At 38.6% G+C, this 60,948-nt stretch overlaps 1 protein-coding gene and 1 long non-coding RNA gene across 3 annotated transcripts; one reads left to right on the forward strand and one right to left on the reverse strand.

Annotated features, from left to right (window-relative positions):
- Window positions 1-9,160: 9,160 nt before the first annotated feature.
- On the forward strand, window positions 9,161-59,786 carry dennd2da (DENN/MADD domain containing 2Da). 2 transcript variants are annotated; one of them, XM_057823715.1, is made up of 17 exons: window positions 9,161-9,331; window positions 12,860-12,926; window positions 13,031-13,117; window positions 13,263-13,328; window positions 36,067-36,105; window positions 39,829-39,918; window positions 42,051-42,226; window positions 42,421-42,533; window positions 42,629-42,698; window positions 42,775-42,852; window positions 43,043-43,183; window positions 47,613-47,761; window positions 55,113-55,284; window positions 55,387-55,437; window positions 55,530-55,611; window positions 55,695-55,934; window positions 59,513-59,786. In XM_057823715.1, exons 1-17 carry the CDS (start codon window positions 9,305-9,307, stop codon window positions 59,578-59,580), a joined length of 1,716 nt encoding a protein of 571 aa, XP_057679698.1. In that variant the 5' UTR covers window positions 9,161-9,304; the 3' UTR covers window positions 59,581-59,786. The 2 variants fall into 2 exon arrangements, with proteins under 2 accessions (XP_057679698.1, XP_057679697.1); XM_057823714.1 differs by having other exon boundaries at window positions 9,165-9,331; window positions 55,689-55,934.
- Window positions 12,208-13,623, reverse strand: LOC130908299 (uncharacterized). The gene is made up of 2 exons (XR_009061584.1): window positions 13,472-13,623; window positions 12,208-13,341 (listed from the first exon to the last, which is right to left on the reverse strand). It is a non-coding gene; the product is annotated as an uncharacterized LOC130908299 (long non-coding RNA).
- Window positions 59,787-60,948: the final 1,162 nt, after the last annotated feature.

The following is a 60,948-nucleotide window of genomic DNA, read 5'->3' on the forward strand; positions in this document are numbered from 1 at the left end:
ACGTCATGTGAGTAGGGTCTATACCTTTTATATAGTTCTTATAGTTTGTCTATATGTTATACATTTGATCGTACACTGTCTGAGCTGCTGCAATGCCTGAATTTCCCTTATGAGGGATCAATAAAGGCTTATCTTTTCCCCACTAGGAAATCCCTAGTCAGGATTCAAACCCACACTGTTATGTTTGCAGTCAAACGTGCTAACTGTTACTTCGAACCAGTTGAAGAAATTGTGCATGTAGAATGTTAAGAAAACATAACTACTTGAGAACCTAGAATAATTGAACTAACTGAACTGAATAATAATAATAATAATAATAACTGAAGCTACACTGTGCTCAGTAGTCAGTAAACCTGACTGCCACAGTGACAGTGGAGCAAACAGCAGTTGGAGAAGACAAGACAGCACTGTGACGTTGCCACTATCAGACAGGTTACACATATGTACCTTTTACAGATTAAGTAAAACAACAGTTATACAGTGTATAAATATATAAATATTGTTCTTACAGTAGTTTCAAATTAATTTTTGTTTTTCAAAGTATAATTCTGCAACCACAACTGCCATTATTTAATCGCGAATCCAGCTTTTTTTATTATTATTATTTACAGTGTGTATGAAGTTTGCATGCACGGATAAATATATTTTTTTACCATCAATTTAAAATAATTATATTTCCAGTTTTCCCTGGTCTATCAGTGTCAAGTAAAAACCAGGAGACAGTTTGAAATCCGCACTTTCGACTAATTTTGACAGCAGCTCTCTATGTGAAATAGTGAAAGAAAAATGTAATACTGATTGGCACGTGATTAATCACATCGACATGATCATAGGATTCAGAGGGTGACCTACGACTGCAAGGTTGTGTGTGGTACATCTGATTGGTATAATTGAGTCATGTGATTATTGTTGCTCTGTCTAATTGGTGAAAATGGTAGAGCCACTGTGGGCATCTATGGCAAAACTAGAGTAAATCTAATGTAGAATAAAGAGGGGGGAAAAATGACTCTAGAGTAGCCCAATGTAGCGGAGCAAGAGAAGTGTTTCTTCTCCACACTCCTACTCAAGTAAAAAGTATGGCATTGTAAAACTGCTTTTAGAACTAGAAACTCCAATTTCTGGAGAAATCACTCTGGGTCTTTGCTGTGTGGAGGTACAGCTCTTTGCCCCGCCCAGGGCTATCAATAGAATGGACAAACATGCCAGTCAATGGAATTAAACAAAGTATATGCCATTAGAAATGAATGGGAAATTTGGACATCCATGGCTGTCAATGGCAGCACCCGCCATAATCGTCAAGGGAATAGGGGACGTTTGGGGGACACGTCCTATTGATATCTGGTCCTTTTCTTTTGATTTGGGGACATTGTTTTTTTCTGCCATTGAAAATTTTTGAAAAAATTGAAAATTTTGGACGTCCATGGGCACCAATGGCATCAACCTATATAGGCGCCAATGGAATCCAAGTACATCGGCACCAATAGAATGAACAAACATGCCCGCCAATGGCATTAAACAAAGTAAATGCCATTAGAAATGAATGGGAAATTTGGACGTTCATGGCCGTCAATGGTAGCACCCTTCATAATTGTCAATAGAATTGGGGAAGTTTGGGGGACACATGCTATTGATATTGACCAGATATTATTTCCTGTTGATTTGGGGGGAAAAATTCCCATTGAAAATGAATGGGAAAAATTTTGGACGTCCATGTCCGTCAATGGCATCGAGTTACATAGGCATCAATGGAATCCAAGTACATTAGCATCAATAGATCGACATACATGGCCATCAATAGCATCAATGCAATGTAAATTCCATTGAAAATTCCATTGGAAGTGAATTCCAGGGAACCATAATTTTTTTCCAAATTCTGTATCGAACTTTTATGCTCCTCACCGTCCCAGAATTTTTGATGTCCAAATTATGTAATTTGGTTTAAAAAAATTGCAGGACTGGATACATTTTGGAACTCTTTTTTTGTTCCGAAAAATTGGGGTTTACAGGCAAACAGGCGCGAAAATTCCGTTCGTTTCGATACCTGAACGGTGCCGATCAGTCAAACGTTTCGGGCTGTGCAGCGCGCCGTTTTTCCCATTAAAACTGATTAGGAAAATTTTTGGCAAATATCCGGGGAACTGTAAATTTTTTCCGATTTCTGTATACAACTTTTATGCCCCTCACCGTCCTGGAATCAAAAAGCTACTCAAGTAAATGTAACTGAGTAGATGTAATGCTTTACTACCCAAGTCTGGTTAAGGCGAACTTTGTGTTTCGCGTGCAACACATAGATGTACTGATATCAGAATCCTTCCATGCTCAGTAGTCCAGTGCTCACACTCTTACAAAGAAGCTACGCTATTTCAACACATACAGAAGGTGACTTGTGTTTTTCTGAAAAAAAAAAAAGACATCCCTGAAAAAGATGTTGCTTGGATGGTAGCATATGCTGTTCTAAAACCTGTAGCAGTAAAGGGGGCTTCACAGATATTAGTATTAATTCAAATAGTCCTTTTCCTCTCTGGCCCCCAGAGCATATGAACTATGGTTTCTGATAGAGATGACCCGATCGATCGGGTCCGATCACATCATTTTCAAAGTATCGGAATCGGCAAAAAAATATCGGCCATGCCTTTTTTTAATATGTATATATATTTTTTAATTAAATCGTTTTCTAATTGTATTTAACGTTACAGACATAATATGTTACACTCATGCAGAGTCTTTAGTTTAGGCTTAAGTTAGGGTTATCAAATTCGTCCCAATAACAGCGTTTTTTTTTTTTTTTTTTAATGTATCACATTAAAATATTTTACGCAATTAATGCATGCGCTGCACGACCCACTCACGCATTGTTGCGCTCAATCTGTAATGGCGCCGTTTTACCTACATAGAGAGATAAAAGGCAGCGTTAAATGAGTAGAGCGAATTTTGGCAGCCTTTGGAGCTTTTTAGCAATTGGCTAAAGCCTTACGATCCCTCTCCCTACGATTAGAAATATCATAGGAAGCAATGTGGGGAAGCAAGATAGCAATTGATCTTTTTCTTAACACCTTATGTTATTTCCCAACGCAGAGAAGATATATCAATTGGTAGCACTACGCACAGTCATGGTTCCACTTCCCATCATGCATTTGGGCATGGCTACAGTATCATTTACTGAAAGCTCAACAAATACACTAGATGGCAATATTTAGTCACAATATACAGTCACAAGTCTTTCTATCAGTGGATCTCTCTCACAGAAAGAATGTTAATAATGTAAATGCCTTCTTGAGGCTTTATTGTCATAATAAACAAATACAGTACTTATGTACTGTATGTTGAATGTATATACAGTATTCGTCCGAGTTTTATTCATATTTTTCTTAATGCATTGCCAAAATATATATGAGGATCAGCAGATACTCAAACTGAAACGATCGGGATCGGATCGGGAGCAAAAAAACATGATCGGAACAACCCTAGTTTCTGACATTATTCAGTGTTCCTCAGGCCCCAACACATCCCAACACAATGATACCAATTATTAAATACAGTCAGGGATCAAAGGTCGCGGGCATTCAATGTTGTTGTTTTTTTCATCTTATAATTTATGTGCAGAGATTTCCTCAGATTTTATGAATCTCGATGATATTTGGGACCAAATTGTGTTCGCAGCTGAGCTTTAGTTTTAATGAGCTATCTGCAATGTCATGTTTGAACTTTAACATGATGTGACAAATGGTGTTTCATCATTTGTCTTAAATCACAACAACAATATGCACGTCACAGATAAATTGAACATGTAGGACAAGGACTTTGTGATTAGATGCTGGATACTGTTGCATGTTCTTTGTGACCTGTTTTCTGGCGGTCCAGATTATGTGGCTCCCTCCCAGACTCGACTAGTCCGACCATGCTGCTGTATGATAGGGCAAACATATCTATTTTTAGATGAACAGTACAAAAAGTATATGCAAGGATAAAGATGTACAGAGGATGGATGGATAGATGTGATGACCAAAGTTGTTTCGGTCTTCCCTAGGGGCGCAGAAATTTAGACCTATAGATTTTTGTAAAAGGTTTGACGTGCAGTAGCTTCATTTTAAATTCATAACTTTGGGTCAATAGCTGCTGATTTTCAGTTATACCAATTTTTTTTTTTTTTTAACATAACCCCTGAAATCATTTTTAAAAATCATAAAAGGCTTCACAGACACTGAGATGACCTAAAGTGACGTAGGACATATCATAAATGATCATGATAAACTTTGTAATCTTCATGATTTTAGCCATAGCAGCGGTTCAGCAACCCTTAGAATGCAGGCCAAGACCCAGTTTTTGTACAGAAAGATGTTATAAATTCTAAACGTATAAAAATGACAACTAAGAGATATCATTTTCATACTGATAAACTATTTGAACCTGTGACTGACAGGTGACATGAACATAAGAATGGATGGATACAAACCAGGTCCGAAGGCTAACAATGTTAGTTCAAGTTGATGTAAAATAAATAAATAAACAAATACTAGTCAAGGCCAATGCTTTTTTAAAAGCAGCTCTTTGCTGCCGTGTGCTGGGTAAAACGGCAATGTACAGTGGGGCAAATAAGTATTTAGTCAACCACCAATTGTGCAAGTTCTCCTACTTGAAAAGATTAGAGAGGCCTGTAATTGTCCACATGGGTAAACCTTAACCATGAGAGAGAGAATGGGGGGGGACTGAAAATGACATTGTTAGATTTTTAAAGAATTTATTTCCAAATTAGAGTGGAAAATAAGTATTTGTTCACCTATAAACAGGCAAGATTTCTGGCTGTCAAAAAGGTCTAACTTCTTCTAACGAGGTCTAACGAGGCTCCACTCGTTACCTGTATTAATGGCACCTGTTTTACCTCATTATCGGTAGAAAAGACACCTGTCCACGAGCTCAGTCAGTCACACTCTAAACTCCACTATGGCCAAGATCAAACAGCTGTCGAAGGACACCAGAGACAAAATTGTAGACCTGCACCAGACTGGGAAGACTGAATCTCCAATAGGTAAAACGCTTGGTGTAAAGAAATCAACTGTGGGAGCAATTATATGAAAATAGAAGACATACAAGACCACTGATAATCTCCCTCAATAATCTCCCTGGGGCTTTATGCAAGATCTCACCCCGTGGCGTCAAATGATAACAAGAACGGTGAGCAAAAATCCCAGAACCACACGGGGGGACCCAGTGAATGACCTACAGAGAGCTGGGACCACAGTAACAAAGGCTACTATGAGTTACACAATGCGCCACCAGGGACTCAAGTCCTGCACTGCCAGACGTATCCCCCTGCTGAAGAAAGTACACGTCCAGGCCCGCCTGCAGTTCGCTAGCGAGCATTTGGATGATCCAGAAGAGGACTGGGAGAATGTGTTATGGTCAGATGAAACCAAAATAGAACTTTTTGGTAGAAACACAGGTTCTCGTGTTTGCAGGACAAAGAATACTGAATTGCATCCGAAGAACACCATACCCACTGTGAAGCATGGGGGTGGAAACATCATGCTTTGGGACTGTTTTTCTGCAAAGGGACAAGGAAGACTGATCTGTGTAAAGGAAAGAATGAATGGGGCCATGTATCGAGAGATTTTGAGTGAAAATCTCCTTCAATCAGCAAGGGCCTTTGAAGATGAGAAGTGGCTGGGTCTTTCAGCATGACAATGATCCCAAACACACAGCCAGGACAACAAAGGAGTGGCTTCGTAAGAAGCATTTCAAGGTCCTGGAGTGGCCTAGCCAGTCTCCAGATCTCAACCCAATAGAAAATCTGTGGAGGGAGTTGAAAGTCCGTGTTGCCCAATGACAGCCCCAAAACATCACTGCTCTAAAGGAGATCTGCATGGAGCGATGGGCCAAAATACCATCAACAATGTGTGAAAAGATTGTGAAAAGTTAAAGAAAACGTTTGGCCTCCATTATTGCCAACAAAGGGTACATAACAAAGTATTGAGATGAACTTTTGGTCTTGACCAAATACTTATTTTCCACCATGATTTGCAAATAAATTCTTCAAAATTCAAACAATGTGATTTTCGGGGGGGGGGGGGGTCACATTCTGTCTCATGGTTGAGGTTTACCCATGTTGACAATTACAGGCCTCTCTAATATTTTCAAGTGGGAGAACTTGCACAATTAGTGGTTGACTGAATACGTATTTGCCCCACTGTAACAACTTTTCACTTGCAGTAATTTAGTTTGAATAGCTATCAGCATGTCAAGACATGAATTGAAATATTTTACTTTTAAAATGTTGTTATGTGTATCACTGCCAATAGCAGTGAATGAGTTAATCACTGTAAATGGCAGATTATTTATGCATTTTTGTCAATAATAACATCTTCAGTTGTGTCCTCAGATCACAGGGTGTTTCGGCCTATTATCACAAGATGAGCTCAGCTAAGGCAGGCCCACCACAGGTTGATGACTCCTAGGTGTGTGTCTTAGGGCTAAAAATTTGTCTTGGTGGCCCAAATGCTGTCACTTCTCTTCAGGTACAGCCAATGACTTGTCCTCTCAGCGGTGTTGGCCAGGTCTTTAATGGCCAGTTGTGGGCCTGTCCCTTGACTTCAGTCTCCCTCAGGAGCTTCAGTGTCAAACTGGCCACAAAGCTCCTACACTCCACCTCCACCGGACGCGCCCTCACGTTCCATAACTGCAGGTTTATGGGAGATGATAGCACATCATACATTGCTCGAACAATCATAGCTTATAGTACTTTATTCATATGTAAATAAATTGGTTGAATTCTAAAATTTATCTCAATTTTATCTTACTTGCTGCTTCTTTAACTTTAGTTAAAAGGTGTCCTCTTCATGCTGTTTGGGTTGTTTTGACTCATCTAGTGCCTATCCAGAATAGCAACTCATAATTTTCATGCTAAGATGAATCAGAAATAAATGAAAAATGGTTGCATTGTATTGATGGTAATTTTGCCACTTCTCTTATAACGATACAGTGTATCCCAAAAGTGAGTACACCCCTCGCATTTCTGCAGATATTTAAGAATATCTTTTCATGGGACAACACTGACAAAATGACACTTTGGCACAATGAAAAGTAGTCTGTGTGCAGCTTATATAATACAGTTAATTTATTTTCCCCTCAAAATAACTCAAAATATAGCCATTAATATCTAAACCCCTGGCAACAAAAGTGAGTACACCCCTTAGAAACTACGTACATCCCTAAGTGTCCAAATTGAGTACTGCTTGTCATTTTCCCTCCAATATGTCATGTGACTCGTTACAGGAGTGCTGTCAGCATTGCTGCAGTGATTGAAAAGGTGGGGGGTCAGCCTGTCAGTGCTCAGGCCATACGCCGCACTCTTCATCAAATTGGTGTGCATGGCCGTCATCCCAGGAGGAAGCCTCTTCTGAAGACAGTACACAAGAAAGCCCGCAAACAGTTTGCTGAAGACATGTCAACAAAGCACATGGATTACTGGAACCATGTCCTATGGTCTGATGAGACGGGCGGGCTTTCTTGTGTGCCGTCTTAAGAAGAGGCTTCCTCCTGGGGTGACAGCCATGCACACCAATTTGATGTAGAGTGCGGTGTATGGTCTGATCACTAACAGGCTGACCCCCCACCTCTTCAATCTCTGCAGCAATGCTGACAGCACTCCTGTAACGAGTCACGTGACATTTTGGAGGGAAAATGACAAGCAGTACTCAATTTGGACATTTAGGGATGTACGTAGTTTTAGATATTAATGGCTATATTTTGAGTTATTTTGAGGGGGAAATAAATTAACTCTATTGTGTAAGCTGCACACAGACTACTTTTCATTGTGTTAAAGTGTTATTTTGTCAGTGTTGTCCCATGAAAAGATATTAGGGCTGTCAAACGATTAAAATTTTTAATCGAGTTAATTACAGCTTAAAAATTAATTAATCGTAATTAATCGCAATTCAAACCATCTCTAAAATATGCCATATTTTTCTGTAAATTATTGTTGGAATGGAAAGATAAGACACATGACGGATATATACATTCAACATATGGTACATAACTACAGTATTTGTTTATTATAACAATAAATCAACAAGATGGCATTAACATTATTAACATTCTATGAAAGTGATCCATGGATAGAAAGACTTGTAGTTCTTAAAAGATCAATTTAGTACAAGTTATAGAAATTTTATATTAAAACCGCTCTTAATGTTTTCGTTTTAATAAAATTTGTAAAATTTTCAATCAAAAAATAAACTAGTAGCTCACCATTGTTGATGTCAATAATTACATAATGCTCATGGTGCTGAAACCTATAAAATCAGTTGCACCCAAGCGCCAGCAGAGGGCGACAAAACACCAAAAAACATAAGTAACAAGTGGACATTACACTGTGCTGTCATTTTAATCTGTTTGAGCGGGGGATGTGCGTTAAATGCGTCAAATATTTTAACATGATTAATTTTTTAAAATTAATTACCGCCCGTTAACGCGATAATTTTGACAGCCCTAAAAGATATACTTAAATATCTGCAGAAATGCGAGGAGTGTACTCACTTTTGTGATACACTATACTTGATCTATGGGTCATATATGGTTCCAGCTTTTTGAGGTTTGACACAATATAAACTGTTCCATCAGGACTTGTAACCCCTGATACACTTGGTTATCTTTGTTATAGATTGCAGCGAAAGTCCCCTAGTTATACCCATACTGCAAAAGAGCAGCTTTTTCTCTATTGGTGCACCCAGGTAGGTGTGCCAAGCCACCAACTGTCACCTCAATACGTTTCCTACTGTACACTGTACTTTTATGTGGTCAGTTTTTATGCCGCCTCAGCCAGTTAAACTAGTCAGACAACAATATGTGTCTGACTTTTGTTTTCTTTCAGTCACACCTCCTTTGACTAGCCCTGACTCAGCATTTTATAACCACTGCTTTCTGTATCAAACTCTCATTACTTTCACAATCAATTAAAAAAACAAACTTTTGAATATTGGTGTGTTTGCCAGTCTTCATACTTCTGAAGAATGCTTATCAGCAGCTATCAGCAACGAATAACTTCAAGCCCATTTCAGAAAACAGCCACATCATGATATCATTGTACTTTGACTTTGCAAAGAAAGAGGAAATCCCAGTTTAAGACAGAAGTCTGACAACACTTCAGCAAGTGCACTTCCTCATACGTGTGCTTGATTGCAGTCATATCGTTGCCCGCATGCTGTATGAAAGAATGTAATCTCTTTTTAACCGAAGAACATATCTAAATATATGACAGTACATTACAATTGGAGGCTCTTAATGAATACCTTCTTTGAAAGTCGCTGAAATGGAAACATCAAAATACTCACAGGAGGTATGTGCTCGTTCGTCGCAAATTTTGCTAATTGGATTGTAGTTCAGTTTTGTTTGGACAGTCCTAAATAAAATTTCTGTAGCTGTATACTGTATGCCACCTCCCTCACTGTTTGACATGAGATCAGACTCAACCTTTACTTTTTTTTTTCTTTTGGAAAACCAACATTATTTCATTAAATGCCAGGATAATGATTGAAGGACTTTTGTTGTTGTTGTTACTTTCCTTTTTGTACTTAGTATATGATACAATTCCTTCAGTACATCCACATACTAGTCCTCAAAAATAGCATATTGTGATAAAGCTCATTATTTTATGTAATGTACTGATAAACATTAGACTTTCATATATTTTAATTCATTACACACAACTGAAGCAGTTCAAGCCTTTTTAATGTTTTAAGATTGATGATTTTGGCATAAAAGTCAAGAAAACCCAAAAATCCCTATCTCAACCAATATAAAAAAGTGTTTTTTAATTTAAAAAAGGCAACCTTCAATTAATTATATCATCTATGCACTCAACACTTGGTCGGGAATCCTTTTGCAGAAATGACTGCTTCAATGAGGCGTGGCATGGAGGCACTCAGCCTGTGGCACTGCTGAGGTGGTTAGGGGCCCAGGATGCTTCGATAGTAGCCTTAAGCTCATCCACAGTGTTGGGTCTGGTGTCCCTCAACTTCCTCTTCACAATATCCCCCAGATTCTCTATGGGGTTGAGGTCAGGAGAGTTGGCAGGCCAATTGAGCACAGTAATGCAATGGTCAGTAAACCATTTACTAGTGGTTTTGGCACTGTGAGCAGGTGCCAGGTCGTGCCGAAAAATGAAATCTTCATCTCCATAAAGCTTTTCAGCAGATGGAAGCATGAAGTGCTCCAAAATCTCCTGATACAGTGGGGCAAATAAAGTATTTAGTCAACCACCCATTGTGCAAGTTCTCCTACTTGAAAAGATTAGAGAGGCATGTAATTGTCAACATGGGTAAACCTCAACCGTGAGAGACAGAATGTGGGAAAAAAAACAGAAAATCACATTGTTTGATTTTTAAAGAATTTATTTCCAAATTAGAGTGGAAAATAAGTATTTGGTCACCTACAAACAAGCAAGATTTCTGGCTGTCGAAGAGGTCTAACTTCTTCCAACGAGGTCTAACGAGGCTCCACTCGTTACCTGTATTAATGGCACCTGTTTTAACTCATTATTGGTATAAAAGACAACTGTCCACAACCCTCAGTCAGTCACACCCCAAACTCAACTATGGCCAAGACCAAAGAGCTGTCGAAGGACACCAGAGACAAAATTGTAGACCTGCACCAGGCTGGAAAGACTGAATCTGCAATAGGTAAAATGCTTGGTGTAAAGAAATCAATTGTGGGAGCAATTATTAGAAAACGGAAGACATACAAGACCACTGATAATCTCCCTCGATCTGGGGCTTCATGCAAGATCTCACCCCGTGGCGTCAAAATGATAACAAGAACGGTGAGCAAAAATCCCAGAACCACACGGGGGAACCTAGTGAATGACCTACAGAGAGCTGGGACCACAGTAACAAAGGCTACTATCAGTAACACAATGCGCCGCCAGGGACTCAAATCCTGCACTGCCAGACGCCTCCCCCTGCTGAAGCCAGTACACGTCCAGGCCCGTCTGCGGTTCGCTAGAGAGCATTTGGATGATCCAGAAGAGGACTGGGAGAATGTGTTATGGTCAGATGAAACCAAAATAGAACTTTTTGTAGAAACACAGGTTCTCGTGTTTGGAGGAGAAAGAATACTGAATTGCATCCGAAGAACACCATACCCACTGTGAAGCATGGGGGTGGAAACATCATGCTTTGAGGCTGTTTTTCTGCAAAGGGACCAGCACGACTGATCTGTGTAAAGGAAAGAATGAATGGGGCCATGTATCGAGAGATTTTGAGTGAAAATATCCTTCCGTCAGCAAGGGCATTGAAGATGAGACGTGGCTGGGTCTTTGAGCATGACAATGATCCCAAACACACAGCCAGGGCAACAAAGGAGTGGCTTCGTAAGAAGCATTTCAAGGTCCTGGAGTGGCCTAGCCAGTCTCCAGGTCTCAACCCCATAGAAAATCTGCGGAGGGAGTTGAAAGTCCGTGTTGCCCAACGACAGCCCCAAAAAATCACTGCTCAACAGGAGATCTACATGGAGGAATGGACCAAAATACCAGCAACAGTGTGTGAAAAGCTTGTGAAGAGTTACAGAAAACGTTTGGCCCCTGTTATTGCCAACAAAGGGTACATAAAAAAGAATTGAGATGAACTTTTGGTATTGACCAAATACTTATTTTCCACCATGATTTGCAAATAAATTCTGTAAAAATAATGTGATTTTCTGGGTCTTTTTTCCACATTCTGTCTCTCATGTTTGAGGTTTACCCATGTTAAAAATTACAGGCCTCGCTAATATTTTCAAGTGGGAGAACTTGCACAATTAGTGATTGACTAAATACTTATTTGCCCCACTGTAGCTAGCTGCATTGACCCTGCCCTTGATAAAACACAGTAGACCAACACCAGCAGCTGACATGACACCCCAGACCATCACTGACTGTGGGTACTTGACACCGGACTTCAGGCATTTTGGAATTTCCTTCTCCCCAGTCTTCCTCTAAACTCTGGCACCTTGATTTCCGAATGACATGCAAAATTTGCTTTCATCTGAAAAAAGTACTTTGGACCACTGTGCAACAGTCCAGTGCTGCTTCTCTGTAGCCCAGGTCAGGCGCTTCTGCGCTATTTCAGGTTCAAAAGTGGCTTGACCTGGGGAATGCGGCACCTGTAGCCCATTTCCAGCACACGCCTGTGCACGGTGGCCAAGTACACCTAAGAGACAGGGCGTTTTGAAATGAAATGAAATGAAATGAAATTTAATGTCATCATCATCGGTATCATTGACAATCATTGACAATTACAAAATGTGATATGATTTGCCCGAAGGAACCGAATAAGAAGACAAAGGCGGACGGGAGGAAGCATATGCTTATCAGATTCCCGTCCCCCATACAACTAAAGACGCACATTCAGACATGGTACATACATCAAATGGCCACAAAACTGTACAATAACACAATCAACAGTCTGGCTTTAGTAACTCAGCGTCCAGTCAAGCAGCTCGATTAATTTCAGGGCGTACAAGATTATGGCTTTGTCATGTCCCTGACATTTTTGCATCAGTTTGCTGTGGGAACATTTTTATTATATTGGCGGACATGAGCAAGTAGCAGCACAGTGACCTTGAGCAAGTAAACACTCTGCCATTTTACTGTAGCAGGCATGATAAATTCAGGATGAAATTCAAAGTCTCCCAGCAAATATGTTGCAGCGGTCAGTGAGGAATCTCTACAGCAGATTTAAAGGATGTAACTTTAAAAAAAAAAAGAAAATTCCATAATTCTTTCCTAATGGCATGTTTTAACATTTATAATGTTCCTGATTTTTTTGGTCAGCCTGTCCATACACACATTAATCATTCTTATACATGGATTTTTTTCTTTTTCTTTTAGAGTACAAAGGAGCCAAAGTCTCAAAACTGGAGGAGGGGGTTCAGTTTTTCATCGTTACGTCTCAAAAGTGAGCTAGTGCGGGAACCACTGACTGTTCACGTCAATGGACCGCAATATTTTCATTTACAAAATCAGCTTTCATTTGATTGGAAATTCCACTTCTCTCCGCAGAAAGTAACAACAGTTTTGAAGAAGGTGGAGTCTCACGACAAAGAGGAGCATGGTCCTTTTCATCATCTAGAGAGTTCTCAAAACGAGGTAATTGTCATTATATCCGCTCTATGACCAAAACTGATAAGAACTACCAACATGAAGACCCTAAACTGGACACTGTTTGAAATGCATATTTCAACATCATGTACAGTGCCTTAATTTACCTTCCATTACTTTTTTTCCTCCCTAGAATCATTTCATGATGGAGGTGCTGCCTCACAGTTACACAGCACTCAATTCCAAATCAATAATTCAGGTAAGCCAAAAATCTATTTTAGACACACACAAAGAACAAAAAACAAAAAACAAAGTCAATCGTTTCTCAAAATAAGTCTTTGTCATGGAGCACTTTGAATTGCCTTGTGTTTAGTTGTGCTATATGAATAAATTTGCCTTTACCTTGTGTTTATGGTCAAGAGTCCAGGTGCAAATCCGTAAAGAGTGTTTGCGTGGTACTCCGGCTTCTTGGAGCATTTCAAAAACATGCAAATCTCTTATGATTTAAAATGGATGAAACTCAATCTAATTCATATAGCATTTTCAACAAAGACACAGCTATACCGGAACACTACATAGAACACATGACATTAAAGATGAGAGATATCAGTTCTCCTTTCATAGTGGCTCAAAGATGTACACGATCAGAGTGTTGATGATGTCATTCACATTTGCTAACAAGCCCTATTTTGGGTTAAACAAGCAAGTGTAGCGTGCAGTTGCAATTGCAAATAACACACACATCAAAGAATGGTTCAATTCTCAAGTCCCATTTGTACAGATCCATTTTTATTTTTTTTTCTCTCAATCTGAATGGGGAACAGAACTTGATTGCACCATTTAGATTGGTTGCAGTCTCTTGTGATCGCCAAAATGCAAATGTACATTATATCACTAAAGCTTACTCCCCAAAATCCTTCTAAAAGGGTGTTGGTCACTTGCTTGGTGACCAGGCCTTTTACCTAGTGGTGCATGCACTTGACTTCAACTGGTTAGAAGAGGAACACCACCGGATTAGGGATTCCAACTGTCCCTTGAAAAACTGAATCTTCCCGTATTCAGAAACAAATGTGCAGTGGTATGAAAAAGTATCTGAACCTTTTGGAATTTCTCACATTTCTGCATTAAATCACCATCAAATGTGATATGATTTTTGTCAAAATCACACAGATGAAAAAACAGTGTGAGCTTTAACTAAAACCACCCTAACATTTATAGGTTTTCATATTTTAATGAGGTTAGTACTAGGGCTGGGCGATATGGCCTTAAGTACGTATCACGATAAATTGAGCAGATTTACCTCAATAACGATAAATGACGATAAATTCGCCCAAGCAAACTGTTATATAATTTGAAAATTTGAATCAATGCATGGAATACAAATTAACAGTTTATCGTTAAATTTATTTACCAGCTTTCAATTTAACAATTGCACATGCAGTCTAAACATTAAGTATTAAAAAAAAATCTTGTAAACAATAAGAATTCTTGTGTGAACATTTATAACAGCTTGTATGACTTGAAAAATATCATCACTTGAATTTCATTAAATTCATTCCGCATTGTTATACACTAGATAGTGGCATACGTTTAGATATTTAGAATAGATACAAATACGACACATCCACCCGCCCCCCAGAAATTATACTTAATTAAAAAATAAAATGTTTCACAAACCTTTCCTTTCTTTTATTCGGCTCAATTATTTACATCTTATGATTTTGGAAATCCTTACAGTATGCAATAAATAATATTCCTGTTCCCAAGCACTGTGCTTACTGTACTGTAATTTTTACAAAAAATAAACAATACATAGTTACTCCCCGTCATCTAGGACGAGCCACTTACAAGACTAGCACTGTCGTGTATTACAAATACTGCTTTGAACACATCTTCACAGACAAAAGCAATTACACAGGCTTAAAGAGGTCAACTTTAATTGTGTAAATCACACTTAATGACGACACGATCTCCTGGTTGAAATAGACGACATCCACTTAATTCTATTGAAGATATGTAATGCTGAGGCAATTTGTCAATTTTACTTTTAAAAAGAAACGTGCACTGTTTATCCAGTAGATGGGGCTCTTGCAGTGTGTCAAACAGTGATTCAATTTAGGGCAATTGTCTTAAAAGTGGTTCATTGTTTCAGAAAGCCTCGGTTTTTCCATCCCTATCTGGAACCCGTCAAGAGTTTACTTAATGTCGGGTGAAAGTTTGGCGAAGCTAACTTAAGCCCGACTTCATCCCGTTTACTTGTAGCGTTAGCCGCTAGCGTTAGCAGCTAGCGTTAGCCTACCGGGCTTCTGTTTGATTGGCTTCCTGAAAACCATGTGACTCCAAACGTAAGCTCACTGTCTGCTTTCTTAAAGGGGAATGAACATAGCCGAACAACACAGAGTCAAAGCGGGATGAAAAGACTATATTTTCTTCCTTTATTAAATTACCGAATTTACCGACATGGTCAAAATTACGTCGGTCATCGTGAAGAATTTCGGTAACGGTAAATTTTCGGTTTACCGCCCTGCTCTAGTTAGTACACAAACAATGACAGAAGGAGGGAAATTAAGTAAGTGAACCATCACATTTATTATTTTGTGGCCCCCATTTGGCAGCAATAACTTCAACCAGACGCGTCCTGTAGCTGCAGATCAGTCTGCCATATCAATTAGGACTAATCTTGGCCCTATCTTCTCTACAAAACTGCTGCAGTTCAGTCAGATTCCTGGGATGTCTGGCATGAATCGCTGTCTTTAGGTCATGCAACTGCATCTCAATGAGGTTCAAGTCTGGACTTTGACTTGGCCACCCCAGAATGTGTCTTTTGTTCTTCTGAAACCATTCTGGATTTGATTTACTTGTGTTGTGTGTTTTCGATCATTTTCTTGTTGGAGCATCCATCCTCTTTTTAGCTTCAACTGTCTGACAGACGGCTTCAGGTTTTCCCGCAAAACATCCCGAAAAACTTTTGTACTCATTCTTCCATTAATGATTGCAAGTTGTCCAGGCCCTGAGGCAGTAAAACAGCCCCAAATCATGATGCTCCCTCCACCATGCATCACTGTGGAGATGAGGTCTTGATGTTGGTGAGCTGTTCAATTTTTCCTGACCACATGACATTGTGTGTTACTCCCAAACAATTCAACTTTTATTTCATCAGTCCACAAAATACTTTGCCAACAACTCTGTGGAGTGTCCAAGTGCCTTTTTGCGAACATTTAACGAGCAACAATGGGGTTTTTTTGGACAGCAGTGGCTTCCTCCGTGGGGTCCTCCCATGAATACCATTCTTGGTTGTAGTTTTACATATTGTTGATGTGTGCACAGAGATATTGGACTGTGCCAGTGATTTCTGTAAGTCTTTAGCAGACACTCTCTTGGCGTCATCTTTGGCTGGTGGACGGCCACTCCTTGGGAGAGAAGCGGTACTGCCAGACTGTCTCCATTTGTAGACAACTTCTCTGACTGTCTATTGATGAACATCCAGACTTTTAGAAATGGTTTTGTATCCTTTCGCAGCTTTATACAAATCAACAATCCTTGATCGTAGGTCTTCAGACAGCTCTTTTGACCGAGCCATGATGCACATCAGACAATGTTTCTCATCATCAGGACAATTCTTACCAGGTGTGTGTTTTATAGTGGGCAGGGCAGCTTTAAACCACTCACCAGTGATTGGGCACACACCTAACTTAAAATGTTTGGTAAAAATTGGTTTCAATTGCTCTTTAAGTCTCCTTAGGCAGAGGGTTCACTTACTTACAGTGGCGCCTCCAGAATTTTTTCATAGGGGTGGCCAGATGGGGCCACTTAAAATCTTGGGGTGGCACACCAACACTAAAAGCCATAATTTCAGGTTTTCATTATATAATTGCAGCAAAAAGGTGATGGGGAATCTATCAGAAAGACTTAAGGACATGGCTACTGATATACTTTGGTGTATTGTGTAATATTTGATGTTAATAATGATTTAATGTGCATAGTCCATAACTGTCCAGTCAACATTTTGAGTTCCACAACTATTTTTTTATTTTATTTTTTTATTTTACAAGTTTTATTGTGTTATGTACGTATATATTAGGCATAAGGTGTACATTTAACAAAACAAAAAAATTACTGGGGAAAAGCAGATGCTGGCAGATTTGCATTTGGGATGAAATGCATAATTGATGCTACAGCAATATAACGATATACTGGCAAGCGGGGTGGCCAGTGGGGTGGCCAACAAATTTATAGGGGTGGCCGGCCACCCCTGGCCACCCCCTGGGGGCGCCACTGCTTACTTATTTTCCCCCCTTCTGTCATTGTTTGCATGCTATTCTCATTAACAAATGAAAACCTATAAATATTTGGGTGGTTTTAGTTAAAGCAGCCACTTTATTTTCATCTGTGCGATTTTGACAAAGATCAAATCACATTTGATGGGGATTTTATGCAGAAATGTGAGAAATCCCAAAAGGTTTAGATACTTTTTCATACCACTGTACGCGTCCTTTATTGAGCTTTCAAGGGATGCGATTTGTCCCGTATTACATTGAAACTCGAAAATAGTGTCTTATTTGTAGACAAAACGAATACTGGGATGGCCCTTTACAAGAATATGTAGGTAAAAGCATTTCCCCGCCTCTCCTGCTTTTTGGCCAATGAGCTGACGGAACAATATGAAATCCCACTCATCTCATCAGCTTCATGAGTGAAGCGCGAGTAAAAAGCATGTTCAAAATGATGATCATCGAGTAAAATTAGAAATATATTGTTATTAATATATATAATTTTTTTTAAAAATGACTTTTCACATATAAAAAAATATTAAAGGGTGATGGTTATCGGGCTGGCCAATGTGATCAATGGGGTGTCCCTTATTTTTTTTCAGAGAGTTTCCAACCCTACAACGAACTCCAGTGAAAGTAGAAATACAAATGTAATTTCTTTAATGACAGCTGAAAAAATATTCCTTTTTTGGCAGTTTTTTTAGTTTAGACAATCACTAAGCACTAAAGTTTTTCATAAAGGTTCCGAGTATAAAATAAAAATAATTTCTCAGTACAGAAATAAGACAGACCTGTTCATTCAAATTAAAAAGAAAAAGTGCTGCTGATTGACATTTGACTTTTTTTTTTAAATCTTGTCAGCAAAGCGCTGATATAAATTGTGTAAATGACTAAGCCTCTGAATCGTGAGGAGGCAGACTGTAATGAATCATTTTTCTTTAGAAAACAGTTGTCCATAAATACAATCCAAATCCAATTTCAAAGTTTTTTTTCAAAGCAATTTCAAACTCTTTTGTATGACAATTTACATGTTTAAACGTGGTTTCTTTGTGAAAAGAAATGAGACAACTTTACTGTCTCACAATAACTCAAGTGCTATTAAGCTTCTCCAAAACACAATACAAATGGACACTTGAGACACTGATTAGCATAATCGCTAACTAGCTTAACGCTTCATGCTAAGTAGTAACGTCTTATCAACAAAGAATGCAAACAATACAATTGGCTTCATTTACTCACCTCTGACAGTGGCACACTGGATTTAACAACACAAAAGGCAATCTAACTCTCGACACTTCGTAAAGTTATTGATTCAGTCACCCATCCCGAGTGTACCAGACGAACAGTAAACTCTCTCTTGCTCTACTCACTGGCGTGGGCAGCCTCACATTACACACAAGGAAAGACCCAAACGGGACTGTTCACATCTGTCGGCAATAATCGAATGTCAAATTTGTTGGCAACTTATTTATTAATTGATTTAATCAATTAGTTGCTGCAGCCTTACTACTTATCCTCACAAGGGTAATAGAGGTGCTGGAGCCTGTTTGTGCTAACTATTGTTGGAGGCAGTCGTTCAGGTCCTCCGCGTGTTCGTTTTCAATTCAGGTGAGACGGCTAGACTGGATTGTTAATCAAAGACTGGAGGCAAGAGATCAATACCGCGTAGTTTTTATTTCAGAAATTTCTGGGTGCATTCAATGACAGAACAAAAGTTGTGTAGAGAAATGCACGCTAGACAGATGGCTCGGCGTTGCTTATATGCTGTACAGATAAGGAGGTGTGTCTGGAATGTTTGGTGATTAGGTCATGAGTCTTGCTGGTTGGCAGTTAAAAGTCCATGATTATCTGTGGCAAAACTGTCAGCATTTTCTGTGAAAAACAACTCCATTTGATTGCATTAGGCAAGATGCAGCAGTGTCTATGAAAACAACTCCATTTGATTGCATTAGACAGGATGCATACTGACTTCACTATGGACAGGAGGCCAATCCCAGTACTTATAAATACAGGTACCTAGAAATCCACAACAGTCGAATAACAAAGTACTTTTACGGTTTTTCTTCTCTTCACCGCAATGCAGGTTTTAAGCAGAGGTGGGTAGTAACGCGTTACATGTACTCCATTACATATACTTGAGTAACTTTTTGAGAAAATTTTAATTTTAAGAGTAGTTTTATCAAGCTATCCTTTTTACTTTTACTTAAGTAGATTTGTGAGGAAAAAACGCTACTCTTACTCCGTTACTTCAGGCTACACGAGTCATTACATTTTTCCTATTTAGTCTACATATTAGATTTTTTTTTTTTTTTTTTTTTTTTTTTTGCCGTCAACGCCAAGACTACAGACGCGCTTGGTGTATTACCAGAGTAGCGCTACCGATTTCACCAATTAGATGTTGCAACAATAATGATATGACTCCATTATACCAATCAGACGCAAGCTTGCTGTTCTATCTTCATGCCAGCCTGTTCAGTCATGTGGTGTCTTTAAAGCACTGTAGAGAAAGGAAATATTTGATATCGAGCGCTGGCTTCAACATGACTCGAAAGCGTTGATTTTAACCTCCCTCCCAGGTTTTATTTGGCTCCAATTGACCACGGAAAACCGGAGGTATGATCCTTCTAATTTCAAAATAGTAATTATGAAGGAACTCTTCACTATTCAAACAAGGAAAGTTTTTCCCCACCAGAGGGCACTCATGCTCTTTGGACGAGTAATGCTTTATTTGTGTTTTTTTTTTTTTCTCGTTGGAAATTTAATGATTTTATTTCTTTTTATTTTTTTTGTATTTCTTTCCCTTAATGTGGTTATGTAATGGGTTATTGTACAGTATCATAATAACAACAGTCCATATAGATAGCTTTCTGCTCAGAAAAAAAAATATCATTGTTTTAAAAAAAATAAAAATAAAAAAAAAAACAATCCCCAACAAAAATATAAGGCGGAAAACACTCAGGTGACTTGAAGCTCCGAGACCCCCAATTTGACCAAATTTCAAAATTGTCCTACATGCATATGTGTTACATCCTTGGAAAGCTTAAAATCTCTATTTCCTAGGAAGAATTTTTTGAACAGGAGGGCATTTAAAAACTTTTTTTTTTTTTTTTTTTTTAAACAGCCTAAACCCTAACTGGAGGCGAGAGCATGCGAAAGCAGAATTAAAGACGCCATGATTTTAACGACATATTATCGCGTACGTACCTTGTTTCTATTCAAACACTCCATGTAGTATTATAAGTGTCAAGACACAGATGTGAATGGCCACAGCCCGATTTTGGGGGGATTTTATGGGTGAAACATGGAAATATAACAAGGGTCGTGATGCAGAAATCGCAGACATCAAGGAGTGGTCAAGATGTTCTTTTTCATATACTTACCCTTTTAAATGTTTTTTTTTTTTTCAATTTTTCTTTGTTTGGATGGATTATTTATCATCTAACATATTGGGGAAAATACAACAGTAACAAAAAAATACAATTAATCGATAGTTATGAGTAGAGCTGGGAATCTTTGGGCACCTAACGATTCGATTACGATTACGATTCAGAGGCTCGGATTCGATTATAAAACGATTATTGATGCACCCCCCTCCTTTTTTTTTTTTTTTTAAGTTTTGTACATTATTTTTTAACAATTTTGGAACTACTCTCAGGCTAAACCAAACTACTATTTCAGTATCAAGTTAACATATAGCAGTAAACAAATATACAAAAATAACATTAAATAAAAAAAACTCCAGTCACCATTCTGTATCAGCAGCTTTAAACTACATTCAATTAATTTAATGTTGTGAATCAACCGTTAAAGTTGTTAAAATTGCTCCTGTTATTCCATAATTTCCCTTTTGTCTACTTTTGACATGTGAAAGTTTTAAAACTATTTTAAAGATAGATTCAAGTCAATATTTTACCGATTTATGAGTATTTTAGATAAAAAGTTAATTAGGTTTGCTTGGAAGGTTCGCTACAACAGCATTGCAGGGAAGTTTACTGCTTTAAGATGGCGGCCGTTTACTAACGCCCGCATCTAGCTTTTTGCAGATGTGCTGCTACCGAGTCTATAATCCATCTAGTCCTATATAAATGATATCTACCGTAACATTATGTAGCTTAGCTGTACTTGTAGCAGCTTTTCGGCAGCAGTCAGGTATGTTGTTGTGTTTTTTTATCTCGTGGCATGAGTTGAGCTAGAGCCGTGAGTTGAGCGTTGGCATTACCCGAGGGGCCAGTTAATGAGAAGCATGATGTTTAGCTACTCCCGCTCCATTCCGTCCCGAAGACCACGCGGCGCGCTGAGTGTGTTGTACTTCCGCTTCACTTGGCATATTTCAATAATCGGAATTTGGATGTTTGTGAATCGTTCTCGAATCTTCCACGACCGAATCGCGAATAATCTAAGAATCGGAAATTTTGCACACCTCTAGTTATGAGGTAGATATCCGTAATTTTTTTACAGACGCCATTTTTTTCATTGTGACGTAATTTGTTTAAAAGTTTAAAATACGCGAGAATAATTTTTTTTAAGTCGTTTTTTTTTTTTTAAACGAAATATTAGACATCAATGATTCTAAGCTAAAAATGACATTTTGAATAATAAATATAACTAGGCCTGCAAGCAGGACTGAACGGGCCCTCGCAATGTAGCGCAACTCGGACGTCACGCAACTCGGACTGTGTGCAGGTCAGGGTGGTGGCAGATCCTCCTCTCTAATCATCTCATTAGAACCTAACATGCTCGAAAGTCGCCTATTTACATTCCCACACCCAAGAGATAAAAACCCCTATTGGAGAGAGTACTACAAAAAAGGAGCCACTACTGAGCTGTGCAGCCAAGCTCTTATTCAAAACCAAAATTAATCTTCTAACTGGGCCAATTCGACCAAGTGTGCCAACTATTGTGGCTCTATAAGCTGCCTGAGTCTCTGAAAAAAAATATTTCCTTTAAATGGCGAACAAAGGGTCGTCACGGCAACAGACAGAGACACGTGGACATGGGCCGTAAAAAAGTATTTTAATAGGTCTTGAAACTACAATGACCAACATGAAAAGAACTGGACATGTTTTGGAAAAACGAGTGACTTTCTATCGCCACTAGTTGGCGCTGTAGGGTTGATGCAAATGACCCCTACAAGGCCCTTCAGGGTATGACTCTCAACAAGCACGGGAAGTTTGGCGCAGATATCTTGTATATCTGCCGAGTTATGACTGTTCAAAGTTTTTGGAGAGAAAAATTGTTGACAGTCATTTTCACTTTCCTGTTTGGACCCCTCCGCTTCAACGAAACTTCAATATTTTTCATCAGGCACCTGAAGACAGGTCTTAAGGTTTCCCTTATGCAGGTTTGAGGTAGATTGATTTTTTCCCTTTAGAGGAGGAGTGTGTCCCGTAAAAAAGGGCATTTCCTGTTCCCACTAGGAGGCGCCAGGCACAAATGGTAAATTTTCAATCCAGTCCTGCTCAGGCTGGTATACCTCACACACATGCCAGATTTAAAATAGATTGAACGTTGTATGAGGGAGTTATCAGTCATTTTCCGAATTTGGTGTTTTGGCGAAAAAATGGAAGAATTTGGCGCCCCGCCCAGGTCAGGCCCGTGAATGAAAACACACCATTTTTATAACTTAAGATTTCATATGCCTCATGAACAGTCTCACCAATTTTGAGAATGATCAAACTAATTCCCTAGGTGCCAAGGTGTAAAATGTGCACACTGTAAATCGATAAAAAGTTCACATTCAATCCAAAATACCCGATTTCCTGTAGGATTTGGAATGTGTGTGCAAGAGACTTTTTGGAGCAGTTTTGCACAAAGTATCGACTCTCCAAATTTCATCACTCTACGTTGAAAAAACCTAAATGGAGAGGCCTTTTTGAAAATTTCAAGGGGGCGCCACCGAGCCATTTTGTTACATGTTTTCGTAACGTTGCAAGATTATCGAACGTTATCCAAAGCCGCATGTATGTGCAAATTTTGGTGAGTTTTTATGCATATTCAAGCCTCCAAATGTAAACTCTTACTGTGAACCCATGAAAATTTCACATTCGATCCAAAATACCCGATTTCCTGTTGGATTTGGAATACGGGTGCAAGAGACTTTTTGGAGCAGTTTTGCATAAGGTATCTACTCCCCAAATTTCCTCGCTCTATGTTGAAAAAACCCAATAGGAAAGGCCTTTTTTAAAACTTCTTTCTGTCGCCACTAGTTGGCACTGTAGAGTTGATGCAAATGACCCCTACAAGAACCTTCAGGGTATGACTCTCAACAAACACGGAAAGTTTGGCGCAGATATGTTGCATATCTGCCGAGTTATGACTGTTCAAAGTTTTTGGCGAGACAAATTGTTGACGGTCATTTTCACTTCCAGTTTGGACCTCTCCGCTTCAACGAAACCTCAATATTTTTCATCAGGCACCTGAACACATGTCTTGAGGCTCCCCTGAAACAGGTTTGAGGTCAATAGATTTTTTTCCCTTGGAGGAGGATCCTCTCTTGTAAAGAATGCCATTTCCTGTTCCCACTAGGGGGCGCCAGGCCTAATGAGTAATATTTCAATGCAGTCGTGTTCAGGCTGGGATATCTCATATACATGCTAGAAATGAAAAAGATTGAACGTTGTATCACGGAGTTTTTAATCATTTTCTGAATTTGGTATTTTGCCTAAAAATGGCCAACTTTGGGACTACGCCCAGGCCAGACCCTTGGATGAAAACTCACCATTTTGAAAACTTAAGATCTCATATGTCTCCTGAATAGTCTGACCAATTTTGAAGACGATCCAACTATTTTCTTCAGCGACAAGGTCTCAAATGTAAATCGATAAAATTTCACATTTGATCCAAAATTTCCGACTTCCTGTTGGATTTGGAATATAGGTGCAAGAGACTTTTTGGAGCAGTTTTACACAATGTATCGACTCACCAAATTTCATCATTCTACGTTGAAAAAACCAAATAGGAAAGGCCTTTTTGAAAATTTCAAGGGTGCGCCACTGAGCCTTTTTGTTAATTTTTTTCAAAGATTATCAAAATTTACGCAAAGTTGAACATATGTGCACATTTTGGTGAGTTTTCGTGCATGTTCAAGCCTCCAAATGTGAACTCCAACTGTGAACCGAAAAAATTTCAGATTCGATCCAAAATAACCGATTTCCTGTTGGATTTGGAATATGGGTGCAAGAGGCTTTTTTGAGCAGTTAGGCATAAGGTATCTACTCCCCAAATTTCATTGCTCTACGTTGAAAACCTGAGAGGAGAGGCCTTTTTGAAAATTTTAAGGGTCAAGGGGGCGCCACTGAGCCATTTTTTGACATTTTTTCAAAACGACGCAAGATTATCGAAATTTACGCGAATCTGCACGTATGTGCAAATTTTGGTGACTTTTCGTGCATGTTCAGGCCTCCAAATTGGCCATTTTCATTTGCCATGAAAAAAGAAGAATAATAATAATAATCCTTTGCATTACAATAGGGCCTTCGCACGTCTAGTGCTCGGGCCCTAATTACTTACCTTCTTTTTATGGCTGGGTTGAAACAAAAGCGGTTGCGCGACGTGTGTAAACGGGGGTTTCTGGGATAAAAGGGACAAATTAAAAATAGTTCAGGGGCTTAATGCTCCATGAATCTGTTATGGCAGCATATAGACATATTGTTCTCTTAAAAACAACAGTTCTTTTGGCCTAAAATACAGCAGTTTATTTCAAAGAGGAGTGCAGGACCAGAAACTGCTTTTTCAGTCTTGTCTGTGTTTTCCGCCATAAGCAGTTACTCATGTTACTCATTACTTGAGTATTCTGTTCACCAAATACTTTTTTAATTGTACTTCAGTTCATTTTCTGGACAATTACTTTTACTTGAGTAATATCATTTTGAAGTAACGCTACTCTTACATTAGTATTTTTTTTTTTTTTTTTTTTTTTGGCTACTCTACCGACCTCTGAGTTTAGTTGCTTTTAGCTGTGGGTAGAAATAACTGGCGGGCGCCCCAGGGTCGTTGTCACTGAAAAATCCCACAGCAGCAGGTAGGAAGTGAAAGCAGCACTGAAGCACTCGAGCCCCATACCCGGAGTGCAACACGAGACACAGACAACAAAATGCATACACGATGATGGTGATTTTTTTCGAGGAGCGGAATGGAGATTGCGCCGTACCTCACTCGATTAAGTCCAATCTATACTAAATACAGTTCAAAAGTTGACTTTAAGGAGTAAGGCAGCGATGAGTGAAACAGTGACGAGGAGAAGAAGGGCAGGACAACGCTTGGCGGACTTGAGAAGCAGATGGAGTAAGTTGCTGGCGACTCAAACTATGTCACCGTCAGGTGTCCTATTTAGAATGACAGTGGTGGATGTGGATCCACTTTTAACCGGTTGTCCCCGAATATATTACGTTTTCTGACCTCCACGGTGTGTGCTGAGTTTTATGACGTCTTAAACCAAGCCAACAAACTGCAAGTCAAAGGGGTCCTCCTTTTACGATGGTGTTCTTTGCTCACGACGCAAGCAGAATTTTCGCGTTCGTAAACCATGAGTTCCTTGTAGATTTTGTTGTTGTTGTTTTTTTTGAGGGAATTAATTTTGTCTGATAACATAAAAAGGTGGATAGTAAGTCAATGCTATCTAATTTAATACAAATAAAATTAGAATTGTTTATTGCAACGATTATTTTTCTCCCGACTTTTTTAACGATTAGTCGACTAGTATAATATTTAGTATATTTTTTAGCATCTTTTTTTTTTTTTTTTAAACTAATCTTGCAATTACATTTTTATTTAGAGATTTTTAAATGCTGATGACATTAGATAGTGCAAAACAATGGAATGCAAACAGATTCAGAACACTGTGGTTTCACTTTTCCAACAGGATTCAAAACAATTCTTACTTTCTCTTTTTGTCGTATGTTTATATTGTTCTAAGGGTGAGCACCAGCAGAGTAGATAAATAAATGTCAAGTATCACTGGAGTGACGTACGTGGAAAAACCTTAATGATTTACTTTGATGCAACACTACCATCGTGTATAAGGGCCATATATATATATATATATATATATATATATATATATATATATATATATATATATATATATATATATATATTAGGGTTGTTCTGATCATGTTTTTTTGCTCCCGATTCGATCTCGATCGTTTTAGTTTGAGTGTCTGCCGATCCCGATATTTCCCGATCGATTGCTTTTTTTTTTTTGCTCCCAATTCAATTCCAGTCATTCCCGATCATTTTTCCCGATCATATACATTTTGGCAATGCATTAAGAAAAAATGAATAAAACTCGGACGAATATATACATTCAACATACAGTACATAAGTACTGTATTTGCTTATGATGACAATAAATCCTCAAGATGGCATTTACATTATTAACATTCTTTCTCTGAGAGGGATCCACGGATAGAAAGACTTGTAATTCTTAAAGGATAAATGTGACTTTGTATATTGTGACTAAATATTGCAATCTAGTGTATTTGTTGAGCTTTCAGTAAATGATACTGTAGCCATTTAACTGTTCTGCCCAAATGCATAATGGGAAGTGCAACCATGACTGTGCGTAGTGGTACCAACTGATATATCTTCTCTGCGTTGGGAAATAACATCAAAATTCATTCTACTCATTTTACGCTGCCTTTTAGGTCTATATATAGGTAAAACGGCGCCATTACGGATTGAACGCGACAATGCGTGAGTGGGTCATGCAGTGCATGCGTTAATTGCGTTAAGTATTTTAACGTGATAATTTTTTTTTTTTATTATTAATTACCGCCGTTAACGGGATAAATTTGATAACCCTACCTTAAGCCTAAACTAAAGACTCTGGATGAGTGTCACATATTATGTCTGTAGCGTTAAATACAATTATAAAAACGATTTAATTAAAAAAATATATATATATATTAAAAAAAGGCATGTCCGATATTTTTTTGCCGATTCCGATACTTTGAAAATGACGTGATCGGACCCAATCAATCTGCACATATCTAATATATGTATATATATATTTTAAAACAAGTTGTAATATTGCGATGAGAAAGTCGCATTATTCTGTAGGGGTAATGTAGCTGTGAGCCGCTACGCAGTTTACATACATGTAACCTAGCTGGGAGCTACGACGAGGCATTAGTATAAATTCTTCTATTGATTATAATTTGATGTAGATGAAGCAAAATAATAAGGATATCCTTATTTGTAAAACCAATTCTAAAACACAAGATGCTTTCAATATTTTTTATTTTAACGGACGCGGCAACATGCTACATTAAGTGCGTTGCTGCTTATTCAGCTTCATTAGCCCGACATTAGCCCCCAATACTCCGTCGTACAACACAAATAAAGGCAACTTCAATAAAAAATGTTGCTATATGGACTTACGATCCGCCAGCTTGTTGTCTCCTGTCATCTTCCAAAATTATACATGGGTGACAGCGCTTCAGGTGTTCATTTATGGCCGACATGATGCCGTGGTATGCAAACTTGATTAGGGCTGCAGCTATCGATTATTTTAGTAGTCGATTAATCGATTAACTAGTTAGTTCGAATAATCGAGTAATCGGATAAGGAACATGAAAAATTGAAATACCTGAACTGAGTCTCAAACTGTCTAAAAAATAATAAATGAGGATCTATGTACGACAAAAGAAAAATTGGCTAACTTATGCCCCTTTCCCAATAAAACTTGTGGGTCAAGGCACGTTTTTTTCCAAGCAGATGCAACCCACTAGCAATTGGCATTTGGCACCTTTCCCAGTGACACCCGTCTAACCCCCCACCCCTCCTCAGCCGTGCGTAAGGTTACGTGACGTCACCACGCTAAGATCAACATAGACAAATTCATTCAGTTCAAGGAAGTAAACAATGCAGAGCAACATGGAAGCCTCCTTTCCGTTTGTGTTCTGTTTTCATGCTTTTTACTGCCCTCAAAATGGTCAAAATGCAGCAAAGGATCAACACTCTCCTTGTGCTGAGGCAACGCAGGCGACGTGAATTCTTCTTCTACTAGCTTTGTTGTTAGCATCGACGTAACTACGATTGTGGGGCATGTTAAATGGGAGGTGACTGGCACGTTGTTATGACGCATCACGTAAGAGCCTACGTCACCACGTACTGTAGATTAGGGTGTTGACTGTTGACCCGGGGTTTTGCTTTCACACTGCATGACGATCAGAGCCGAGGTGATTTTAACGCGGGTCGCTTGGCGGGTTGATTGACACGGGTCGAGGCGGGTCGCTGCACCTTTCCCACTGCCACCAAAAGCCGATTGTTAGTGGGTTGACATGGGTTTTTTGGCCAGTGGGAAAGGGGTATTACATAGCAAAAATCCGCTAGCTTAAATGCTATAAAATGCTAACTTTTTTTTTTTTTACAATGCTCTTAACAAATGGTTCAGACACTTATTCCTACAAAAAAAGGCTCAACATACCTATAAACTGAAATACGAATGCATTAAAAAACACTAGCACAAACAAAAACTATCTTACGTTGGTCTTAACAGGGAGCAGTTGGATTCAGCCATGTGAAATGAAGCAGCCCAGAGGGCAGTGTATCCACCCTAATCATTATAACGAAATGCAAACATTTTCAAAATAAACCATGACAAAGCCACTTTAATTAAACGAACATTCGAAGCAAACAAATTTAATTATAATATTTTTTTCTTATCAAATACTCAAGTTAATCGATTAATCGTTGCAGCACTAAACTCGACTACACACGACATTGAAACCCTGCTTTGTTTCATTAAAATAAATCCATGCTTTGGCCACTCTGGTCTGCTTTTTGGGCTTTGTGCCGCTTTCCCCGCTTGCATCCCGAGTGTTCGCCAATCTCAACTTTACACGCATCTATATTAGGAGTGGGAACCTCTTGGTACCTCACGATACGATACGATTTGTGATACAGAGCTCACAATAACGATGATCTGACGATATGGCGATACAACGATTATCGATGCATTGGTTCGGAAATCATTCTAGGAGATTCTACAAACAACTAATTAACAGAAAAACAAGCTTCTAGTGTGAATTGGAATGTTTATCACTAGTAGACGTCCAATTCATTTCAAGTGTGAGTGCTGCCATCCCTCCCACTTCAAACGGATTGAAAGTCTATGGCTGTCAATGCCAGGCAATGAGGTAATTTTGTGCCATTTAATGTTTCACTGGAACAGCACCGAACAAAAGTTCCAGCATCATCACCTAGTCCAATGCAGTTTCTTGACTCTTGACAAGGTGATGATGCTGGAACTTTTGTTTGGTGCCGTTCCAGTGAGATTCACAAAGATGATTGCCTGAAGAAGACATCAAAAATAAAGAGTTGCAGTTTTGAACTAATTCCATTATTTTTTCAAGCTTTTTATGATAAAATGTCTGAGTGAGTGCTCATCCAAGACTGGTGATTGCATACTTTTTGCTAGGGGTTGTATTATGGTAGAAGATTTTGTTGACTTGTTGGTTCCTTTTTTTTTCTTTTTTTTTAATTAACACCTTTTTAAAACGATATGTCGATTCTTGGCAGAAGCATATCGATAACCTTTTGGGATACAAAGTATCACGATATATCACCGTTTCGATATTTTGTCACACCCCTAATCTATATACAGCTTATATTTTTTTGACTAGCTGTTAACAGCCGACGGGATGTTGTGGTCGTCGACGCCTTTACGTCATCGACTACGTCGACAACTTCAACTAGTTCGGACAGCTCTAAAAATGATCAATATCACTTGCTGTTTGGTAATTTCTTTTAGCAAATTTGGCCTTGCACGACGTCAGATATTTTTAGGTCAAGACTAAGACTTGATTTGATATGAATGAAGTTGATGTTGAGGTGACAATTTTTGATTACAGAATTTTTTTTTTTAATCACTCATAGGGGAACGCTTGGCAATAATCTATAATATATTCACAGAGCAATGCAATACAATGAATTTACAGATTTAAATACATGTTAGAACTGTTTCCAGTAAGAGAACAAATCCTCTCTCTCGTTGCTGCACTGACAGCCAGGTATGATTTAGACAACTTGGCCAAACAGAGAAACCTGTCGTGTTTCTGGCCTCACCAAAGTTTTTGCTTGGTGGATTCCATGCTCCTTCCATTTTGAAAAAATGTTATAAATCCTTAGCATAAATCTTTAGCAGGGCTTCCCCTCTTCTGTTTTTTGCTAAAGCTGCACTTTCAGCACACTCATCTGTTGCTAAAAGCACCTCTGGCTTCTGCTCAAGTAGGGCAAAAACACATGATAGGCGGCAAGCTGACTTCAGGTTCCACATCATTGTGCACTAAAACGTACTTTTATATAGAGAACCCGTCATGCAAAATACCAGCAGTGAATGTATAGAGTAATCTAATAGGACACGTAAAAAGTGCTAGGATTTTGGGTCAAATGGTGTTACGCAGTTTCTTATGAAAACCCAAGCTCTACTTCTAAATAAGGTTTCGATTTCGATATCATCGCAGAATTAAATCGAAAGTGGTCGAAGCAGTTGTCTGTTCGTTCCTCACCGGATGAGATTCTTCATGGCTGATTCTACCAACTTTGGAATGTGTTTGTTAGCGTCGAAAAGAATGATGCCAAATTATTTTTGCATTGATTACTAGGATGTTATCTGAGTTAAATGGGATAGAAATTATGCTGTTAGTTGACTTAATAGTGTGTTTTTGTGACAGATTTCCCCTGGACTGCACCATTCCCTTTTCCTTTGACTTGACAGCATGCTGTTGTAACTTGTTCAGGAGCCTCTGGGTGTGGGTTGTAAAACAGGACTTTTTTTTTTTTTTTTGGGGCAACCCTATGACCGAGGTATCCAAACATGTGAAATGCTTGATGTTTTGGCAGTATTGTTCCAAATGTTATTCTATATAATAGGGGTAGACAATATCCTTTTTTTGACACCGATATCAATAACTTCCTGCTCCTCAAAGCCGATACCGATATCGATAACCGCTAATATAAATATATATATATATTTTTTTAGTTTTTAGTTTTTGAACACCTGGAGATTAAAAAATACTAATAGTGGATTCAACATAGATTTGCCTTTGACCTAACCAGATTTTTCATGACGACATGAATATTATTATAATGAACAAAACAAAGTCAAGAACAGTCTCGACTTCAAATAAAGAGCCAATATTTATTTTTTTCAAATAAATATAATTTAAGTCAATTACAATCAATTCGTCAATGTCATTGAAGATGTGTTCTCTGAACAATGAGCACTGAATTAAAACATTAAACCCAACAGGTATTGTGGTTTGTCATCAGATAAAAACATTTGGTGCTACATGAGAGGAGATTGTTGTGGTCTTGGTCCATGAAATAACTTTCTTAACCTGGCAATTACAGGACAGCAAGCCTATCAATAACCAAAAGGCCTCTCAATAACTTACTAACTTATAACTAACACGATAAAATAGGAGTGAGAACCTTTTGGTACCTCACGATATGATACGATTTGCGATACAAAGCTCACACTAACGATGATCTGATGATATAGCGATACAACGATTATCGATACATTGGTCAGGAAATCATTCTAGGATATTTTAAGAACAACTAATAAACAGAAAAACAAGCTTCTGCTGTGAATTGTAATGATTTTATCAATAGTAGACGTCCAATCCATTTGAACTGGGAAGATGCCATCCCTCCCACTTCAAACAGATTGAACGTCTATGGCTGTCAGTAGCAGTCAATGCCAGGCAATGAGGTAATTTTGGGCCATTTGAGGTCATTTACCTGTTGATTTTCAGTTACTTCCTGTTGATTTTGGGGTATTTTATGGGTCACTTGCTGTTTATTTTGCGTTACAGAACAGGAAGTGACCTGGGAATCACCCAAATGAATAGGCAGTGACTCAAACTCAACAGGAAATTACCTGTAAATGCCCTAAAATGAAAAGCAAGTGACCTGTAAATACCCCGAAAATTAGACTGAATGACTGTGAATGTTTCGGTTTTGATTGAACGAACATTCCCAGTCTAAATGGATTGGGCGTCGAGCACCGTCAATGGCAGCCTTTTTTTTTTTTTTTTTTTTTTTTTTTTTTTTGTTAATTCACACCTTTTGAAAACGATATCTCGATTCTTGACAGGAGCATATCGATAGCTTTTTGGGATACAAAGTATCACGATATGTCACCATTTCGATATTTTGTCACTCATTACTCATTATCAAGAATATGGTTGAACAGAAAGGATTAACGGCTTGCCTTATAATTATCCACACGTGCTGTCAGGACTAACATTACACGTCCATATGTCCGTGGTGAAACTTACGTGCATGGTTGCCGATCGAAGTACGGAAGCGTGTGGCAATCTCATCATACTTTGCCGGTAAATATTCGGCTTGGAATGATGAACCTGGGCTCCAAATGACGAAGTAGCCGCCTGAATCCTATGTCTTCGACGAGAGAAAAGGGTTGGTTGTCTAGCGCCATAATTTCTGTGATCATGTTTGTGATCGCTATAGCCCTCGGTCATCTTTGTGTCGGACCGATAATTATGGGACCAATAATTATCATGTACGTATACTACGGTATATACCGTATTGGCCCGAATATAAGACGGCCCTGATTATAAGACGACCCCCTCTTTTTCAAGACTCAAGTTCGAAAAAAGACTTTTTCAACACCAAATGAATTTTTATACAGAAAATAATTACAGTACATCCGAAACAAATGATTATAACAATATATTTGAGAGAAAAAGCATGTCATTTTGCCTCATTCAAATCTTAATATCTGAACATTTAAATATGTAAACTAAATGCAATCACATTCGTAAATGAATGGCTTCTGGTTTTTGAAATGTAAATAAACCAATCTATTGTGATAAAACAACAAAATTACAATAACTGCATTAACCATCAAAGTGAAGTCTAACTGTAACTGTAGTCTTCAAAACAAATCTGAATAAGGAAAAACATTGCAATAACATAATACAAACTGGTTAAACTTGAGAGTAGCTGAGATTTGTCATGACAGAACATCGCTTCAATGATATCTGGCGCCATCTAGCGTCGTGAATGGGGAGAGTGGCTGAGATCTGTCATGACTGAACATCGCCTCAATGATATCTGGCGCCATCTAGCGTCGTGAATGGGTATAATGTCTTGACTGCGAATATAAGACGACCCCCTCTTTTTCAGTCTAATTTCAATGCAAAAAACACTGTCTTATATTCGGGCCAATACGGTAATATTGCAATATTGTTTTAACTATATCTGCATTTGGCAGCTAGCCAAAGCCAATAAATACTTCAAACAAAACCATTGCCATTTTATTATTTCTATCAGCTGTAAATCTAAATTGTTCTGGTTATATTGAGATCAATGTAATTTTTATGGCATGGTTTATTATGTGTTTTTTCTACCTGTCCTACTACGCTGTTCAAATGACCTACTTCCCTTTGCTTATCAGTCATTTTTGTCGGGTAGAGATGAAACATTGTGAGCATTTCCTATCATAATAATGATGACTGAAATGGCAATTAAAGTTTACAGTAATCATATTCTGTGTCTGTGTGAGCAGGACATCAGTCAAGTTTGTGGGTTAAAATTGCACTCAAATGACACACCCGCGTAAAATCAACACTACAGTGAACATTCAAATTTAGCAGGCTTGTTAACAATCCTGTTCTTTCCCATGTGTCAAATTTACAAGACATTTTTTGTCATTTTAAAGGGTCTTAAAATGTTCCTAACATTTGTTTAGGATATTGGATTAGGGGTTTGCTCTTGATGACGCTTGTTTGGAATGAGTCATCTTTTGCCGTCACCCTTTTCATGTCAACAGACTTTCTTTAGACTGTACGCTGGAAATTCTGTTCTGAATCAGCACGCTGTACACAATTTTACAATTTGTACATGATTAGGAGTTGCTGGCTTCCTTGGGGATATTCGGATAATGTTGTCTTAGACTTGTAGTATAGGTTGAAGTTCCTGTTATGGCAAACCTAAACTTTTGTAGTGCTAATGGAGGATTTTAAGAATTCCCCTCGGGGGGATGTGATTACCTAACTGGTTTTTCTGTTGTATTTCAACACACTTATTGGATCACTCTCCCCAAGACGAGTAATATTATTGACTGTTAACTTAATTACAGCAAAACATTATTTCCAATTAATCAATTCAAATCCACTCTTGTAGACAGGAACATTGGCAATAAGTAAGCCTGCACAATATATTGCCATCGCAATGGGCAGATGCGCAATAGTCACATCGCAGAATGTGCATTTAAAAAAAATGTTTTTTTTTTAAATGTTAACTTTTGTTATACTTCATAAAAACAGCAAGTGTGCAGATTCTGCATCCCTTTTATATACAGCAAGACTGGATAAACGGCATGATATAAATTAGGGATGTCCCTGATCTGATCACGTGATCGGAAGTCAGGCCAATTGCGCCATTTTTCAAATGATCGGAATCAGGTTAAAAGGATCGTGTTTGTAATTTGAAATATATACAGGTAGTCCCCGGTTTTTGACGTACTCGAATTGCACAATTTCGACTTCGCCAGTCTCGCCCGCCATTTTGTCTCAATGTTTTTGTTGTTGTTGCATAAACAGTGCCTTATTGATCCACACAATATCTCATATTCTAATTCACTACATTAGTATGACGTGTTCTGTCCTCATTAAACGTGAAGTTATTCGGCTTTACAGACCGCAAATAAGGCAATTGTGCTTTTTGAAGCATTTTACTTCCTCCACTTTGGACAATTTGTAAAACTGTGACACACATATGTACACTTATGTTCAAAACAACACACATTTTAACAATAAAACACTTGAGAACAATTGGTGTTCAAACATCCATCTAGTCTGCTCAATATGGAAATTTAGTAGATTAAATTAGCCTAATTTGGCTAACAAAAGTTATCGCGCTTAAATGCTACGAAAGCTAACGTATTTACAATTCTAGTAGCAAATCGTTCACACGTAACTCCAGCAACTGTAGCTGTAAACTTAGTTACAAATGCATACAGAAACATATACTAGCGGAAACAACTTACCGCCTTATGTGGGCAAAATCACGTGTATCGTGACACGGGGATCACCCGTTAAATGTTAATTCTTTCAAGTCATTCAGGCCTATCCCAAAAATGGCTATTCAAGGTATGTGGGGAAAATTCTTCTAGTTTTAATATCGCAATATAATATTGCAAGCCCCCCAAAAATGGGAATGATAGTTTTTTCCAATATCGTTCAGGCCTAGCAATGACGTTGACTTGCTTCTTTACTATTTTAAGTATGAATTTGAGAGCGTTCTTCTTCGTAGTTGCTTCTGTCACTACAAGATATGAAAACACTACAAGTATAAAACATTTTTCCTTGGACTCTGAAATAAACAAATGTTTCAGCAGTCTGCCAGCACTGGAGCACACTCAATGAAAAATTAGGACAGGCGAGTGAGGTATTGTGTTGCCAGGATACAAAAAGAAAAACATCATAAAATCACATAATCTAATGAAATGTGAAATATTAGAATGAAAACATTGTGAAACTTAAATTCTAATATAATATGGCCTTAGTTAGGAAAGAAAATTTCCAATGAGGCCCAAGACAACTTTGGAGAGCCTTATCGAGACACTGTAAATCTCATGAAGTAATTTTGCCTGTGTGTAAATACTGTCCCTGAATCCACTTGACAGGTTGTTTCCTTTTAAACACTCAGTGCAAAACCTATGAACTCATCTAAATTTTTTCTGTTTTCTAGGTGAACAGCCCAAGAATAGCTTGATCTCAGATGTTGCTGGTAAGTCGACCCATCCGTTTTATACGCCATGAAACGGGCTTTACATACCATGAACTGTAGGTTTGTTTAAATATGTAAACGCGACTTGGAATAGTCTAATTGCATTAGAGGGTCATGTCTGCTCAATGAAATAAGCACGAGTGTGCCTCAGCGCACTAACAGGGAGATGACTGTGCGTGCATGACCTCGACTGGCTACAGGCACAATAAGTCCGCAATAATTAATTATCCCTGATCCAAAATTTGGACTCCGAGGACGGAAACTACAAAGGAAGAAATTTGAAGCCTAAATCTCAAAACTATGCTGTTCAGTTTTAGTTTTAATTTTTACAAAACAAAAAAGGTTTCCAAGTAGGCACGTGCCGGTATAATATTCTGACGGTATGCTAACCTTAAGTCAAAATTTCACGGTATCACGGTATTGCAATTACAGCTCTAAAATGTGGTACTTTGAGATATCTGGGTTAAAAAAAATTTTAAAAACTTTTTTCCATTGAATACATATGAGCAAATTGGAACATAAATATAATGTTAAGTTAAAATACATTTTGAAAAGAACAAAATATTCTGAATAAAATTAAAATAAATGCAGTCCTTTAGGTGAGCCTAAACCCACAGCTCACCATTATTACCATCAGAACAAATTAATTGAATTATATTCCATAAAAAGCACTTTTGTATGGCTCGTATCATGTTTACATTATACACAGTCTCTTTCTCAACACAGACAGTTGCCAGAGAGAAAAAAACATGTGTTTTTCCACCGCTAGACACACTAAATATGCTGGAGTTAATTCTCTTAGCTGGTGGGAAACGTTCATGAAAGTATTTACTAACCTTTAATTTTGTATGAGTGCGAAATCATATTGGAGGTATTGCCTCCTCGGCAGCCACCCTCTGCAAACAATATTTTACATGTCGGTTTGCCCTTCTCCTCTAAGCCGTGGCCGTCTGTAACTTTGGTGTAGCCGAAGTATTGCCATATCAGCGATTTCATTTTCTTGGATTGGGGGAAAAGTTCAGGAGTTTCACCTCTTCCAATCATCGTGTAGCAGAGCTAACTCACTGACACTGAGCAACAACCAATTGGGGGGAGGCGGGGGGGGGTTGAGCCTTACAGCTGCAACTGAGGTATTTCTCATTTCACATTTTTCGGACATAAAAAATAGCTTATACCTTTGGGACGGTATGACGGAAAAATGTTTGCGGTTTTGAAACCTTGACGTTTTCATACCACGGTATACAGTGCCCTCCATAATTATTGGCACCCCTGAAAAAGATGTGTTTTTTAGCTTCTAATATATATTTTTTTACATTCAAATAATATGGGGCCTTAATGGAAAAAAAGAGAAAAATCCAACCTTCAATACAAGTGCATTCATTCAGTGCGGAAAAAATCCCACATAAAGAAAAAATTATTTGACATCAAATAATGTGTGTCACAATTATTAGCACCCCTGATAGTAATACTTTGTACAACCCCCTTTTGCCAACGAAACAAGGTCTAGCGACTGAGATGGCAATGGGAGGAGCTTGATTTTGTGTCTGGTGAACCATTTCTGTGTAGATTTGGCCATATGTTTAGGGTCATTGTCTTGCTGAAAGACCCAGTGACGACCCATCTTCAGCTTTCGGGCAGAGGGCAACAGAGTTTGATTTAAAATGTCCTGGTATTTCAAAGCATTCATGCTGCCATGCACCCTAACAAGGTTCCCAGGGCCTTTGGAAGCGAAACAGCCTCACAGCATCCTTGACCCACCCCCATACTTCGCATTGGGAATGAGGTGCTTTTCAGCATGCACATCTTTCGTGGCACGCCAGACCCACTTAGTGTTTGGTTCCAAAAAAGCTCAATCTTGGTCTCATCTGACCAAAGCACACGGTCCCAGTTGAAGTCTGGAGTTTTGGGAGTTTTTCCTTGCCGACATGGAGGGTCTAAGGGTGGGGGATACCCAGGACTTGAACTTTATTTATTCATCTTTGTTGCTTCATTTGCTGTTTCTGATTGTGTATCATATTGCCTCTGCAAAGCCCTTTGAGACAACCTTGTTGTGATCCAGGGCTATACAAATAAAATTGAATTGAATTGAATTGAATTGGGACCGTGTGTATTTTTGTGTGAGACCAAGATTGAGCTTTTTGCAACAAACACTCTAAGTGGGTCTGGCGTGCCACGAAAGATGCGCATGCTGAAAAGCACCTCATATCCACTGTAAAGTATGGGGGTGGGTCAGTGATGCTGTGGGGCTGTTTCGCTTCCAAAGGCCCTGGGAACCTTGTTAGGGTGCATGGCATCATGAATGCTTTGAAATACCAGGACATTTTAAATCAAAATCTGTTGTCCTCTGCCCAAAAGCTGAAGATGGGTCGTCACTGGGTCTTTCAGCAAGACAATGACCCTAAACATATGGCCAAATCTACACAGAAATGGTTCACCAGACACAAAATCAAGCTCCTCCCATGGCCATCTCAGTCCCCACACCTTGTTTTGTTGGCAAAAGGGGGTTGTACAAAGTGTTAACACCAGGGGTGCTAATAATTGTGACACACATTATTTGATGTCAAATATTTTTTTCTTTATGTGGGATTTTTTCCCCCACTGAATGAATGCACTTTTATTGCAGGTTGGATTTTTCTTTTTTTTTCCATTAAGGTCCCATATTATTTGAATAAAACAAAAAATATTAGAAGCTAAAAAACACATCTTTTTCAGGGGTGCCAATAATTATGGAGGGCACTGTACCTTGAAACCGGTAATCTGCACATGTGGCACATATTCAAGTGACCTAAATCTTTACAATGATATATTTAATTAGTGTTTCAGCGCTTCCTGGATAAAAATTATTTTGACGCATCTTATCCGACACTAATTAAATCCATTAATTCCACCTACACGAGTACCACAGACTCACGTGTTCATCGATGTCAGTGCTCATATGCAGTCATACGCTGTAGTCGACATTTTGGCTGAGAAGCTGGAAGCGGTGCGCCAATGCGTTTTCTGTTGCTATGCGGTCCAAAAATGCCACCGTGGTAGTAGATTCTGGATCTACTGTGTTTTATTTATTAGTTGAGTAGTCTCTATCGCTCCTTAAACTCATCGAGTATGAATCGCAAACAATATTTGTCTCGTTCATCCCTTAAATTAAGCTAGCATGAGTATTGAGCTAAAAGTCTACACTGTCCTTCACTGGCAGATTCCTAACCTACAGCAGGCTGCCTCTACTGGCTAATAATTCCGCGATTCAATAATGAGGCCTCATACAAAGACACAAAAATTGGGCTCCAAGGATCGATAGATACTGGCCAATGCTACATACCTACCCAATTCTACGACGATCGCTTCACGAATGACTGACTTCAAGTTGGTGTCCACAAGAACAACGACAAACTGAGTGGCGACCGGACAGGCCTCTTGCTTGTAGAAATATACATTCTTCTGCCAGCAATCGGAACATAGCATTTACAAAGCAAAAAAAAAATTGTCAGAGACGTTGCCATTTTCTTTTAGATTAGATTTGTGAAAACAAAAAGAGAATTTATAAAATGTTCAAATAAGATGTCCTGCCATACCACTAGCGAAAAGGAAAATGATGAAATTCTCAATATTCATAACAGTGAACATATACTGCATCATGAATAAAATGGGAACATAGTCTGACAGAAGCGTAAGCTTCCAGTGATATGTAAATATTTCAATAATAAACATTTTTTTCCCTATTAGGTAATGTTCCAGGAGATGGCAGTGGACGACCAAAAGCACTCAAGAGGCTTAGTGCTATGTGGTCTTCATTTCGCAAAGGCAAACGAGATAGTGAGTTTTACATCATATGATCACATTAATAAAAATGCTATTTTTTAAGTGGTAGATCTTCCTTCTTTTAAATGCATCTTTTAGCGGATTCTTATTTGTTGAATTTATTGTTGCGCTACCCAGTGACACCCTCATGATTTCACATAGTGACGATGATGCAACCATTGCTTTCCTGTATAAAGAACCTCATTTGAACTACTTGGTGATAAAAACATGGCTGTTGGTATCTTAACTCACCTAAACTTTATTTATCACTACCGTATTTTTCGGACTATAAGTGGCAGTTTTTTTCATAGTTTGGCTGGGGGTACGATTTATACTCTGGAGCGACTTATGTTTGAATTTAATAGTACTGCAACGATTAATCGATTAACTCGAGTACTCAATTTAAAAAAAATATTTGAATTCAATTTTGTTGCCTCGCGTATACTTTTAATTAAAATGGCGTTGTAATGGTTTATTTTGAAAGTGTTTGCATTTAGTTTTATTGATTAGGGTGGATACACTGCCCTCTGGTCTGCCTCTTTTCACATGGTTGAATCCAACTGCTCCCCGTTAAGACCACCGTAAGTTAAGTTTTTGTTTGAGCTAATGTTTTTTAATGCATTCATAATTTAGTTTATAGGTATATTTAGCAGTTTTTTGTGGGAATATGTGTCTGAACCATTTGTTTAGAGCATTGTAAAAAAAAAAAAAAACTAGCAGTTTGTAGCATTTAAGCTAGCGGACTTTTTTCTACAGTATGTAAGTTAGCCAATTGTTCTTTTGTTTTACATAGATCCTCATTTTTTAAAATAAACTTATACCGTTTGAGGCTCAGCTCAGGTATTTTAAATTTTTCATGTTCCCTATCCGATTACTCGATTATACGAACTAACTAGTCCATCGATTAATCGACTACTAAAATATTCGATAGCTGCAGCCCTAGAATTTATTAACACATTATTATATAATTTCACGTTATTTTGGTGTTTTGGAGTGACACTGATGGTTTGGTAAACTAAAAGCTAAAAGCGCATGTTCTTTATGCTTTAGTTATCTGAATAACTCCTATTAGCTATGTCACGTTTACATACCAGCCACGCTCGCATTTCGTTGTTCATGCATCATGTAACATCATACTGTACACTTATTCAGCATGTTGTTCTCTATTTTATTTATATTTTAAATTGCCTTTTCAAGATGACGTATCTCTTCTATGTGTTGGATTTTATCAAGTGAATTTCCCCCCAAAAAGCGACTTATACTCTGGCGCGACTTATATATGTTTTTTTTCCTCTTCGTTGGGCATTATATGGCTGGTGCGACCTATACTCAGGTGCCACTTATAGTCCGAAAAACACGATATGTCATTTAACTTAGTGGCACTACCAGCCTCTCCCAGTCAAAATGGATTGGACATCTAGCGCTGTCAATGGCACCAAAAGATGAGCATTCACAACCCGTCCTCTCAGTTTAAATGAATTGGACGTCTATCGTCGTCAATGCCAGGCAATAAGTTAAATACTGTGAATTTCAAAAATAAAATCAACTTTCGAGTGTTATTGGGAACTATGACCAGAGAGTATTTCTGTTTCTATTCTTATATTACTAAATTATAATTGTATTTACCCGTAAAAAATCTATGTTATATAATATTTTTTTAAAAGTACAATAACAACAAATATATTTATATTTAGGTCCTAGTGTCCACATATGTGGACATCACATTTTGGGTCATGCAGACCACACCAATTGTTAATATTGTGGCTTACGTTACCCAGACAGTGATGTTAATGTATGTGGACGCCAGGCCTTTTTGGGGTGAGGGTATTTTTTTTTTTTTTTCCGTAATTACCAAAAATAGCCACTTGCCCAATAAAGTTTGATGTTTCGGTTAGAAATAGAGTTTTAAAAAAATTAACACACTTGTTTTGTAAATGACATTGGATGAATCATGAATGCAAAAGGTGTCCTAAACTATGAGAAAAGGCTCTGATTTGTATATTTAAAAAAAAAAAAAATATATATATATATATATATATATATATATATATATATATATATATATATATATATTTTAAATGCTTACAGGCTAATTTTTCCGTTAATTTAGCGCTCTCAATAACTGTCTTTTTTCATTGTCTATAAAGGAGTAAAAATCCAAGATCCTCCAGAACCACTGTGCCTGACAGGGGATGACAAAAAAACGAGGCAACATCGTTTTGCCAGTGGCCAGTACTTTTTTGAGTATTTGGTGGTGGTAAGCCTCAAGAAAAGCAAGGATGGCAACAACTACGAACCTCAGATCACCTACCAGTTCCCCAAGGTTTGTCTGTTGTCTTCATCATCTGTATATTGGGTTGGAATGAAATCTCAAACAAATCGTTGTTGCTTTATGTCAGCAGGTTCCACATAATGATATATTTTTTGTTTGTTTTTAATTCTAAGTCCCCGCTGACAGACAACTGCATGAAATAATTGTCTGCCCTTAAATTTCTGCACATGTATGCTTCCATCCAGAGAGATGGGATGGCCAAATTTCAAAAGGAAGAGGAGGAGCGCACGCTGAAAGCAATCACACTTTTCTGCTTCCCAGAGGGTATCAAATGGGCCCCTTTGACTGAATATCATAGGTACATTTAACAAAACGTGTTCAGATTATCATTTGATAAAATACAGTTTATTCATATGCAACATCAATGAATCAATTGTATTCCACTTTTTGTAGTGAAACCTTTTCCTTTGTGTTAACGGAGATTGACGGCAGCCGGAGAAATGGTTACTGCAGGCGACTACTGGTTAGCATTTCAATTGTGTACACTGGAAGTACAATTGTTTGAATGTATACTAACATTTTTACTCTCCGACCTGTAGCCTAGTGGGAAGGGGGCTCGTCCCCCTGAGGCATACTGTATCATCAGCAGCTTGGCTTGTTTTGGCCTGTTCTCTAAGGTAATATGTCAAAAGACAAGGCTATTTTGGTGGGAACAATAAATCATTTAATGCGAAATATACCTCAAATTTCTGTTGCAAGGTGCACTCATGTACTTTGACTGGGATATTGGGCTGTCTTGAATCAGTCACAAAACCCGTGATGAAATTCTTCTTTCGTCTTATGACTTGAGTTTTTGTGTGTGAGCAGATTTTTGATGAGGTTGAGAAGAGGCGGCAGATCTCCATGGCTATGATTTACCCATTCATGCAGAAATTGCGGGAGGCTCCATTCCCAGCTCCAGGAAACACTGTGGAGATTAAAAGCTTCATTCCTGAGTCGGGAACTGAGGTCAGAGGAACACCATGTCTCCACTTGGCTGTTATCAAATGTCTGTGGATTACAGTATACTGTATGAAGTGTGAACACTGGATTTTTAATAACGTTAAAATAGAATTGTCCGATAATGACTTTTTAACCGATAAATGAGATCCCAATATTGACCAAAAATCCAATCCCAATATCAAACCAACACCGATATATGCGGTCGTGGACTTAACATATTATGGCTAATTGTATTGTGATTCCCCATTGGATGCTTTACGAATGATAAATGTAACAACTTTAAGGTTTTTACAAACAAAGATTCTGTGGATAAATAAGAGAACAGCTTCAACTGAAGTTATGGAAAAAGTTCCTATATTGTATCACAATATTTATTGTTGAAATCAAAATAGTGCAAACACCAGTTTTTCAATGTTTGCTGGATACACAAATGGACAGATGGCGAACAAATCTGACTCTGGAGTGAAGTTGTATTGGCATTATTGTGATCATTTTTCTCTTGACAAGAGCACTGATACATTTTTGTAAAACAAAACAACAAAACATTGTGTCAATAATATGAATTAAATTCACAAAATAAAGCAAAGTAGACACCACATGTCAACTTGAGTAGCAACTGGCAGTGCAGTTTGCAAGCAATGAAATAATGTGACCGTATTTTACAACAAATGCAAACAAAATTAGATTTAGACAACTTTCCTGAGGGAAACATTGGCGGCGCCATCTTTGATCATTTCTGCTCTGAACTCCGGTTTAGACAGAACAACATGAAGTGCGGTTGAAGTAAACCGTGTGTTGACAAAGTTAAAACTGCAAAATCAAACCAGAGGGACCCACGGAATCTCCAAAAATGGATTCAGCACAACGTAGATGAGACTCATAGACTTTCTGTGCTGTGCCTGAACTCCTGGAAGTGCCTATATATGGTTGGAAGAATATTTTGAACAGCACCCTTCAAAGGGTCAGTGTGGAACTACCTCGCCATACGCCTTAAATCGAAACCAGCTGCAAACAATAAGTTAAGGATGTGCTTTAAACCTAAGGCTCTACCTAAAAGATTGTACAGTGGGGAGAACAAGTATTTGATACACTGCCAATGGGTTTTCCCATTGACAGTGTATCAAATACTTGTTCTCCCCACTGTATGTTTGTTCTTATCACTTTGTCGATCATTTGTGGACAAAATTATAACAACCTGAAACCAATGCAGCTTGTGTTGATGTGAGGTCGAGATGGATACGTCGGCCACTTAAGTGACCAAAATGAGGTGAAATTACAAATAATATTCCAGTTGCCAAATGTAGAAGGACACGGATTTTGTTGTTACTAGGAAATACTACAAGGTATGTACATATTAACAAAAATAGTAATTAATTGTGCCATCCAACATGTAATGATTAGCAACAGGCTAGCAGCAGATAGCATGTGTTGCTGCCAAAGTAGTTGTAGTAAATAATATTAAACATCATCATAATTACAATCATCATGGTAATATTAAATATCAAACACAACAAATCGTTTCATATGCAAGATTTTAAGCCTTAGTATTTTTTTTTGAGCACCAGACACATGGAAATGTAGGGATAGGAAGAACATAGCTTCTATAAAACCAGCGGCAACATGGCTACATTAACACCCAGTACTTGTGGTGGCACTGGCTTGGTTCCACTTCTGCCTTCATGAACATGTTATTCTCCCATGTCGTGATGATGGCAGATGGATGCGGTAATCCCGAATGGTCTTTTTTGAGGGATTTTGATGAGTAATGTTACTTCAGCTCCACTGCTGTTTTGGATGGAGAAAGTGTAAAACGGAAGTCGTGAGCAGAAATGCAGACATAAGAAGTATCTCGGAAACCAATATACTACGCAACACTCATGAATATAAAACAAAGGAAGAATATAACTTGCAAGTGATGCTTGTATAAGGCACAAACAACGTGGTGAGATGGCAAGAACTGCTATGGTACACTGGCTGCAGACGTTAGCGCGTCCATTTAGCACTCCCTGTTCACAATGAGTATGCATCGAAATATGATAACATTAAAAGAAAGTGCTAAAACTTATCAAAAGTAATTACACCTAAGCACCAGCTGGGGGGGGGGGGGGGGGGGGGGGTTGACAAAACACCAAAAACACTGGCATGCTTTAAGTGATATTGCAGCACTGCTATATGCATATCACACCAAAACCAGTAATGAAAAACTTATGCCGATATTATCCAATCTGATTTTTAAATGTTTTTATCGGCCGATATTTTCGTCTACCCGATAATATTGGACAAGTCTAGTTAAAAACTATAAACGGATTGGACAACCATCCATTTGAACAGAGGTTAGTAGAATTTTTTTACATTTTCAGTTACTACTGAATTTCAATTTCAATTCACTGGGTCATTCCAGCACTGTAGGACATTTCGGCTTCAAAATTCTTGAAACCTTAATTTCTCTGTTTTTCTGCAAATATTAATCAATAATAATCGTCAAAGGCCTTATTAGCTCCATTTACAGTTCAATGGTAGGATTTTTATTTCATGATCTATTGATGGCTAGTTGCAATGTTTGGCATAACAGTTACAGCAACAGAGTTGCAGAGCTGCAAATCAGTGCTAATGGGACTGCCGTTTTTGCACAGGATGAGCTAGCTGTCATTGCTGATCTATCTCACTTATGTAAATAAGTCAAGAAAATGAATGAAACAGAAAACAACAGTAAAACAAGTAATACTAAAAAAATTAATGAAATTCAATTTTTATTTGAACTTTTTATATAAAATGCAATGTGGTCATTACTAGAGATGTCGGGTCCGATCACGTCATTTTCAAAGTATCGGAATCGGCAAAAATAATATCGGCCATGCCTTTTTTTAATATATATATATTCTAATTAAATCATTTTCTAATTGTATTTAACGTTACAGACATAATATGTTACACTCATCCAGAGTCTTTAGTTTAGGCTTAAGGTAGGGTTATCAACAATATCCCGATAATGGCGGCAATTAATTTATTAAAAAATGTGTCACGTTAAAATATTTAATGCTATTAATATATGCGCTGCACGATCCTCATTGTCACGCTCAATCTGTAATGACGCTGTTTTACCTATATAGAGAGATGAAAGGCAGCGCAAAATGAGTGAGTGAATTTTAGCAGTCTATGGAGCCTTTCTTCAATTGGCTAAAACCTTGCAATCCCTCTGCCTATGATTAGAAATTTCATGGGAAGCAATGTGGGGAAACAAGGTGGCATTTGTTCTTTGTCTTAACACCTTAAGTTGTTCCCCAAAGCAGAGAAGTTATATCCATTGGTAGCACGACGCGCAGTCATGGTTTTACTTCCCATCATGGTTCCACTTCCCATCAGGCATTGGGGCATGGCTGCAGTATCATTTACTGAAAGCCCAACAAATACACTAGATGGCAATATTGAGTCACAATATACAAAGTCATAAGTCTTTCTATCCGTGGATCCCTCTCACAGAAAGAAGGTAATAATGTAAATGCCATCTTGAGGATTTATTGTCATAATAAACAAATACAGTACTTATGTACTGTATGTTGAATGTATATATTCGTCCGAGTTTTATTCTTTTTTTTCTTAATGCATTGCCAAAATGTATATGATCGGGAAAAATTATCGGGAATGATTGGAATTGAATCGGGAGAAAAAAAAGCAATCGGATCGGGAAATATCGGGATCGGCAGATACTCAAACTAAAACGATCGGATCGGGAGCGAAAAAACATGATCGGAACAACCCTAGTCATTACTCATTAGTGGGGTAGGAGCAGAGAAAAAAGACTTTTAAGGGACACTCCAGACTTATTTGGTATTTTCAAAAGATTTTAAAGCTTTCTTTTCTTATTTATTCATTTAAATTTGGTTACAGGATAAGTAAATTTAATTTTGTATTTTGGATGTGGATTATTTAAAATTTGAGCGCTGGAATGTTAAATATCCTCCCATTCTGTAATGACCCCATTCAACTTCTTGGCCCATTTGTGATGAGTCTCAAAACATGCAGTTACCAATTCAAAAGGAAAGTTAAGCTGTTGTAATGACATCAGAGTACTCATTCTTCCTGGTGGGTGTGTTTGTTTGGAGCGATGTCTCAACCTGTCCTACATTGCTCAACACCTGCACCTCAAAATACAGAGCCGCATAATATCATGTTGCAACATTTCACAGTCACTGCAGTTATTTGGTGATACTTGCCAATGTCTGCACTATTATTAACCAGTCAGACGCATCCAAAATGTTAGTATTCATCTTGTTTGTGGTGTTGATCAAATTAGGTGATTGAAAAATAACCTGCAGCTCTCACTTGAAATCACACCGTCTACAACTACAATGATTGCAAATGATTGAAATGCCAATTGGGTAATGATGACGACATCTGTGTGTCATATTAGTGACAGTGGTATCGCTCTTCCCAGATAATCAGACTGACGCGGCCGCTGGATTCCTGGCTGGAGCACGTCAACTTTGACATGCTGTTCAGTTGCCTTACAGATGAGGAAGTGCTACTGGTGTTTGCAGCTGCTGTCCTTGAGAGACGGATCATTTTCATTGCTGATGAATTGGGGTAATCCGCCCTCGCCTCATACACAAGTCAACATGCCTGAACGATAAATCTGAGCGATTTATCTACGTCGCGTCACAGTTTGAATTCAACATTTTAGTTTATTGTCCCCTAAGAAGGGGAAACTTACAGCAGCTAACCACACAGATAACAGAACAACAGTTAACACATAAACATAAAATAACAACTACAATTTAAAAAATGCTATAGACAGCTTCGCATCTCGGTGCAAGAATTGTGCAAATTTAGCAGCCTAATCGCACTTGGTAAAAGAGTTCTTTGTTCTGTTGGACTTAACACAAGGGACTCTGAATCTCCTGCCTGAAGGGAGGACCTCAAACGAACAATGAAGGGGAATTAAACTGGACCCAAGTTAAATACTTTGAACTCATCGTTTTAGGTAAACTAGACTTCAGTTTGAGTAAATGTATAACGCATTGAACTCTGGCCGCTACAGTGGCAGTAGAGCACGCAGACAATTGAATTAAACACCCTGACTGACCAGTTGCCGGTGCGCTCTTAAACTTAATTCACCTCATTTAATCACATTACCAATATATACAGTGGGGGAAATAAGTATTTAGTCAACCGCTAACTGTGCAAGTTCTCCCACTTGAAAATATTAGAGAGGCCTGTAATTGTCAACATGGTTAAACCTCAACCATGAGAGACAGAATGTGGAAAAAAAAAAACGATAAAATCACATTGTTTCATTTTTAAATAATTTATTTGCAAATCATGGTGGAAAATAAGTATTTGGTCAATACCAAACGTTCATCTCAATAATTTGTTATGTACCCTTTGTTGGCAATAACGGAGGCCAAACGTTTTCTGTAACTCTTCACAAGCTTTTCACACACTGTTGCTGGTATTTTGGCCCATTCCTCCACGCAGATCTCCTCTTGAGCAGTGATGTTTTGGGGCTGTCGCTGGGCAACACGGACTTTCAACTCCCTCCACAGATTTTCTATGGGGTTGAGACCTGGAGACTGGCTAGGCCACTCCAGGACCTTGAAATGCTTCATACGAAGCCACTCCTTTGTTGCCCTGGATGTGTGTTTGGGATCATTGTCATGCGAAAGACCCAGCCACGTCTCATCTTCAATGCCCTTGCTGACGGAAGGAGATTTTCACTCAAAATCTCTCGATACATGGCCTCATTCATTCTTTCCTTGACACAGATCAGTCGTCCTGGTCCCTTTGCAGAAAAACAGCCCCAAAGCATGATGTTTCCACCCCCATGCTTCACAGTGGTTGTGGTGCAATTCAGTATTCTATTTCCTCCAAACAAGAGAAGCTGTGTTTCTACCAAAAAGTTCTATTTTGGTTTCATCTGACCATAACACATTCTCCCAGTCCTTTTCTGGATCATCCAAATGCTCTCTAGCGAACTGTAGACGGGCCTGGACGTGTACTTTCTTCAGCAGGGGGACACGTCTGGCAGTGCAGGATTTCAGTCCCTGGCAGCGCATTGTGTAACTGATAATAGCCTTTGTTACTGTGGTCCCAGCTCTCTGTAGGTCATTCACTCGGTCCCCCGTGTGGTTCTGGGATTTTTGCTCCACGTTCTTGTCATCATTTTGACGCCACGGGGTGAGGAGGGAGTTGAAAGTCATTGTTGCCCAATGACAGCCCCAAAACATCACTGCTGTAGAGGAGATCTGCATGGAGGAATGGGCCAAAATACCAGCAACAGTGTGTGAAAAGCTTGTGAAGAGTTACAGACAAACGTTTGGCCTCCGTTATTGCCAACAAAGGGTACATAACAAAGTATTGAGATAAACTTTTGGTATAGACCAAATACTTATTTTCCACCATGATTTGCAAATAAATTCTTTAAAAATCAAACAATGTGATTTTCTGTTTTTTTTTTTTCCAAATTCTGTCTCTCATGGTTGAGACGGTTTACGGTTTACCCATGTTGGCAATTACAGGCCTCTCTAATATTTTCAAGTGGGAGAACTTGCACAATTAGTGGTTGACTAAATACTTATTTGCCCCACTGAAGTATTCACTCCGTCCTCTTATTGGTTAAATGGTAAATGGAGTTATACTTGTATTGTGCCTTTCCACCTTTTTACGGCCCTCAAAGAGCTTCACACTACAGGGATTGGACCAAAATAATGGAATCACCGAACATTTTGGCGTCATAATCATTGAACATATTTTTTAAACAATGGCATGAGGAATATTCTAATGAAGTTGAGCATCTCGTATGGCCGGCTTAACCCCCAGACCTCAAATTTATTGAGCATTTATGGTCAGTTTTAGAGATTCAATTAAGATGTTGATTTCCAACGCCATCATCTCTAAAAGAGTTTGAGGGTATTCTAACTTAAGAATGGCTTAAAATTCCTTTGGAAACAATTCACAAGTTGTATGAATCAATACCTCGGAGAAATGAGGCTGTAATTGCCGCAAAAGGTGAACCTACACCATATTAAATTAGTTTCTGTTGATTTTTTAAGGTGTTTCCATTATTTTTTTTTGTCCAACCCCTGTATATCCTCATCTACCTACTGGTGACGCAGCATCAGGAGCAACGTAGGGTTTAGTATCTTGCTCAAAGATACTTAGACGAGGTCTAAAATTAACCCACAACCTCTGGGTTGGGGAACAATTTTTCTACCACTGGGCAGAGGCATTCAATAAACATGCTTTAGGCATTTCAAAGAAGCTCAGTGTTAGCATTATTAATTTTTTTACGCCGATTTTTACCCTCTTACTGCAAATAAATATCAGCTCCAAAAATCGGTATCGGTCCTGAAAAACCCATATCGGTCGATCTCTAGTCCTAATACTGGGTTCCCCACTACACATTACTAACAGTTTTCGCACTTGCCTCTACACACACTTTAATCTGTCCTATCTTCTCTATTCCTCTCTTTCGGTTACTAGGTATCCTCTCCCCTCGGGTGTCCTCTCTGTAAGAGTAGACAGCAATGCTACTTGTATTAGGTAGCAAGTATACTGTATTATAGACTTCATAATGGTATTCACTAGAGGTGTGCATCGGCACTGCCCTCACGATTCGATTCGATTACGATTCGGAGGGCCACGATTCGATTCGATTCAGAGGGTCACGATTCGATTCGTTTCGATTCGGCAAGGCATCGCGATGCATTAAAGCCTGGGATGCATTAAAATTCTAAAGCAAAGCATATTTTTCGTGAATCATGGGGCAACACAAGCGGTCAGACATTAAACAACTTTTTATTGACTCTTGTGTCACTCCTGGTTGAAGTCAAATGAAAATAGTATACTTTCAGATATATATTTTTAAAAAAATAAAAATAAAAAAAACAGATCACAGCATTTAATTAGTGCTTTGAATGAGACCAGAGCTTTCTCTTTTATTACACACAGTAGCAGCCTTTCACACAGTGCAACAACTGAACTCCTGTGGAAAATCAGTAATAAGAGTCACTGTATTTTAGTCACAACGACCCATCAATAAAAATATTCAAGTAAATATTAAAGAAAACGACAAAGAAAATATTGTAGTGCAGCAGCATCTTTATCGCAAAATGTCAATCATTTACGTGCGGGTCGGGTCAGGCCGGACTTCTCTCTCGCTAACCTTTTTAAATAAATATATATTTGCAGACTAAAACGATGTATGGAAGTTAAACTAAGGAATACTTGTATTAAAATAAATACATTGAAAAAAAAAACAGAGAGAAGGCGCTTTGGTAATCCCAACCATGAGCCGCAGCTGAGCCAGTGCATTGGTTGCGCACATGAACGCCGTGGCCCCGCCCTCCTTTTAATCTTCCCCTCGCACTATAGTGCTCTCCGCGAGTCTGCAACTCTGCATCCTGGTATTTCCTTTTCGGATTTCGATACAGAGCACCAAGAGGCGAAAAGCAAACTAAAGACGGGGGGATTGAAAAGGCAAGAATCCACGAGTGGTGTGTGGAAAGGATTTAAATTGATAGTGGAAGGTGCATACAGAAAAATGTGTCAGCCTGGCCGAATGCAACAAATGTGGCGCACGCTTTGCTCTCGTACGAGAGCAGAAAGACTGGCACCTTCACGCTGAGCAGGCATTTTAAAAACAGTACTGGCCTAAAAGATGATATTAGTCACACATCGTTATTATCATTTGTTTCGAGGGCTGCACCTCTTCGTGCTAAGCAGGACATCGTGGAGTTCGTGCATGGTGTTCCTGAAAATGTTATTATTTATTTTGTTTCAGTGCTCCTTAAGGCAGCTTGTTCTTTTGTGTGTTCTGATGCGAGTCATTAAAATAAAGAATGTTATTTAAAAGTTTTTTAGTTTATTTTTGCATATGCAGCTGTTCCTCTCCTTGTCAGAGAGGCGCGTCCATGCATGTTAGCACAATATCCGAAACAGAAATATATTTAACATACATTTGCAGCGTTATTTTGTTGTGTACGCTCATTTATAATGATAATAAAAATATGTAGACTTTTTAAACATTAAGAAAACTTACGTTTTTTTCTGCCAACTCGGATAAATTAAAATAAATGTCTGTTGCTGCATTTTGCCAAGTAAATGAGCATAAACTATCCACCTGATAGAACAGACACACAAATATAAACGATATAAATGTTTATTGAATATGCATCTTACAGTCTTGTTTATCTGGGAGAATTTGTGACAACAGACAGGTTTTAATTTATCATTATGCACATAGGCATCGTCACAATTGTGATCACACAAAACGCAACCACGCATTGCATCCCTGCATTTGCTCCTCCTGCTGAAACGGGCTCGGGCCTACAAATGTAACGTACATTTTCGGGGGGGTTTCGGGCTCGAGCCTACAAATAAAATGTAAAATTTCGGGCTCTCGACCTTTAATGCACGCGGGCCGGGTCGAGTCGGGCTGGATTTTTTAGGCCCGAACTAAGCTCTAATCGAGAGAGCAGAGAGATAGGACATAACATAACAATGGCTGAAGCGGAGAAAGAGGGAGCGAGAAAGATTATTGATGCACCTAACACATTGAAAGCAGACGTCTGGAGACATTTTGGCTTCTACGAGGTTGGTGGGAAACTTGACCAGAGTTATGTGGTGTGTAAAAAATGAAACATGAGAATAATAATACAAATGGGGAAACCAAATCCGTTGCATCACCGGAATTGCGCAGGGAAGATTTTTGAACGTACTTATATATTTTAAAATGCGCTGAATCGATTCGGCTTGTTGCCCGCATTGAATCGAATCGTCCATGCCCCGCATCGGGATGCATCGCCGCATCGATTATTGTTGACACCCTTAGTATTCACGGGGCGCGGGGCCGATTAATAGTGAGCCTATCTCCGTCAAAGCTGATCGAGTGGAAACACAGACAAAGAGATTTTTACGTTGAAAATTCTTGTGAATAAATGCTTAAATCCCTGAATTCTTTTTAGATATGGACGTAAAACAGTCTTGATTCTTGGTTAAAAGAAAAAGAGAAAAAAAAACGTGCAGGTAGCATTTATTTTACGTAAATATGTCGAAGGACGATGCTGTCTTTAAGTCACACTGTGGCGCCGCCTTACCACAACAAAGAGCTTTTTACGTTGAAAATTCTTGTGAAAAAATGCTTAAAGAGCATACGACAGGAGAAAAAAAGTCTCAAATAGCATTATTATGTGAATTAGAATCATATTTTGAGACGATTCGACTATATACAACAATTTAGCAAAGTGCAGATGACGAGAAATTAGTCTTTTAATCTGCCGGTTAGCCACGCCTACCATTATAGGGCTCAAGCGTCCCCAACAGGTGGATGACGTCAGCGGGAGACTGGGCTCATCGGTTTTACTATACAGCCCATTGAGGGGGAATTATTCAGAACGAGGAAAACGCGGCGAAGAGAGCCGTAAAATGTCATTGTTTCAGTCTCTCTACTCCAATATTATTAGAGGATATTCTTTTTATCCAAGTATTTTCCCCCAAGAGCTAAATAAATGACTTGAGATGGACAAGTCAGCCCGTCGAGGGGGAACTATTCACCACGAGGAAAACGCGACGAAGAGATCTGCAAAATGTCATTGTTTCTGTCTCTTCATTGTTTTTACAGGGTATTCTTTTTATCCAAGTATTTTCCCCAACTGCTAAAAAAAAGGCATGGTCATGACAAATAACAGTCTTGTGCTAAATGGAATAATAAAAATGCACTTATTCAGTACGACATGGCAAAATTACTCCATAATGGTCAGAACTGTCGACTTCACCTTTACTGTCGCACCTCCCGAACAATATTTTATGACACCTAAATCGGACATATGTCATTTCCCTTCCCCGGCTTCGGAGAATGTAAACAAACCAAGAGGCGTGACAGCTAGCCGACATGCTAGCCCGAACCGAGTGATGTTTCAAAGTCTTCGAAGCGGAAAATCACACATAACTAGCCCGGATTATTTGACATGACGACTGGGTTGTCGATTGTCTTCGTGAATCGGCAAACCGCCCGGCGGAGAGCAATTTACAGCTCGTTCCCCGGAGGAGGGCGGCTGCAGTTGTTGTGCAGCTAACGTGCAGCTAATGTGCATGAGGAGAGCTTTTTACATGCCTATCAATGATCAAATGTAAGTAGTCCTTTATTTAAAGAAAGTTTGTAGTGTTTACTTTGTAATCGCTGTATTCGTATTTGACATAATACAAAACAAGATGTTTACTCACTTCCTCGTAAGTCCAATGGTCCCACAGTAGTAGGGCTTGTTTTGGCCAATATCCACGGTGAACTAGAACCTTTTGAAACTCCAAAAAGGCGCACACGCCTCTCCCTCATACAGCAAGATTTTTCTGCAGCTGTTTGGCTGGCTTGATGTGAAAAATAAACGTTTTAATCTGAAAAATCAGCTGAATCCTTAGTCCTCATACACAACAGTAGGCTATGTAGTGAAGAGGAGTCTTTCTACCGTACACGTCACAGTGCCTTCCTCCTCAATGCAAGACCGAAGCCGGAAGTCACTCATTTTCATGGCGCGGGATTCAAAAAACTAAATAAATATAGCGATCGCTTCCACACACATCCAAGCGGTCTATATCATTCAGGAGCATAAAATGGCGCGTTTATTATGAAATAAACATGCTTTTTTGTGTCACATGCACTTTAAATCCCTGAATTCTTTATAGGTATGGGCGTACAACAGTCTCGATTCTTGGTTAAAACCCCCCAAAAAAACGTGCAGGTAGACTTTATTTTAAGTAAATATATCTAATGTGCTGCTTGTATTCAAGTCACACTGTGGCGCCGCCTTACCACAACAAAGAGTTTTTCACGTTGAAAATTGTTGTGAAGAAATTTGATGTGTTGATTGTTGAAAAAACAACATGGCATCAAGACTCCTAACTCTTTATTTGATCAAATTTTCTTCATCTTGTTTCTTTGCAGCACATTATCCCAGGTCATTCACGCAGTAGCAGCTCTTCTATATCCATTTACGTGGCAGCACACCTTCATCTCCATAGTTCCAGAGATCCTAATCGATGTTGTGATGGCACCAACTCCATACCTGCTTGGAGTACAGAAACGTCTGCTTGACCTCGTCACTGACCAAAACGATGCAAGTTTGAGACTATAATTCAAGTGTTGTTTTATTGATACAAAAGCAATGATGTGTTTGTTTGTTTCTCCTTTTTCTGTTCCTTTTTACCATTTTTCACAGCTGCTGATAGTGGATTTATCAGAGAAGAAAAATGAAACTTTCATTGTTTCTGTAAGAGATAAGATTTCTTTTTCAGTTGTATGTAATTATTCTGCTCAAAATTAAAATGATTGATTAGAAGCTTGAAAATGACCCTGTTGCAGATTGGCGATGAGAGCTCTATTCTTCCCCCAAAACTGCAAAGTGAAATCCGAGAGGCGCTCAGTGAGAGAAAGAATGTCTCAGGTGGGTCAAACTGCAGTTTTTTTTCCCCAAATGCTAAATGTAATTCGTTCATTTAACGCTTGTGTCGTCTCTTTCAGCAACAGAAGATGTGAATCGTGTGGTGTCGGAGGCCTTCCTGCTGTTCTTTGTGAAAACAGTTGGTCATTATATGTCCTATGTGAAATGCAGTCAGGCTGGAGACCAGAGAGTGTTTGAAAAAAGGAACTTCTACAAGGCCATCGAGTCAAAGACCACGCGTCACTTTGTCAAGAAGTTTATCCAGACTCAGATGTTTGATCTGTTCATTCAGGAAGTGGAACAACAACAGACTGGACCACAACAGGGTGAGGCTCCCAATTTCAAATTACAGTGGTACCTCGACATACGATCGCTTCGACACATGATCTTTTCAACATCCGACGTAAAATTTGACTCGCTATTTGTTTCTACATCCGACGACATGCTCGAAATACGACGACATGACAGCACCGCAGAAGAAAGCACGGCGTATTTTCTCGTGTGAGAAATCAACACAAAAGGTTTCAAAAAGGTTGGTACAGGTGGCTAAACAAACGTGGCTTACGTTTTAAATGGAGATGCAAATTATAGAAAAATATGAGCCTGGGGTGGGCATCCGTGAACTAGCTCAACAATACGTCTCCACGGTCCTCCTCCGACCACCGTTCGCTAGTCTTTATAAGTTAAGCTGACAATTATTATTGTGGTAACATCGCCAAGGAAATCGCCAGCTTCACCACGTTTTTATCATTTATTTCCCAACTTATTCAACACAAAAAGCCTACTGTCTGCCGCAAATGACGGTGTTCTCAAGAAAACATTGTAAGTGAAAGTGAAATTCTCAAGCTCACCGCTGTCTGGCTCTGGCACATCAACCCCGCGGTGCATTCAGGTACAGCAAAAAACGTCCGACACATTCGAACCCGATTCATTACATTAGAGATGCACGATAATATCGGTCACCGATAATTATCGGCCGATAATGGCAATTATGACGTCACACAGATAATGCAGATAAAACGAAATTCAACCGATAATGCAATCCGATAATTATATACTTGATTTAGCCTCCAAATGTGCGCAATCAACAGTTTTGTCCAATTCTGCTAGTTTTAAGGAGGTGTTTTTAAAGTGTAGTAATGTGATATGTGTTAGGAATGGCTTACTTTTAAAGGCATTTTTGTGCAACTTGGTTGTTTACTCTCTAAGTAATTGTTGCCAAAAGCTTACCATTACACAATGTCATTGCCATTGTTTAGATGTTGGAATTTACTACTTGTTCACATTTGATGTGGAAAAAAATAGCACTAAATTACATTTTTGCACAGTAACATTTGATCTTTGTATACTTTAAAATTTTACATACATATTTGAATAGAATTATCAGCGTGACATTATCGTTTATCAGGTGGAAGGGGCAGGAAATTATCGGTTATCGACAGAGGTTGCGCTAGACTTTTTCGTTGTCTGTCATTTTGACTGACAGGGTCATAAAAATCCGGTCATAATCTATTTTTACCCGTCAGTTAATTTTTTAAAATGATGATAATGACATTGTGGTGACCCTTTGTTTGGCATAATTCACCTTCCGTACTTGTGTGTCCATTTGGCCGAGCGCGTTACCGGCTACGACAGTCACGTGACAGAGACACTTAAGAGCCGCGCGCGGTCCCCTCACTATCCACTCGCTCTCGCTATATGATTGGCCGAAGAGTCGAAATGCTCTCCCGTGAAATGCCCGTTTAAAAATGTTCCCGTTGTTACTTCTTGCGTTCGCTTATAAGTGCCCATTTAAAAAGGAAAAGCGATGGATGATACTACTCACAGAGCGTATTATTGACAAATGTTAAAGTTGTATAATCATATAGCGAGAATAAGGAACGTCACTGACAAGCGCAGGCCCCCGCGAGTGGATAGTGAGGGGTCTAGGATAGTGCGCCTACAGCTAACAAGACTCTTAACATTGCATACCGCTTCAACATATTCAATAGTATTTAGTTATCATTCATTTTAAATTAATATTCTGTCCGAACAAGCTTAACAGAGAATCCACACCGTGCCATCACACATCAAGCAGATGAATATGTAACTTTTTCTCCGCAGTGACAAAAACAGCTAACTGTGGCCCCAGTAGTTAGGTAGCCTACCATATGTAGCATATGGAACAATGAAATTAACAGTTCACCTGCTGTGGCCTGAACGTAGTCTCACACTTTCCTCCTGGTGCGCATGGACTTGAATTGCGTGCCCGCTTGTGCAGTCCCTGTTTTTTCACCTCTTTTATCAACACCATCGTCGTTTTGGGGCTTTTTGAAGAAACTTCGGACACTCAGTTGCCTTGACATTTTTCAGAGTAAGGCCAACGACGTCATGCATCAAGAGAGACAATAGCTAATTAATAAGCTCACTCGCCACCCTATGGTCTGGGGTGTGAATTGCAACCGGTCAAAATGACAGATGGACTTCAGTTTTTTCCGTCACCGTTTTAAAAAATCGGTCAACGACGGAAAATATTCGGTTAACGCGACCCCTGGTTATCGATATCGGTTGAAAAATGTATTATCGTGCATCACTACATTACATTATTACAGGAATTATTATTATTATGTTATTCCGATTTTCATTTATAATTTATTTGTTTTGCTATGTGTAATTGCCATTTGTAATAGTACCAGCGGTATTTATTAAGGATTCAGTGTAGGTTTTTGGGATGTGGAACGAATTAATGGAATTATAATGTATTCCTATGGGAAAATCCTGCTCGACATACGACCATTTCGACTTACAAACAAGGTCCTGGAACGAATTAACTTCGTATGTAGAGGTACCACTGTACATTTTAATTTGAAAAACCATGTTGAAATTCTCTAATGTATATGGCGGAAAACACAGATGAGACAGAAAAAGCAGTTTCTGATCTTGCACTCCTCTTTAAAAGAAACTGCAGCATTTTAAGCCAAAAGAACTGTTGTGTTTGATAGAACAATATGTCTATATGCTGCTGTAGCAGATTCATGGCGCATTAAGCCCCCAAACTATTTTTAATTTATCCGTTTTACCCTGAAAACCCCCGTTTACAGACGTCGCACAACCGCTTTTGTTTCATCCTAGTCATAAAAAAAGGTAAGTAATTATATTATTCAGAATGTCTGACATTTTTAGCTTAGAATCATTAATTGATGTCTAATATTTAGTTTTAAAAAATTATTCACTCGCATATTTTAAACTTTTAAACAATTTACGTCACAATGAAAAATTTGGCGTCTGTAAAAAAAGTCACGGATATCTACCTCATAACTATCGCCTAACTGTATTTTTTTTGTTACTGTCGCATTTTCCACGATATGTTAGATGATAAATAATCGATCCAAACTAAGAAAAATTGAAAAATAACGTTTAAAAGGGTACCTATATGAAAAAGAAGATCTCAACCACTCCTTGTTGTCTGCGATTTCTGCATCGCGGCCTGTGTTACATCGCCATGTTTCACCCATAAAATCCCCCAAAAATCTGGCTGTGGCCATTCACAGCTGTGTCTCGACACTCGGTGATACATGCTACATGGAGTTATTGGATCGAAACAATGTAAGTATGCGATAATATCTCATTAAAATTGTGGAGTCTTTAATTCTGCTCTCGCGTGCTCTCGCCTCCGGTTAGGGTTTTGCTGTTAATTTTTCTTTTTTTTTACATGCCCTCCTGTTCAAAAATTTTCTTCCCCCAGAATTGAGATTTCAAGCTTTCCAATGATGCATCACACATGCATATCGGACAATTTTGAAAATTGGCTAAATTGGGGGTCTCACAGCAGAACTTCAAGTCACCTGAGTGTTTTCCGCCATATATTTTTCTGGTTGTGACAAAGCTTTTCTGTCTTAATTCAAGTTCATGTTCTCCCCTGCAGGAATATTTCACAAAAAAATTGTGGAATACGAGGAAAGGAAGAAAAAGGAAAAGACCAAGAAACACTAGTTCGTCGCATTGAGTGTATATAGTGCTGTACAAGGATACTGAATGTTGCACTGTTTTCATGTTCTGTTCTGTTCTGTTCTGTTCTGTTCTGTCCAGTAAGTATTTGCAACTTGTGACATAGTTTTGCTGCTACTTTGTCAAACCACTGGTTTACAGTCTTTTGCTGGTGAGCAGGTAATTTCAATCAATAAAGACTAGTTTTTTAAGTCCATCTGCATCCACTTTTTTCCCAAAACAACTTCGAAGGGTTTGTCTTTTTCACCTATAATTTATCAGCAATCAATCACATGCACAAAGACAGTGTAAAGCATCAGGCATAAGAAGCATAAGCACCGCTTCCTACCGTCATAAGTACAGCCACACTTTGACAGGATGTGGCTGAAAAATTTCCATTCATACAGTTGCATGAGAAACACAAGTAATGCTTGTGGCTCTTTGACGCTCATCACCTTGTCCTGTACCTAAACAAAGGTCATGGGAAGTAGAATTTGAGCAACCTCAAAACACACAGCCACGCCACTTGTACAATAGTTTACATGTTCATGCGCCTTAAAGGCGCACCTTACGTATAAATATATACTCGATCATTTGTGGTACCCCTATTAATGTATCTTTTCTTGATAGAGTATGTACTACTTGGAACGGTGCAAACACAATTTGCTACTGTAGTCATGTTAGTTCGAACAACAACCTAGGACAATTTGTCATATTTTTAATTTAAAGATAAATCTTTAACTTCTTCACCTACAGGATTTCGAATTAGGTGATAAAACCACAGGACCACAAACACAGTTCTAGTTAGGCCTCACACAGGATGTCTACAGCACACAAACCAACAGAAAAATTCAGTACATAACAAATGAAGAAACTGAAACTAGAAAAAAATACAACTTAAAAAGGCACAAACTATCAGTGCACAATAAACAGCCTTGGAGCAGTTTGTAGCTCGAGTTGTCCTGGGACCAAAGGGTCAGTGGTTCGATTCCAGGCTACGACAACCCACTGTTGAAGTGCACTGGGCAAGGCACTGAACCCTAATTTGCCCCGAATGGGTTGGCAGCGCCTTGCATGTCAGCAACAGCATTGCTGTGTGAATGTGTGTGTTAAAAGGTAAATGTGTGCTAATGTAAAGCGCTTTGGGCATAGTAACAATGTAGAAAAATGTGCTACAGTGGTATGAAAAAGTATCTGAACCTTCTGGAATTTCGCACATTTCTGCATAAAATCAAATGTGATCTAATCTTTGTCAAAATCACACAAATGTAAAAACAGTGCTGTAACTAAAACCACCCAAATATTTATAGGTTTTCATATTTTAATGAGGATAGCATGCAAACAATGGCAGAAGGGGGGGAAAAATAAGTGAAC

The sequence above is a fragment of the Corythoichthys intestinalis genome, chromosome 2 (assembly GCF_030265065.1).
Source record: "Corythoichthys intestinalis isolate RoL2023-P3 chromosome 2, ASM3026506v1, whole genome shotgun sequence".
Taxonomy (NCBI): Eukaryota; Metazoa; Chordata; class Actinopteri; order Syngnathiformes; family Syngnathidae; genus Corythoichthys; species Corythoichthys intestinalis.

Coding starts and splice junctions, on each gene's coding strand:
- dennd2da (XM_057823714.1), top strand. CDS start 9,305: ATGGAAACATCAAAATACTCACAGGAG. Junction 39,919..42,050: donor TCGCAAAGGCAAACGAGATA/GTGAGTTTTACA, acceptor TTGTCTATAAAG/GAGTAAAAATCCAAGATCCT. Junction 55,612..55,688: donor TGAGAGAAAGAATGTCTCAG/GTGGGTCAAACT, acceptor CGTCTCTTTCAG/CAACAGAAGATGTGAATCGT.